Below are 58,675 nucleotides of genomic sequence, written 5' to 3' on the forward strand. Positions count from 1 at the left end.
TAATGGGTCTGGGGCCAGAGACCTTAATGGAAAATCCATTCCACATTTTCTTTTGCAACTGTTTTTGTGGTGTGATGTATTTCAATGGAGCCTTCAACTCAATTGGCAGTCCTGGCTCCCATTATCTTCAATAGGTTGTGCACTCTCTCCCTGCTGAAAGTTAAAAGAGAAAGTGCCAAAGCAGGACTACAGCTGAACATCAAGAAAACAAAAGTGACTACAGGAGAATTACACAACTTTAAGGTTGACAATGAGGAAGTTGAAATTGTTCAAGACTTTCTATTCCTTGGCTCCACCATCAACCAAAAGGGAAATTGCAGCCAAGAAATCAGGAGATTGAGACTGGGAAGGGCAGCCATGAAGGAGCTAGAAAAGATTCTGAAGTGTAAGGATGTGTCACTGGCCACCAAGACTAGATTAATTCATGCCATCGTATTTCCTATTTCTATGTATGGGTGTGAAAGCTGGATAGTGAAGAAAACTGATAGGAAGAAAATAGATTCCTTTCAAATGTGGTATTGGAGGAGAGTGTTACAGATACCATGGACAGCCAAAAACAAAAAAAACAAAAAAAAATCAGTGGGTTATAGATCAAATCAAGCCTGAACTGACCCTAGAAGCTAAAATGACTACTCTGAGGCTATCGTATTTTGGTCACATCATGAGACGACAAGAGTCACTGGAAAAGAGTCATGCTAGGAAAAGCGGAGGGCAGCAAGAAAAGAGGAAGACCCAACAAGAGATGGACGGACTCAATAAAGGAAGCCACGGCCCTCAATTTGCAAGATCTGAGCAAGGCTGTCAAAGATAGGACATTTTGGAGGACTTTCACTCATGGGGTCGCCATGAGTCGGAAGCGACTTGACGGCACTTAACACACACACACGCACACACAGCCTCTCCCATAGTTTCTACAGGGCAACCTTGTTATTCGTTTTAGTACATCCCCCAACGGGGAAACCAAAGCGGCCTAAATCTCTCCTCCTTCAGCACAGGCGATTAGGGCTTCTGCAGCGATCCCAGTTGCCAGGAGCAAAAACAGCCCCGGGACGCCGCCGCGCGCTTAACCCAGCCGGCTGAAGGGGAGACCGCGCCGCTCCCGCCTTGCAGCGCGTCCGCGCGGACTCGCTCTCTTCCCCCCTCCTTCCGAAGGGTGGCAGTCTCCCCGCGCATGCGCAGCAATTCCGCGGAAGTCGGAGCGCGGGCCGGCTTGTGTAGATGAGGGTCGGCGGGGGCTCGCACCGGTGAGTGAGTGAGACGCCAATGAGGCCGGGCGCCGCGAGGCGGCGCTGTTGCTATCACACGCCTCGCCCTCTCGCGCGCCTTTGGGGGGACGGGAGGGTTTTGCGGGCGCAAGGGCTGGGCCGACAGAGGCCCGCGCCCTCCTTGCAGGGCTGGCGCGAGGCATTGGGCCCCGCCTAGTCGCCTCCTCCCACGTGGTTCCGGCTGCCTCCAAGGATGTCTCCAGAGGCAGTCTTTCTGCCACCACCTGGTGGCAGCAGGACGGGAAGGCGCGCCTCCCCTGCACGCTTCCCCATTTGGGTGCAAGGCAGGTTCCAGAGGCCAAGCCTCTGCAGCCTTCCTTTGAGCCGAGCAGCTCAGGGCATGTGCCTTTTCTCATGCTGCCCTATTGCCCGCCTTTGGCCCGGGCAGCAGCAGCAGCAAGGGCATGGTGGTCGTGTGCCATTTCCCGTGCTGCTCTGGTGAGGTCCAAGATGAGCCCCGGAGGTGGTGCCTCTGCGGTTGACATTGGCAGCGGTTGAGAGGCAGGTGCCTCCTCCCGTGCTGCCCCAGCAGGGTCCGGGGTGGATTCTTGAGCTGCGGCGGCACAAGGGCAGGACATCATCTTCTCCCATGTGCCTTTGAGCCTAGGTTGGGGAGGTCATGACAACAGGAACAAACCACATCAGTCGTGTCCTCCCGTATTGCTGTCTTCCACCAATTTGGGACCGAAGAAACCACTTGGGTTGCACTGGCAGTGGGCTCACCCATGCTTTCCCTCCTCATCTCCCTGAGATGTTTGGAAGAGTGTTTGCCTTTTTCCCTGGGCTGGGAAACATCCTCCTTACCAGTGAAGCTTATCCTAATTTGTGTGTGTGTCCCCTTATGGTTAAAGCACAATACACAAAGCTGAATGCATCCTTGATCTTGTTTCATTGATATGTATATATCAGGGTGTCTCCATTTACATTAGAAACTTGGTGGGTAGTGGGGCATTTCACATGTTACACAAAGGCAACCCTAGGTTGGCTCCCCTGAGCTGCAGCAAATTTTATTGTAACCTGCCTGGAGAATTTGGCTGAGAGTACAGAGCGTGAAACATTTAATAGCAGGCATAAAAAATATAATGCACAAATAGATTTGGTGACAGCTGACTTTCTACTAGTTTGAGATTTCATTGTCGAGGACCCTGAGCCCACAAAACCGGGTGGTGATAAGAAAGAGAAAGTAAACATTTTACTTGGTGAGCCACCGTGTGTAAAATCTGATATTTTTTAATGCAATTATTAATAATGCATTGCTCCTATTTTTGGTGCTGTAGCTGTCTCTTAAGGGTTCACTTTTCAATATGTTCACAGAGACTGTAATCTAAACCCAAGTAAGAATCAGTGTGGTGGTCTTAAAGCAAAAGTAATGTCTGAACATGATTGTGATCACATGCTTTGATTCCACAAACCAGTCCCTACCAGTCATCAATGCAAAATCAAGATGCTATAATAGGCTATATGGTTAACCAGGGAGATCTTATGTCAGCTGTGATATTTGTACCGGGAATGCCACCTTTCACATTAAAGCCTAGACCTGGGAGTTTGGGATGGACTTGTAGGTATGTAGCAAGGCTCCCCTGTGGGTGCTAATAGGAAGACATTTTGGGTTTTCCAGATGTCATAAACATTTTCATTGAGGGCCAAGAGTAAAATGGCCTTTGCACCAGCCATGCAGCTCTGAGCTGCCTCTCCCCCTGTTGCTTTTTGAGGCTAAATTGCATGTCAGGGGACCCAATTGAGGATCTCCAATGTCACATTTAATTGGGCTCAAAGGCCAACATTATTAGGGTTGCAAGCCCCCAGTTGGCACCTGGAAATCTCCTGCTATTACAACTGATCTCCGAAAACCAAGATCAGTTCCCCTGGAGAAAATGGTTGCTTTGGAGGGTGGACTCAATAGTGTTATACCCTGCTGAGGTCCCTTCCCTCCCCAAACCCCTCCTCCCGAGGCTCCACCCCCAAAATCTCCAGGTATTTCGCAACTCAGAGCTGGCAACCCTACCACTTATGGTAGGAGAGGTAAGGGGCTGTGCCCAAGTGTTGATGGAAATGGATTGTGACCACACTATGCAAGAGAAGGAGCTTCAGCCTCCCCTAGTGTACCATTTTCCTGACCCAAAATGGCCCTGGGGAATTCTGTTTGCCCCACTGCAGAATTCATGTAGCCTATCAGTACACATGGAGCCCTCAATGGGGAAAACAGTGTCCCCTGTGCCATTCAGGTTGGGAAAATGGCTTGGGGAAAAGGTCCTTCTTGTATGCTGTGGTCTTGATCCAAATCATGCCCTGCGCACCTGGAAATGGAGTTCCCAGTGGGGAACTTGCAAGTGCACATGGTTCACATGCACCCAGGGAAAAACAAAATATGCAGTAAAGCCCCTACTCATCTAGAATCATAGTGTTGGAACAGGCCATAAAGGCCATCTAGTCCAACCCCCTGCTCAGTGCAGGATCAGCCGAGAGCATCCGTCACAAGTGTTTGTCCAGCCTCTGCTTAAAGATTGCAAGTGAGGGGGAGCTCTCCACCTCCCTAGGAAGCTGATTCCACTGTTGAACAACTCTTACTGTAAAATATTTTTTCCTAATATCCAGCCGGTACCTCTCTGTCGGTAATTTAAACCCATTATTGTGAGTCCTATCCTCTGCTGCCAACAGGAACAGCTCCCTACTCTCCTCTAAGTGACAGCCCTTCAAATGTTTAAAGAGTGCTATCATGTCCCCCCTCAGCCTGCTCTTCTCCAGACTAAACATTCCCAAGTCCCTCAGCCTTTCCTCATAGGGCTTGGTCTCCAGGCCCCTGATTATCCTCGTCACTCTCCTCTGGACCCGCTTGATTTTGTCCACATCCTTTTTGAAGCGAGGCCTCCAGAACTGCACACAATACTCCAGGTGTGGCCTGACCAATGCTGTATACAGCGGGACTATGACATCTTGTGATTTGGATGTTATGCCTCTGTTGATGCACCCAAGATGGCATTAGCTTTTTTTGTCGCTCCATCACACTGGCTGCTCATATTTAACTTACAGTCCACCTGTACTCCAAGATCTTGTTTACACACACTGTTACTCAGAAGTGTATCCCCCATCCAGTATGCATGTCCCTCATTTTTGTTACCCAGATGTAAACATATTATGTTCCATCAAACAACTCTACCCATTTGTCATTGCTGCCCTTTTTCCTGGAGCTATCTCCGAGAATACCTGCATGATGCCACTTCTCTCACTTGCTTCAAATCCCTCCTCAAAACTAAATATTTCCAGGCCTCACACCTCAGAACTGTGCTTCTGTTAGGGAACCTGCACGTGCATATCTGACTGATAGTCCTTGTGTTGGATATGGACACAATCTGAGAACTATGTTAGATCCTTATAAGGATGGTGAACACTTGAATGAATGTATGAAACTACCTTATGCTATTAGTCCATCAACCTTCCTCAATTGCTGTTTTTTGGAAAAGATCATGGAATTTTTTTAAATCCCAATATCTACAATATATTATATTATCCGGAGCAAAAAAAAACACACACACCCAATGCAACATCAGTTCATTTTCTGGGGTTTAATTTTTTTACAGTAAAAAAAAAACCCTTCAGGTGGATAATCATATTAGTCTGCAGTAGCTGAAAAAATTGTGGTTCATTATCACCTTACAGACTAGCAAAATTTCCCATGAATAAGCTTATGTGAGTCAAAGCTTACTTCGTCAGGTACAGATGGGAATAAAGACCCATCAACGCTTAACTTTAGGCCAGAATACCTTGATACACCACTCCCACCCTCTGGATAGAAGTGCTGATGGATATTCATTCTTTTTCGTATCTGACAAAGTGAGCTTTGGTTCATGAAAACGTATACCCTGGGGGGGATTGTTCTAGTAAAAACACTGTAAGCAGTAAGTGGGCTGTAACTTTGGAAACATTGTTTATTTCTTCTATCTATGCATTTTGCCTCAAAAAATAACAAAAGCGCTACTGGGAAAGAATTTCACTCCAGAAAGTTACAGCAAGGAGACTAATTGGCAGAAGTCTGTAGGCAGACAACATACAGCACAATCCAGTCCTGTTTGTTCACATTTGAACTCAGGGTGGCTTATACCCTAGTACCCATACATAGGACAATACTTTTCTGGTTCAACTAAGATGGCTGCATTACAGTGGAGTTACACTGGTGTAGCGAGTTGGTATTCCATCCCTTCGCCAACCCTGCCTCCCTTATTAAATTAGCACCCACACTATAAAAGCTAATATTTTCCTTGAATTTAATTGCTTTGAAACAACACAAGAGATCTGGAATCTACACAATCTCTTCCATTTCAGCTCTTCTGTGAGAAATGTAGATAGAGCTCAGTGAAAGAGTGTGGGTGCAAAAGAAGAAATGTAATTTGGCATATAGAGAGGTGCAAGATTATACAGGGGGTTTAAATGTGACTACCTGAATCTTTAACTGAACGCATCTACAGAATTTAGATAAGGGAAAGCTTTGGGAGGTGGAACGGAACACACTTGCCTGTGCTTCTGGTTTAGTGCTAGAGGGTGAAATTAAGGAAGTGCCTGTGCAGATTTGTCTTTAATAATTGTAAAGCCTGCAATCATTTAATGGAGACCAGGGTGAAATGGTGGGGGAGGATTGGAAGGAGCTGGCAGTTTTCCAGACTACTTGACTGAGATGGGCTGGTTCTGAAAATATTGTCCAAGTGTTCAGTATGGAGTTATGGGCATGAATGAACAGAGAATTTAGAGGTCACCCATGGTGTTGCATAATCATATTTTAATTACTGGTATGAATCCCGTAGTGGCAGCTCCTGTGATTTAACACTTTTTTCGCCCAGAGGTAAAGTTTGTTTCATGTATACTTGTTCTGCTGTCTACAGGATACCATAAATGTCTTATTTTATTGACATAGCCTGGAGACTTTCATAATACTGCTAAATGAATTCTAATTAAAGTTCTTGTTCTCTTTAGGTCTGCCTTTTTACTCTTCAGATGGGACAAGCTGTTTTTCAGATTATGGGACTAAGAATCCATTTTGTTGTTGACCCTCAGGGTTGGCTTTGTATGGGCCTGATTATCTTTGTCTGGCTTTTCAACACGTTCTTCATTCCAAAAATCATTCTCTTTCCACACTATGAAGAGGGACATTTATCAGCAGTGGCAATACTGTGTAAGTCATGCTTAACACAATTTCCTTTGTTCTGATTAGGGCTTGTACTGGAGAAGTCAACATAAAAGTATTTTAAATGGTTGCCTGGCTGGCTTTTAACAGAATAATGAACAAAGTCAAATATGCATATGCACTTGTGATGTCTATAATTTAATGAATGTGTTTTTTGAAGATTCTGAAGGAAAGGAAAGGGCCTCTGTTTAAACAACAGCTGCCAGTCATTCCTAGAAAGGAAATTCATAGCTAATGTTTTCATCAAAATTTTATAAACAAAACCGTAGTGATTATAGCTGTGTTCAGGTAGTCTAATTTGACACAGATTGAGATTTCCATAGCAACATGTTGGGTATCAACCTTTGGCCTAATTATATTCTCAACACAGGAGGCATCGGCAGCAGTGTAGCAGACAGTTCAGAGGCACAAATGAGAGAAGGATGGGGTGAGATCTGGCAGGAGATGGGAGGAGATGGAAGAGAAGACAAGAAGGAATGGGTGATCAGGGCCAAGAGATCTTGGAGTTTAAAAGTAAGGCCTTGAAGCTGACACAGAGTGTGAGGCCTTAAGAAACAGAAGTGATATGAATTTACATGCAAACTATTTCAGGATGAAACATGTTTTTGAAAGGGCAACAGACTTCATTCAAACCTTCTGCCTTTTCCTCTTTACTCATTTATGATGCCTGTTCATAACCATTGTTTCTGCATCCTGCTGCTACTTCTGCATCAGTTTTTCTGAAAATGTTTATCACAGCTTGATACCAATTAATCAAATTTGTCTAAGTGGTGATGCCAGTGAAGGTAGTAAATAAAGTCATGCTGCCTTCACTCTGAAGCCTTGGTTGTGCAAAATGTGCACTGGAATATGGTTTTGGATATGTGTCAGAATTGAAGTTCCAGGTCAGTCCTGGCAGTCTCCAGTTAGAGGATCTCAATTAGCAGGACTGGAAATTACCTCATCCAGTCAGAGTAGATAATACTGAATATTTGGAGCCATGGTCTGATTCAATATGAGACAGCCTTGGTGATCATACCAATAGGGTAGCCAAATAGATCACTGCCATGATTATCAAGGCAGCAGACACATTCTGTCTCCTGCCTCATGAACACTTTTTTGGGCCCTTTCTTGCATAGTCTACCACTGAAAATGTGGGGTGCAAAAATGTGCATTGTTTGCCTCTCTGACTCAGCTCAATACTTCTGATATTGCTGTTATTGCAACAGTATTAAATTAGGGATTGATACAGCGGAAAGAAAATAAGAAATAATAATCCTATATATGTCCAGGAATAATGATCTATATATATACAGACAAAAGATGACAAGCATGCAAATAAGGACTTTAAATATAGATATACATATTAAGAAACTTGTGTGGGGGAGTTAACTTTGGCATTCATCCTCCAAAGGCATTTTGAGAGGTGCAAGGAAGGATCTCACAAACAAGTTCAGGCTTGATGAGATAATTTTTAAATTACTTATCCTACCATGATGCTGTTTCATGATATTGACTTAATAGTCTGGGTAATTCCATACATTTCATTGGAATGCATTAGATGTCATTAGTGGGGGCCAGTCTTGGGCAATTATAACACATGCAAAATCCAAATACTGAGGTAGTGTCACTCAGTTATGGGGCTACAGCACACATGCAGCCCCTGAATATCTTGGTGTGGCTAAGTTTTTTTAGAGTCCACTGAGATGGCGGACCACAGGTGGATGCACTATTGAAGACTGGATTCTGTGCTCACCCCTACCACTTGTGACATCTGTGCTGTATTACATTATTCCACTCTGCATTGTTTGAAGGTTTTTATTTATTATTTATTTTAAAAATGTATGTTTCATACTCTTAAGCTAATGAAGGCTCTTGAATTGGCGTACAAGACACAGCATAATGGCTTCGATCTTAAGCCTTGCTTCTGTCCATTGTAGTGGCGGTCCTCTGCTACAGAGCATGTTTCTTTGGCACTAGGTACTGTTCAGCTCATTGAAAACACTGGTCTCCATTGAATGGAAGTTCTCATGCCAGAGGAATGCCCTTCATAGCGGAGCACCACTCTGGCAGTGGGAAAGACTGCAGTGTAAGTGGATGCAAGGTTTAGGATTTTAGTATTCTATGTAATTAAAACATCAATGTATATTATAGATCAAGCAACAACAGCAACAAAAAACAAATTATTATTATTTTGTAATAAAATATTTTTTTCCCCTCACCAACCACCCCTATCACTTCTGAGACTTATGACAGTTTCGTGCTGTTTGGCTTTCTGTCCCACTCATAAGGTGGTTGGGGAATCTGCCAAAGATACTTTTCCTTTATAAATGTCACTAATTATAAAGGTTGCTTTTAATTTTCATTTGTATATAAAAGTCAGAAATATTTGGTACGTAAGAGGCTGTTTTAAAAAAGTTTTAGTTGTCTCCACTTAGGGGATGGTATAGGTCAGGTTAACAAACTGTCATAAAATGAATTTGGCTTGTAAAAGGAAAATAAGGATCTTCTGATGGCTATATACAAGAGATATTTTGTAATTCAAGATGTTACTAAAGTGGTTCATATACAAGTATTGATATGTTTATTATGTACCAAGGTTGATTTCTCTTGGCATTCACTGCTTTGTGTCATACACATAAACTTCTTCAAACAGTAGTTCTTAATTAGGAGGAGTTAGGAACATATACACACCTTTACTTCTTTAAACTGGCCTGGGATTATTCATTAGAGAGCCAGGGTGGTGTAGTGGTTAAGAACAGTGGTTTGAAGCAGTGGACTCCAATCTGGAGAACTGGGTTTGATTCCCCACTCCTCTGCATGAGTGGCAGACACTAATCTGGTGAACTGGGTTGGTTTCCCCACTCCTATATATGAAGCCAGCTGGGTTACCTTGGGCCAGTCACAGCTGTCTTAGAGCTCTCTCAGCCCCACATACCTCACAGGGTGTCTGTTGTGGGGAGGGGAAGGGAAGGTGATTGTAAGCCAGTTTGATTCTTCCTTAAGTGGTAGAGAAAGTCGGCATATAAAAACCCACTCTTCTTCATTTTCTAAGAGCTATTTCTCATTAAACACTTCAAGATCACCCTATGTACAGCAGAGCCATTTCCCTTTAAAACTGGCTATGGATCCTGCTTGATCCTAAAACTAGTGTGTGTTCTTCTCACTCTCAAAGAGAATCCTCTACAAACAGTTTGCAGCTCAGCTGTCTCCATACTCTGTCTGTTCACTTGTGTCCTTCAACAGTCTGCCCCCAACTGTCAGTTTTCCAATAAATAAGTCTTCGTCTGGTACCAAAACCTTAACAAACTCAACATCAGGTGACTAGATTAGAAGAGAGCATTCCATAGTTGGGCTTCCGCAACTGAAAAATCCCTTTCTCTTAATAATATTAAAGTAGTGTTTTATAGTGACTCCAGTTCTCGCTAGTGCATAGGTCCCAGAAGGTGGTTCTGGCAGGCTACTGCTCCACCCCTTGTGCTGTGCCTCAGGGTTCATCTTGTCTCCTGTACGTTTCAACGTCTACATGAAAATGTTGAAAGGAGTTATTTGGAGTACAGTGTCAGTAGTATGCTGATGAGACACATAACTCTGACCCTTCTTTCCATCTAAATCCAGAGGGACAAGGTACCTCTAAATCAGTGTCTGCAAGCTGAGCAGGGCTGGGATGTGGGTGAACATATTGGAAGTTATTCCTGTCAACACAGAAATGCTGTTGGTTGGGGGTTAAAAAAACCCCAGGAGTTCTGGACAGAGTGGCACTCCCCTTGAAGAAACAGGTTAGCAATGTGGGGGTCCTTCTGGATCCTGCTCTGATACTTGCGAAACAGGTAGCCAGGAGTTCATTTTTCCAGCTTAGTTTGCCATCCACATACTTTAGTAATGTCCAGGTTAGACTAGTATAATGAACCTGCTTTTGTAAATGGTTCAGAGGCTTCAGCTAGTATAAAATCTGGAAGCCAGATTTATGTATTTATTTTATTTATTCTGTCATTCTTGTAGCCCTCCCTCCCCCAGAAAAACCCTTGTTATAGCAAAACCAAAAAACCCGGATTTTTAGGATCAGAGACGCAGAGACCAAGACCAATATTTTTGGTAAAATCAGTTTATTATTCAACAGCTGTTGGTTCCCAAACTTTTGCTCTCAGGAGCATTGGAAAATAAGTTTGAGACCCAGAACAGAAATGTGTTTGATCTTTTATAACCTTTGACAAGCTCATTATAATACTTTTACCTATGCATATTCCATAATAACTTTTTATTGGATATAGAGTCCTAGCTAATAGCTTACTGGTTGATTATAATATCCAGCCTATTTCTGATTGGTTCAATCATACAGGAAAATCATTGGTTTGCATAGATGCATAGAAGATTTCATTGGTCTACGTAGATATTGTTTGAAGTCTATTTACTGCACCTGGTATTGTATCTTGGCTACCATTAATCATATCCTCCTTTGAAATTCCGGGGCCTGTCTCACATTCTGATATTCTGGTCAGCCTTGAGCCAAACACTCCTTGTCTGGTTCCCCTATAATCTCTTTTTGGCTTCTTTTCTGTTTGTCTCTGAATTCTAAATATATCTTTCTGGGGCCTATTTGAAGTCCAGTGATTTTATTTTTCAGGCCTTCTGTCTCACCCTATTACTCCCGATTTTTGACAGTGGCTTCCAGTTTGTCTCCAGGCCCAATTCAGAGTGCTAATGTTCACCTTTAAAGCTTTACATGGCCTTGGAGCGGAGTAACTGAAGGATCTTTATAAGTATTTCTGTAGCTTAAGATCTTCTGGCACTGCTCTTCTGTGTGTGCCTGCCTTGAGTGAGCTGAGGTTAATGGGCATGGAAGGAATGAGCTTTTTAACCATGACTTCCAAGGTCTGGAATTCCATATCCCAGAAGTCCTGATCAGCCCTCTTCTTACTGGCCTTCTGAAGGTCGGTAAATATGTTCTTCTAAAAGGCCTTTGAAAGCACCCAGCATTTTTTTTGTTTTATTGGTATAGATTTACTTGTTTGGTGTGTCATGATTTTAAATCTTGTCTCTTATATGTTTGATTATACTGCTAATTTGTAGGTTGAGGATTCATTTTGAATGCCGTTGCTGTTAATAATATTGCTATGTATTATGCTTTAATTTTGTTTTAAATTCTGTCCTAAGCTACCTTGATTGCTCCAGTAGTAGAAGGATGAGTATAAATGTAGTACATAATAAATAAGGCTTTGAATTCTTGAATGTATGAATTCTTCCTCCAGTAATTCCAGCAAAGTCTATTATTGACAGATTTCTTAATGGAAATGTTATCTGTTTTACAGGTTACTACATACTTGCATTGTTCTGTGTTGTTTCATTACTGAGAGCCTCAGCGGCGGATCCAGGGAGATTACCTGAAAGCCCAAAGATACCAATTACAGGTACAGCATTAACTGACATTATTAGGCTTTTAAAAGAGTGTAGTTTCTGAAACTCTAGAGATATTTCTGTATTGCATATGACAGAGTGAAGCCACCTCGTTTGCCCTCAAACTAACCCCCCCAGCTTCAGTGCCTCAAACTAACCCCCCCCAGTTTGTAGCCAAGTTTAGAAAATAATCCCCAAGTAAAATAAAAATGATGATAGGATCTCAAACCCTTGGATGTCTTCTCTTCTCCTCAAGGCAGCAGACAGGAATTAATCCAATCAAAGCAGCAGGCTGTAATCTACCAGGTCAGCTCAGGATGAGGCAGCAGGAGCAAAAGCTAAGGTTTGCACCACCAAACTCTCTCTCAGTGAGGAATGGCCACTCTGGGAGAGACCAGGTCGTATATGTGCTCTTTGGCCAAGCAGAGAAAATTTTGAATGGCATTCCAGCTTCTGTGATTGGCCAAAGAACACTGTTCTCCCAGATTTGGCCACCTACTGGCCACTGGGAGTTGAAGCCCCTCCTCCTTCCCCCTTGTTAGGGTGTCCTAACATCAAGGTAGGCTTCCCCAGCAGAAGCAAGGAGAGCTCTCTCTTTGCAACACGGGAAATAGCCTAACCCAAATAAGCCTAATATATTTCCAGCTTATTTGAGAATTGCCCTTTTGGCTCGGCTATTTTCCCGCCTTTTTAAGTGCCGGTAAACCAGGAAGCCGAAATAAGCCAAAATGGCTATTTTCCGGCTTATTTTTGGCTTGGGTTTACTGATACGCACAGCCCTAGCCCTAGCTGATGATAAATGCTGGGAAATAAATAGGGAGAGTTTGATACTTCTGATTCTGCTGGATCTCAGCTGCTTGATCTATCATCGACTAGGACCCTGCCAAGGTCCCTAGACTGACAGATGGCTCACTCCCAGCTAAAGGTGCTTAGGGTATTTCCCAATAGAAGAGTCTGTTGTATGGAGAAAATAAAATGCAACAGAGGAGTCTTCTATTCCCTCCTCTAGACCATAGTCCCATTGGGCAATTGCTAAATTCTTTGAAGGGAATCTGGAAACTACAGCTGATACAGATGTAGCAGCACAAGTTTTGTCAGATGATAGCAACTGGAAGCTTGTGATTCCTGTCCTGTATGAGTTCTGGTTTCCATGCTAAGTTCAAGGTGCTACTTTAGACTTTTACAGCTGTATGTGGCCCAGGTCTAGGATGCCTTATGGTAGTGGTCATTAACATTATGTAAGGAGCAAAAGGAGAGCCACAGTTATGACCTTATTGGCATCAAGGACTGTGGGCAGCAGGAACAGAAAAAGCAAGCAAACATTAGGAAATGTTCTGTAGTGATGATTAAGCCAAGTTCAGAGCCATGTAAAAATGCTTGCCACTGCTGTATGACCTGTCCTCACCATTCTGCTGCTTACCATCATGTGTGCAAATATCAGCAGGTGATATTGTGCCCTTGTTCTCTACATGTGCATTAATATTTAGGCCCAAAGGCAAACTGAGAAAGGGGGAAAACTCTGTAGGGGTCTTGACAGCAGGCTCTGTGACCCTCATGAGGGTCCCAAGCCATTTACGGAGCACCTTCTTCCATACATACTCCCCTTCCATCAGTGTAGAGATGACTAGGGAATGTGTTCCTGTGGATACCACCAGCATCTAAAATTAAGTTATCTGCCCCCAGAAATAAGTCTTTCTTTCTTTTTTGTCAGAGAGGCTTGCACATGTATTCCCTTGAAATCCTTTGGCATCTAGTACAGATGAGATTTTTCTGTATGGCCTTCACAAAGGGTTTAAACTAGTGCTGATATTTTAAAGCAGTTGTTGTGGTCTGTTGGTTTTAGAATTAAATGTATTTTCTGGTGGAAAAGTAATTTGTAATAATATCAATAAAATAAAACAAAAACCTAGTTATAATCTGTTAATTCATTAAGTCATATTCATGCAGATATGCAGACTTTTAGTTACCTGGATGTTTACCAAGGACGTTGAAATATATATTGATTAATATGGTCTTAACTAGAGTGAAGGGAACCATGACTGCCATTTTCTGTATTTTTGGTCCTAATTTGAAGAAAATCTCCAAAATATAGTTGCCTTGTGTTTTTTGAACTACTTTGCCATTGTCTGTAGCTACATTTTTTAGAGGTTTAAATAAGCATTTGTTGTCTTTCATTACTTCCACTGAAAATTATTTTCAGAGACTTTGTGTTTTGTACTGGGACAGATTAAAATAATTCTAAATTAGTTTAAAAAACATACAATGTAAAAGATATTACTTCTAATTTCTGTGTCCATATATCTGGATTCATTTTGTTGAAATTAACAGCTTCAGGTAGTTATGTTCCATAAACTTCATAGCAGAATAAAGCTGAATATGTTTAATTGATAGATATTATTTTTGTTTTCTCATACTAATGTAGTTTGAATGTGATTGGAGATGGTTGCATCTGTTGGTAGTGCACACATTGGTATGGTCAGATGCATTTGCTGTCTATTTTAAATCACATTAGAAAACTAGCTTTAAGTGTTTCTGAGCCTTCTGTTAATGGTAACTCTCTTATTAAAGAGTAACACCTTTGTGACATTGGCTTTATGGGAACAGATTGAAAATCAGTTTCCATCTGGCATTATTACTAGTTTAATGATCTTGAATATTGGGTTTCCATACTGTCAGTGTGCAAATGATGCCATTTTTCAGCAAGATGTGAAACATGGCAGATCCCAGCAGGAGGTTTAAAATTAATTCTATATAGGCAAATTCAAAATGTATTGTAGGCTTAATAATTTATTTAACTGTTCTACAAAATAAATCTGTATGTGACTTGTTTATTCTGAGAAGCATTTTATCATGTTAAGGTCCATCTTTCCTGATTTCAAAGCCGATCAGCTTGTTCTTAACCATTAGTTTTGACAACCTCAAATAAGAAAATAGAATTATGTTATTTCTTCCCAGAGATCTTTATTTTTTTGTGAATTTGCATTTTCTGCATCTTCAAAAAAATAAAACTAACAATTCAGAGAGAGTTTGGTACACCTCACAAAACAATCAAGAGATTATTTGTATTGCAATAAACACATTAGTTGGATCAAGCCATGTGGCCCAGATTTTCAACATTCCTCTGAAGGGAGATCTTGATCACTGGTACAAAGTAGCCTGTAACAAGATAGGCTTGTTTAATACCAGTGCTTAATAGTCATCAAGAACATGTCTTAATAATCTACCTATAAACATACTGAAGGTCTAAATATAAAAAGTGGTGTAAGCTTTTCCCCAGAAGAAGCCTTTAAATTATAAACCTGGTCTGTGTGTATTCCCATGTGGGAACTGTACATGTTTAGGTGAGCTGAGGTTTCCATAGATGGTTAGAGTACAAGGCCCTCTGCCTCTCCTCAGTATAGTTTCCCATCTCTGGGTCTCTTGAGGAGGAAGAGCACACCTGTCTCCTACAGTCCTCTCTTTGCTCCTGCAATAGAAGAAACTTCAGAGTCTGTACCTTTGAAAGAGAAGAACATTCTTCCATCTCCTAAAAACACAGTCCACACACCTTGAAATCTGTTTATCTCTGTTCAGGTTATAAACAAATAAATAATCGAGAAGCAGCAATGCAGAATATGTTGTCCCTTTACATAGCATTCTGCAGCCTTTCTGTTTTGTATGACAAAGATTTCTATGAAACGAAAATGTTCTTAAACTAAGCTGGCCAAATGAAATATACAGTTTTATCTAGAATGTCTTCTGTCAACAAAGACTAACATCTACTAAATTGCAAGGTATGGTATTCATTATATTGTCGAAGGTTTTCATGGTCAGAGTTCATTGGTTCTTGTAGGTTATCCGGGCTGTGTAACCGTGATCTTGGTATTTTCTTTCCTGACGTTTCGCCAGCAGCTGTGGCAGGCATCTTCAGAGGAGTAACACTGAAGGACAGTGTTTCTCAGTGTCAAGTGTGTAGGAAGAGTAATATATAGTCAGAAAGGGGTTGGGTTTGAGCTGAATCATTGTCCTGCATTGTCCTGACTATATATTACTCTTCCTACACACTTGACACTGAGAAACACTGTCCTTCAGTGTTACTCCTCTGAAGATGCCTGCCACAGCTGCTGGCGAAACGTCAGGAAAGAAAATACCAAGACCACGGTTACACAGCCCGGATAACCTACAAGAACCTATGGTATTCATTGTTTTGACTGTTTGCTTGGGGGACATCTTGGTAGATTCTCTTTATTCCTGTAGGAAAGCAAACTTAATGGCAGTTCTGCAGATACATTATTAACCTCATTCGCATTTCCTCTTCTTAGAAAGAGAATTTTGGGAGTTATGTAATAAATGTAACATGATGAGACCAAAACGTTCCCATCACTGCAGCCGTTGTGGACACTGTGTTCGGAGAATGGATCATCATTGTCCGTGGTAAGATGAACCCAATGCATTTCCACACCATCTTCTCTTGGTACATGGCTTTCTAAATTAATAACTGTCTGACTCTTGATGTTTTCCTAGAATTTACATAGCAAAGTTATTGCTATAAGGTCAGGAACCAAATTGGTGACATTGGGTTTTCTGATTTTAAGTTTGGTTTTCAATATTGACCTGTATTCCTGAGTTTTCGGCAGCCGGGGACGGCATTGCCGAGGCACCACTGCGGCACCTCCAGAGCCATTTCCCTGCTGCCGAAAGGTCGAAATGCAGGCTTTTTGTTTTTTAAATGGGGCTTTTCGCCCCACTGAAAACAGCGCTGTTTGTCCTGGTGGCATACCCAACGCTGTTCGTCCTGGTGGCATACTCAGGGCGAAAGAGGACAGGAGGCTGCCTACAGGCAGCTCCGCCCCCAGGACGCTGGCACGCCTCCCAGAATGCCAGTGCAGGCCTTTACGCCAGTAGGACGCTGACAGAAGGCCCAGCCGGCGTTCCTGGGTGGTGCTGCCACAGCAGTGCCAGGAGACCGGCATCCGGGCCTCCCTGCCAGTGTTTATGCCATCTTGCACGGAGGCCGGGCCACTTACACCGTGCGCGGCCCCTTCCTGACCTCCTGAGGACTTTTGTCCTTGGAAGTCAGGAATGCACTGTTAGAGTCCAGTTTTTCAGAATTAGAGGTATGATTGTAAGTGCTGATATATTTGCTTTATTTTAGGAGGGCAACACTCCCATTTTGTATGTAGGATTTGATTACAAAAAAGAAACCAGATATAGTAGAGACTCCCCCTTTTGTAGCATGAAATCTTGTTAGATTTAAGAACTGTAGAGAGTGACGTAAGATTCAATATTTGCCATTATTTATATGTACTAGGGAAAGTATTGCTCCATGTACAAATGGGCAGGAGGTATTTGTGGTAACTATGCAGACTCCGGTCTTTACCAATGGAGGTAATAAAGGGGGGAGGAGTTCAAAGAGAACAGTGGTGAATGTTCTTCTCTTTGCCCTGTTCCCTTCACCTTTTATGTGATGTAATGGTTCATTGGTTTGGTTTGTAGCGCATGTTATAGTCTGGAAACCAGTGATGTTTTTGCATTTGTTTATACCATTTTCTGCAGGATTAATAACTGTGTTGGTGAAGACAACCATTGGCTGTTTTTGCAGTTATGCTTCTACACACAGCTCCTCAGTTCCTATACACTACTACTTAATTTCTGCCACTGTTACTACCTTGAACCACTAAAAAAAATGAATTGGGTAAGTTTTTTTTACTTCCAAAGAGAGGATAAATGCTGACAGTTTTCACTGTCTAATAATGTATTTTAACATTGATACTTGAAGCACATTTTTTATATTTTACCTGTCACTGAATCCTAGATTAGAGGTGTGATTTTTAGGCTTGCATTGATTTAGCAAAGGGAAAGCTGATTAATTAGTAAAGGTAAACACTTTGCTCCTAACATTAAAAAAAAATCTGTCACCAGAGTTGCTACAAAATCATATATATAAGAAAATGTCAAATTCAGCATTATGTCTGCCATTCAAACATGCATCTGTTAACATTTGCAATGAAGAAGACCCTTGTGTTTTAAACAACTTAAACATTATGCCATAAACATTACTGGTGGGGTACACTTTGCTCCCCACAACATACATGTGTGTGTTTACATTTGTGTTTAAATGCCTGTTTATACCTGTCAAGGAATCCCCATTGGGCCTGGGTTAAATAGGGTAGGGGTGGACCAGAGTGAGAACTCTGCACTTTAGGTTCACTTGGAGCTCCGCCCCTCCCCAGCCAGCCACAGCAATGCTGATTGGCTGGCCCCAGCTGCTGCAAGGCTCTCAGCCATTGAACCTCCCATTCTCGGCTTACAGTCGGCAAAAATGTCCTCCCATCTTGCCCCCCAGTCCTGTTGCCACAAACATGGCCCCAGGTAAGTCTGGGGCTGTCGCTTGTCTTTAAATACCTGTTTATACCTGTCAAGGAATCCCAGTTGGACCTGGGTTTCCAAATGGTTGTACACACCTGTCTAAAGACATGTACATAATGTATATGTTATCATCCTGTGCGGAATGTACACACAACATTCAGCTGTGCAAAACTGTAGATTATCTGTTTGCTGGGAAAGTTCCTGGAACAGAAGTATAAGCAAAATTGTTAGGTACAGTCTCCCTAAATCAGGACCTAGGAGGAGAAATATTATTGCTTCGTGGCATATTTCTTCTTCTTCATGTGAATAAAATGTATTGGGTAAAGAACAATCAACATGCATACATTTAAAAAAAACGTGAAGGTGGTTTAGAAAACAGAAGGATTTGATCATATGCAATCACACTACAGTAAAAGCTTTGTTAACTGGCACACTTCATTAGCTGGCATGCCTGGGACCTGCTGAATTCTCCTTCCAGCCCAGCAGCAGTGAGAGGGCAGCAGTGCCAAGTGGGTGGTAGCCATGCTGGGAACCTATCCGGGACACTCCACCCGCTCATCACTGATGCCTGCTCTCTTGTTTGCCAGCAGTACCAACACTGAACAAAAGATGGAGGAGTGGGCTGTGGTCATTCTTATTTAACACTTCCTCCCCTCCCCCTCATTCCTGACATTCAGAACAACAGATTTCAATTTTTCATTCTCAGTTTTGGGATTTCAGCAATATTCTGATTGTGTTGTCACATCCTGTAGTGGAGACATGCAGTTGTGTGATTGACATTTGAGCAATCTAAACTTAAGAGACTAACATGTTCATAGCAGGGATGGTCAACTATTAAACAAAAAAAAAGGCTTAATCAGAGTATTCAAAATTTTTGAAGCTTTGAATATGAATATATGAAACATTTTCTCCCACCTTAACACTGATAGGAAAGTGAATCATGACATGCTTTACACATACTGGAGAATGAGATAATAGAGTGTTCAGTCAATGGAATGACACCAGACTGTAGGTGGTGGATTCCAGTTTTGAATGATCCTTTGCATAAAACCTCTCTGCAAATAGAGAACTAGCATATCAGGGGAAATGATTCTGTTTCCTCTCTTTGCATGATTTAGTGATTTTCTGTTTGCAGGGATCTTTGCATATGGGGAGCAGTCTGAAATGTGAACCTCCACCTGCTGTCTGCTGTGTTGTCTCTTCTACACCTCTTGCATTTATTTATTTAAAACATTTATCTTTTGCTTTTCCACCCAACCTAGTTTCCACCCAACGCAGTGAACAATCCAAACAATGTTTACAATACAGGTCAAAATATATGAAATATTTAAAACAAGTAAAACATATAAACACCCAAAAAGGGAGAAAGATCCATGAAAGGTTATGTGGGAATGTCAAGCAAAACAAAAAAAGACTTCATCTACTATCAGAAGACAATGATGGAGAGAGACAGATGAATGTCCCTGGAGAGGGAGTTCTAGAACTTTGGCGCCATATCTGAGAAGGTCCTTACTTGGGTTGCCACCTGTCTAGCCTCAGGTGGTGGGGCCTTTAAAGCAGGGCCTTTAAGATAGGCAGAGTGGTCAGGTAGGTTCATATGGAGTTGGCAGTGTTATCAGGCTTGGTTAATTAGTTTTGTAGTATATTTATTTTTCTCCTTAATGAGACCCAAAGCAGCTTACAACAAATAAAAATACAATAAAATACAATTTAAATATATAGAAAAGACTACAGAGGAAACTGTATTTTGGGGCTGGGCCAGAAGCCAACCGACCAGTTGCCCTTTTGGCTCTTGTCATTTGGCTTACACCCCCTGGCCACACCCAAGGTACATACCTGAGGACAGGAGAAGCAAACAGAAGCATAGATAAAGTGTTGCAGCTGGCAATAGTTTTCTTCCCAAACTCTCTTCCTGCAAGATTGTTTCTTGGTTTATTGGAATTGAAGTTGTATTAAAATGTATTTTTCAAAGAGGTTAGATGTTTCTTCATAAAAGATTTTTGTGGGAACTTGATATACAAGAATAAGCAATTGTGTAATTGTTTTTATTTGAACATCTAAATAATTCATCCAGACACTGCATTTGGATGATTATTGAGAGATAGAAGCATGTGATGCTAGATTTTATTTGCTTATATGTTGATTAAAGGGCCCAGATGACAGATTTGGGTTGTTGTTGTTTTTTGTGTAAGGCACTTGCTTCAGAAAATCAGGGCTTTGGCAGTCTGTGCTGTTTACATTTTGCTGATAATTTGGTTCAGATGATTTGATACATTCTTTTTAAAAAATTTCATCTGCAGAATTGGTAGTGGACTGAGAAGATAAAATTAAATTTCATTTGCTTGGGAATTCAGCCAGATTTAAAGCTTCAGGGATGGCATTAGAGTACCATTTGGTTGATTTCTGAATGTCTTGCTAAGGATTTGATATCCCACAAGTATGTGCCACGCAATCAGTCATTATGCCCTTTGGCACTAAAGGATAGAAACAGAAAACAAAATCCATTTAAACTTCAGGCAGAAATTATGTGCTGCAGAAACTCCAGACTAAAACATTTCACAACTATGCTGACCTCTTCAGTAACTGAAACATTTCTTTTGCCATGTTTTGTTTTCTAATGCCTTCCTTGATCCTAAACATGTGCATTGGGGGGTCTCTTCTTGCAGTGCCAGACCAGCCTCCCTGCAGTACTAAAAACACCATCTTCTCATGCCACCATGGCTCCATGCATTTGTTCGCTGCCATTGTGCCTTCTGTTTCTCAGACTTTGAAACAAAAATGAAAAAACACCTACTTTACCTTGTTACATGCAAAGGTTTTGCATATCTGTTTTAGAATGTTTGTAGCAAATATAAACATGTGTTGTAGCTAGACTGGGATTGTTTCCACATAATATGGTCTTAATATATAAAGGTGTAATTTTTAAAAATCCAGTGTAAATTAAAAATGAATGTTAAAATTTGCCTCGGACTTTTTTTTTTAAAAAAAAACATGTCCTTTTATCTGTATTGGAATATATTGGTAACTAGTGTTCTATAAAGATTTTTGCTGTCTTTTAAAAAAAACTAAGAAATAAGATTCAGTTTACTGAAATGGGTAATTATTGCAAGACTCCCCAGGAATCACAGATGCCTTTTAAAAGCTAAATGTTAAAAAGCCATAATCTTGAGCTATGTAATTCCCTTGTATGTTTGGTTGTAGAAACTGTGTCTGTTTGTCCAGTAGGAGGAGCAGTATTACTGTGAGAGATCCCTAAAAACTGAGTAAGCCATTAAGATATTGTACATGTTATTTGCTGGCCACTGCCAGAAAGCATCACTTATTTTATATCCATCAGCTATTATTTTGCACAAGGAATGCTATATGTTCTGGCAAGTATGAAAACTCTGTGTGTATGACATGCTTGGCCAAAACACAGGAGAGGCTGAGCATGAAGTCTCTCTCCACCTATTTTTGTATCAGTTTAGCTGGTATATTGGTGAACATTTGAAGCTGCTTGTCCGACCATTTGTCCCTTGGTCCACTGCTGTCTATTCCAACTGGCAGTGGCATTCTAGATAGAGGTCTATCATTGCTTGGGTGGCACTACTTGAATTGTGTAAATGCAAACTGAGGTTTTGTCGGTACCGCAATGTTCTTGATCTAGATCCATCAGGTCAACTGTCACTAAATTGATTGATGTAAGCAATATAAGTACCTCAGCCTCACTTCAGTTAAAATGCCTGAAAAATATGTTGTATTGATTAGGGCAGTAAACTGCTAATCTTAAATTCAAAGTGATAAACAGTACGATAAACAATACAGTTTTTCTTTAAAGTGTTTAGGAGGCAGTGTAAGAGTTCCTTAATGCCTGTTTGATCATTTAAAAGTGCAATAGCGTACAATAATTCTTTAATTTAAATTCACTGGTAGGCTCAGGCTACAGCTCCATAGATTATTCAGAATCAGTCCCAGAAAACTGCATAGAATAAAAGATCTACCAGTGTTAAGACCATATGATAGGCATGTGATTGCCTATTTGCATAAGGATGTGCTGGTGCTTATTCTCTTGTGGGATTACATCTGGGAAGTAGGTTATACTGCTTTATGTTAAGAAATCATGGGGGCAGGTTTAATTAATTTCCATCCTTGTTTGAATGGGCTCTTGAATTGTTGACAAACATGAAGCACATTCCTCCTATTTTGGCAATGCGTGGAAACTAGGGCTGTCAAATCGGTTCGTCCCGAACCGAAAAACAGCCGAATTTTCCCCGATTCGGCCGCTTTCAGTTCGGATGGAACCGAATTCAAAAAAAGGCAGGAAAATGACGAACCGAATTTGGCGAGTTCGGGGCGATCGCCAAATAAATTTGGCAAATTCGGGGGCTCCGAATCAGCAGCATAACTGTCAGTTAGTAAGCAGCATTCTCCCGCGGCCAATCGGTGGCCAAGCTGGGTCTTCTTCTGGCCAATCAGTCACGGTTGAGTGCGTGAGCCCAGCTGCTGCGCGGCCCGGGGAGAGAAAGAGACTCTGTTTGTGTGTGAGAGAGATCCCTGTGGGGGGGTGCGTGTGCACATTCGCCGCTTTCCACAGCTCCGGGGGGGCATTTTTGAAGGTAGAGGTCCCAAAATTTCAGTGTAGCTTCAGGGGGCCCTTCTTGCAAGAACCCCCAAGTTTGGTGACGATTGGGGCAGGGGGTCCCGAGTTATGCAGTCCCCCCCATCCAACCATTGCAATCCTGTGCATCTAGAGAGCGGCAAATCCAAGGCAAAACCTCCCGTGCATAAATAGAATCGTATTGGATTACTCCTGAGAAGACATCCACAGTAAGACCCATTTTGGGGCTTTTCTCTATAATTTTTTTCCTGTGTGTTTGTGGGGGGGAAGCAGAGTGTGTGTGTGGGGGGGATCAGTTTCTGTGGGTGGGGGGGAAGCCAAAGGGGGCTTTTGCCCGTTCTGTTAAGGGGTGTGTGCCTAAAGATTTACTTCTCCGTGCTCCTGCTGGAAGACATCTACACAGTTTGATTTTGGGTTTTTTTCTCTATACCTTTTCTTGTGTGTGTGTGTGTGCGGGGGGAAGCAGAGTCTGTGTGTGGGGGCAGTTTCTGTGGGTGGGGGGGGGAAGCCAAATTGGCTTTCGCCCATTCTGCAGAGGGGTGTGTGCCCGCTCGCCTCTGCGGTAGTGTGTTCTGCTTTTAAAGTTTTAAAGTGTAAAGTTGAGTCTGTGCGGCTGCTAGCGAGTCTCTCTCCGCTCGGCACCTGGGCCGCACCTCCTCCTCCTTGGTTTTTTTCCCATTTGAGGCCGAGCCGTACTGGTTTGAGAGGGTTTTTTTTTGCCCGTTCTGCCTGGTGGGGGTGCCCGCTCGCGTCTCTCTCTCCCTGGTTTGAGGGAGGGGGGGCTTCAGTTGTGTGTCCTCAGGTTTTCCCTCATTCATAAGATCGGTTAGGTCTATTTTGATGCTCGCTCAAAACTGGTTTTCAAATTGTGACTTAAACAATGCATTCGCCCGGTCCTGAGACTCCCGACTCCCGAGGCCGATGCAAAAGGGGAAATTCCATCCCACCTGCTCCTTATGCATAGCTAGTGTGCCTCTGTCCCTTTCCATGGTTTGCAAACTTCCAAGGTCGCGTCACGTGTTGCTTTGCATGGTTTTGCAAACTCCGAGTCCAAACAGTCTATTTATTTCTAATCATTCCAATGGACTGATCATGGGGGACCCCTTCCGGGCCCCATAACTCCTGCCCCAATCATAACAAAACTTGGGGGTTCTTGCAAGAAGAGTCCCCTCAAGCGACACTGAAATTTTGGGACCTCTACCTCCAAAAATGCCCCCCGGAGCCGCGGAAAGGCGCAAATGTGTTTTTAATGGCTTTATTCAGCTGAATTTTCCCCGAACTCTGAACTTAGTGCCAAATTGCACGGATCCGAATCGGGGAAGTTCGGACTTCGGCATTTCCCAAATCAAAACGGGCTGAATTTTGCCGAATCCGAATTTTACCGAATTTTTTTTTCAACAGCCCTAGTGGAAACTAGGATATAGTTTTGGAGTTTAGGCTTGAGTGTATATGTCTCGTTGCCTGAAAGCTGGAACAAATAGTTGAGTAGGAATGAATGTTATCTACCTTGCTGTTGATTTATTAAGATCTGCAGCTCTTAGATAGCCTTAATTTGCCTTTGTTAAGTGGTATATGATCTCATGCAAGTTTATCAAGCCTTCTTTGCTTCTCAGTTTTATTTCAAAGTCTAGTTGTATGGAAGGTATAAAGTTTCACTAAGTCTAGGCAGATATCAGGATCTGGGCCATTCAGTGGTAGGGGACTTAAGGGAGAGACAGGAGTACTCAAGACATAACTACACATATTGCTCCTTGTCGTTAGTGTCTGATAAAATTTATTTTGGTATCAATACCCTTAGTGTTTCCTTACCCAAGCTCCACAGCATTGGCTGCTTCTGGCCAAGGGCAGAAAAATATTCAACATAATGATAACAGTGCACAAAGTAAGTCCCTTCCTCCCTTCCTGCTTTTTAGTTATTATTTATATGTTGCTTATTCTGAATCCCTTTCCCTTCCTTATTGAGACTGCCTGTTTTCCTTCCCCTTCCTTATTCCTTCTCTTCTGTTTAGTTACCCGCAATTCATAGAATCATAGAGTTGGAAGGGACCACCAGGGTCATCGAGTCCAACCCCCTGCACGATGCAGGAAATTCACAACCCCCCACACCCCTAGTGACCAGAAGATGGCCAAGATGCCCTCCCTCTCATCATCTGCCTAAGCTCACAGAATCAGCATTGCTGACAGATGGCCATCTAACCTCTTCTTAAAAACCTCCAGGGAAGGAGAGCTTACCACCTCCTGAGGAAGCCTGTTCCACTGAGGGACCGCTCTAACAGTTAGAAAATTATTCCTAATGTCTAGATGGAAACTCTTTTCATTTAATTTCAACCTGTTAGTTCTGGTCCGACCTCCTGGGGCAACAAAAAACAGCTCTATATGACACCGCTCAAGTACTTGAAGATGGTTATCATATCCCCCCTCAGTCTTCTCCTCTTCAGGCTAAACATACCCAGCTCCTTCAACCTTTCCTCAGAGGACTTGGTCTCCAGACCCCTCACCATCTTTGTTGCCCTCCTCTGGACACGTTTCAGCTTGTCTACATATTTCTTAAATTGTGGTGCCCAAAACTGAACATAGTACTCTAGGTGAGGTCTAACCAGAGCAAAGTGATACCATCACTTCGCGTGATCTGGACACTATACTTCTGTTGATTCAGCCCAAGATCGCATTTGCCTTTTTAGCTACTGCATCACACTGCTGACTCATGTTCAGTATTTGCTATACTAAGACCCCAAGATCCTTTTCCCACCCACTACTGCTCAGACAAGTCTCCCCCATCCTATAATTATGCATTTGATTTTTCCTACCTAAATGCAGAACTTTACATTTGTCTTTGTTGAAGTGCATTTTATTAGTTCTAGCCCAATTCTCCAGCCTGTCAAGATCATCCTGCATCTTGGCTCTGTCTTCCACTGTATTTGCTACCCCTCCCAATTTACTATCATCTGCAAATTTAATAAGCACCCCTCTATTCCTTCATCCAAATCATGTATAACGATGTTGAACAACACAGGGCCCAGCACAGATCCCTAAGGAACTCCATTAGTCACTTCTCTCCAAGTGGATGAGGAACCATTAACTAGCACTCTTTGTGTACGGTCTGTCAACCAGTTGCAGATCCTCCTAACAATAATAGGACCTAAACCACATTTTCCCAATTTGTCAACTCGAATGCTATGTGGGACCTTATCAAAAGCCTTACTGAAATCTAGATAAACTATGTCTACAGCATTCCCCTGATCCAGCAAGGTAGTAACTTTTTCAAAAAAGGAGATAAGATTAGTCGGACATGACTTGTTCTTGAGAAACCCGTACTGACTCTTAGTGATCAGATCCATCCTTTCTAAATGCTCAAGGACTGACTGTTTGATGATTTGTTCAAACACTTTTCCTGGTATAGAAGTCAAGCTGATGGGTCGGTAGTTCCCCGGATCCTCCTTTTTCCCCTTCTTGAAGATGGGGACAACATTTGCCCGCCTCCAGTCTTCTGGCACCTCACCTGTTTGCCAAGACTTTTCAAAAATAATGGACAGAGGTTCAGAAATTACATCTGCAACTTCTTTGAGTATCCTTGGATGCAATTCATCTGGCCCAGTGGATTTTGTTTCATTTAAATAAACCAGGTGTTTGTGTACTACTCCAATGCCAATTCTAGGCTGCAAATCCCTTCCCTCATCTGCTTCTGTTTATGCCATGTTGAGCACCATTTCCCTCAAGAGAAAAGACTGAGGAAAAGTAGGAATCAAGGAGTTCTGCCTTCTCTTCATTTCCTGTTACAATTTTACTTTCCGGTCCATGCAATGGACTTATCTTGTCCTTGTTCTTACTGTTACTCTGTACATAGGAAAAGAACCTTTTTTGTTGTGTTTAGCATCCCTCGCTAGCCTAAGCTCATACTGAGCTTTAGCTTTCCTAACACTCTCCCTTCAAAATTGTGATTGTTTTAAGGGCACCAATAGATACTGGAGAATTTTAATTATAACTTATATGTTTTAATTGTTGGAACATGTTTTAAGCTGCCCCGAGCCTGACCTGGTTGGGGAGGGGCAGGGTACAAATCAAATCAAATAAATAAAAGGAGAGGGATAGGGAAATAGTTAAGGTTGTTGAGGGGGTGTCAGTGTTTTTTTGTTGCTTTTGTTTGTTTTTGGTAATATCTTGGTCTCAGAACATATGATCCATCTTGATCCATAATAACTTTATCTGGGCTGTACAAGTTCAGACTACAGGTTGGTCTTCATGTGATGAAATGTTCCTCCATGCAAAAATTCTCTCTATATAGAAAAGTGAGGGAGAAAGAGTCTAGCATAGTACAGAAGACTTGTCCCCCGCCACGGGAAGCATTCTGCCATGGGAGCGCCACCTGCAGTCTGAAGTGTTACAAACCAGACTTGTCGGTGAAAACTAGGCTTACTTCAAAATCATCCTTCACAATCTAGAGACTAATTTTGAAGGGATAGTGATGAAGACTGCCGCCATAAAAATGAACAGGGGTCTTGGGACACTTTCAGCATAAACGTTCTTGAGTTAAACCTTGCTTCATCAAGTACATGTCTTGTATAAAGTTAAACATGTTCTGTTAAATAAAATAACTTGATTATTATACATATTTAGAAGGTGTTAACATAAAAATAAAAAGCATCTACCAATATCTCTCTCACACACTTTAATTATAGCTGCAATGGCTAAACAGTTTACTGTAATTGTTCTTGCCTGTTTGAGAGCCTTTCTGTATTTTTGTTTACAAAAAGAAAACTAAAGTTTTTCTATTTCCTTTTGTTTATAGGAACTCTTTATATTTAGACATGAACTTGCTCTAATAAGAATATCTACCTTCATGGGTTTAATAATGCTAGTTGGAATTACTGGACTCTTTTATACTCAGTTAATCGGTGTGTTCAATGTGAGTATTTTACTCTTTGCTTTGAAATAAGCTTTTCATGCATGATTATGTTGTCATTGTTAAAAAGTGCAAATACTGTGTAATAGGGAAAAAATAGACCATTTTAATCTGTGCTGGGCACAGATTAAAAGAAAAGCAAAAACTAAAAGTGGAAGGAGAGGGAAGGGGTAACCTGAGAAGTACATTCACTTTACATAATAACAGAACTAGTGTATCATTAGTATGGTAGAGCCAGTGTGGTGTAGTGGTTAAGAGCCATGGACTCTAATCTGGAGAACCAGGTTTGATTCCCCACCACTCCACATGAGCGGCGGACTCTAATCTGGTGAACCACATTGGTTTTCCCACTCCTACACATGAAGCCAGCTGTGTGACCTTGGCCTAGTCACATTTCTCTTCGAGCTCTCTCAGCCTCACCTCCTCACAAGGTGTCTGTTGTGGGAAGAGGAAGGGAAGGATATTGTAAGCTGGTTTGATTCTCCTTAAAAGGTAGAGAAAGTCAGAATATAAAAAACCAACGCTGCTTCTTCATCATCAGAAGTGCATGATTTGTATGTTATTTTCAGTTTATAGAAGAGAGAGAATGGGAGAAAACTATATATGGGGGAAGCATTAGAAGAAAGAAGCAGCACAATAAGTGGAGGGCTTTGGGTGGAGGAAAGAAATTAAGGTGCAAGATGGAGGAGGATGAAAATGATGAACTGAAAGGGTGAACAGCAATACAGATAAGATGCGACTGGAAACTTTTTAAATAAAATATACACAGTAAAGATCAGAAAATCTGGAACAAATGGAGAACCCTTATCATAATAAGTGGATTACATTAAGCAAGCAGTAGTATTTTGAACAAAACCAAAGGAGAAAGGTAAGAAAGGAAAACCAAGCATATTACAAATATCATATCAAAATGGCATAAAACGAAGCCCTGGAAGAGAGTGTCCTGGTGGGAAAACAGGGAAATGGAGGCTTGTTTTAGCTAGATTTAACTACAGTAGAACTATATTGAAAGAATTATTAAAAGGGGGGAAAGGTGGTGTTGAAACTCCAAAATTGATTGGAAGAATGAACAAGAACACAGAATATTTAAAGAGAACCAAAAAGGCAATCTTGTGAAAGTTTAAGATGCATTCATAGCAGAATTCACCATATCATGAAAAGATTTTGGAAACTGAGATGAAGCCGGATGCATGGATTGCAGGCTGGATCCAGAGCTCCTTGAATGAAAACTGGACTCTGAGGTATGCTTTGCTGTCCTGGGGGTGGGGATTTTGCACAATTTCCCACTTCTTCCTGAAGACCCTTGTGCCACTAGGCACTTTGTTAAGAAGGCTCCTTGAAGCAACATTTGTAGAAGTCTGAATCTAGCGTGTTTGTGCATTCATGACTGATTCAGCCTATCAAAGCTCACTGAAAAGCCACATGCCTTCATCGTTAAGTTTTGAGAATATTTTACGTATATCTTTTCCGCTCGTATTAAAAATTTTATATTACAGTGCCAAACAAGTGAATATAGTAAATTATATCAAAAAGATAAAACTATAATAAACACATTGGGCATGACATAGTATATCGTGGCCACAACAAAAGTGCACAGGGTATTTTCATAAATTCAATAAACTTTGTTTTCCCTCTCAGCCCACCTATGTGCACACATGACTAGCCTTTAGAAGAAACTTGTCGCCTTTGTGCACCTCTCATATCATCTTGGAAAAGAGCTCTGTGGTTAATCTTCTACATGTTCTATACCCCCAGTGAGCTAGATTATGCCCATTATATGTGGATGGGCTATGGCTCAGTGAAGACAGTAAACAAAATAAAGCCAGATAAATCATCATCATAAATTAATACTGAGTAAATCTGTTCAGTCAAAGAAAGAACCCTGCAACAGATACCGTATATACTCGGGTATAAGCCGACCCGAGTATAAGCTGAGGCACCGAATTGGACCACAGAAAAGGGATTTTTTTTATTGACCCGATTATAAGCCGAGGGTCAATAATGCTGCGCTCTAAAATGGCGGCTGCCATTTTAGAGCGGGAGGAGGATCTCGCCCCTGCCCAGGTTGCCCTCCCACCCACCCCTACCCCAGCGCCATCCTACGGGGGAGGGGGAAGAGCCCTTGAACCCCCTACTCACCGGGAGAGGCGGCGATGCAGCCAGCTAGGGGTGTGCGCCAGAGGCCCCCACAAGCACCAACAGGCCCGCTCATCAGCTGGCGAGCGGGAGGACTGGCCCGGGCGGGCCCCGCCCAGCCGACGAGGCGCCGATGACGTTCCCTGGCCCCTGGGCTGGCCAGCCAGACTGGGCCACGGGGAAAGATGGGGCAGCGCAGTGGGGGGGGGAAGAAACTGCCGCCACCCAGCATAAGGTACAGGGCAGGGGCTCCCCGGCGGCACGTCCAGTGCGCAGGCCGGGTGATCCATGGGGGGGAGGCAAGGGCAGGAAACCTCCGGCGGCGCGGCCAGCGCAGAGGCTGGGGGATCGGGGGGAGGGCAGGGCAGGGGCTCCCCGGCGGTGCGTCCAGCACGCAGGCCGGGTGATCCAAGGGGGGGAGAGTAGGGCAGGAAACCTCCGGCAGCGTGGCCAGCGCAGATGCTGGGGGATCGGGGGAGGGCAAAGCAGGGGTTCCCCGGCGGCGCGTCCAGCGCGCAGGCCGGGTGATCCATGGGGGGGAGAGCAGGGCAGGAAACCTCCGGCGGTGCGGCCAGTGCAGAGGCTGGGGGATCGTGGGGAGGGCAGGGCAGGGGCTCCCCGGCGGCGCATCCAGCGTACAGGCCGGGTGATCCATGGGGGGGAGGTCAGGGCAGGAAACCTCCAGCGGCACGGCCAGCGCAGAGGCTGGGGGATCGGGGGGAGGGCAGGGCAGGGGCTCCCCGGCGGGGCATCCAGTGCGCAGGCCGGGTGATCCGAGGGGGGAGGGCAGGGCAGGGCAGGAAACCTCCGGCGGCACAGCCAGCGCAGAGGCTGGGGGATCTGGGGGGGAGGGCAGGGCAGGAAACCTCCAGCGGCGCCGACGACGTTCCCTGGCCCCCGGGCTGGCCAGCCAGACGGGGCCGTGGGGAAAGGTGGGACAGAGCGGGGGGGGGGAAGAAACCGCTGCCCAGCAGAAGGCGCGATGGGGGTGGGGGGGAGGCGGGACAGCCCGCCCATCAGCTGGCCAGCGGAGGGGGGAGCGCGCTGGCGCGGCAGGAGACTCAGTTCGGCTCCATGCGTTGGGGGGGGTAAAGAAACCACGAAATACCATATTGACCCGCATATAAGCCGAGTTGGGATTTTTCAGCCCATCGGCTTATACGCGAGTATATACGGTAAGTGAAAGTTCCTCTTAAAACAGACCCCCATGGTCAGACCAAATATACTAACGTAGTATAGTACTCAGTTGCTGACAGATGAGTTTTTTACTTTGATTTGGCACCCACTTAGACAATTTATTTATTAAAATGGCAAAAGATTTTTGGTCTGAGAGAGGTCAAATATGTAAACCCCAAATCAACAACTTCTGAAGTCATATTTATTCTTATGGTTCAAGGAATCCAAATTTTTACTGTCATTAAATTCCTGTTACTTGTAAAACCTGTTACTTGTACAAAAGGATTTGTAAACTATTTTTATACTACTCTCTTCTGATCTGAAGTTGGTTCTGGCATCACTCCAATACCAATAGTTTCCTTTAATGGCATAAAAACTTAAATTAAACAATAAAAATATCTTACATGTAGATCAATTTATGTTACAATCATAAACAGTATTAATCCCTGAGTTTTGTTATGTAGTATGACACTATGAACGAATTGGGCTACTTTCTCAGTTATGATGGAAGAGCGATTATTCAAGAGAAAAGACACATTCACAGAATCAGATAATCCAGTCTTGTTTACCAAGATGGGTGTTAAAATTTTTGATTGAATTTCGTCATAGTAGGAGCAATAGAAGAGCATATGTGAAATCATTTCAATACAGCTCTTCCCACAAGAGCAATTCCTTGCTGAGTGGAGTAGATTTTGAAATCCACCATGCAAAATTGAAGATGGCAAGACATTAAACCTCGCAAGGGAGAAGGCTCTGCTTTGCTGTGGAACTTGCAGGAGGGAGAAATACGAAGATGGTTGGCCTCCTTCCAGGGAGATCCCCAAGTTAAGAGGAGAGCAGGTTTTATTTGCTGCACTATTGAGATTTTGGTGTTTAGTCTAAAAAAATCTGTGTTTCATTTAGAATGCCTCTGTGGCTGAGAGCATAAAGAACGAGTTGAGAGAGAAACCAGCTGATCTAATTTTCTCTTCAGTATAAACTAACCAATTAGAGGATTTGTAATCGTCAAACGTTTGGTAGGTAAGACTAGTAGAGTCGAAATTATAATGCAGCTTCAACCAGTATTTTATATTTGTAAGCCAAGCAATGGCTAAAAGTAACCTCTGGCCAGTTTCCAAACAGAGAGCTGCATAGTGTACACAACTAGGCATGCCCAAGATTTTACAAAGGAACTTGGATTGGATACGTTCTAAGGAAGAGTCGAATGCACCGATCCATATTGGTATTCCAAAAAGTAATTGTGAACTTACTTCGGCATTAAAAATCTTCAAAACAGCAGGTACATATTGGTTCCCTCTGTTGAAATAGAATCGGATGATAGCTGAAAGGTTGCCCTTAACTATATTCATTGCCGACTTGCGATGAAAAATCCAGGAACCATTATACTGAAAATGTACGCCAAAGTACTTGAAATATTTAACCTGTAAGAGTATATATTTATTGTTGTCTGGCTGGTGCCGTATCAATAAACATTTACAACCTGTTCTAACCTGTTAACATTAATTACCACCTATGAGGTTTCCAGGTTCTTGAAAATACAAATATTAATTACACAGAACTCAAAGCATCTATTCAATAAGCACTTTAGACCAATGCACTAGCAAGACAGTACAGCATCATCAGCATAAAGCCATATAGGAATGTTTTGGGCAAAGGCCATTGACTTCACTGAGAGTTGGAGCAAGGTCATTGAGAAAAATGTTAAATAGGAAAGGAGCTGAAGTACAGCCCTATTTAACCCCTTTGTTGGTGGAAATTTTAGGGGTTAATTTGCCTGCTGAAATACATTTAATTTGACAGTTTGTGGAATAATATAATTTCCTGATAAGGAACAGGGGCCTTTTGTGAAGGTTCATTTTAATCAATTTATTCCTGAGTAATTCTATGGGAATGGAATCAAAGGCTCCTTTGAGATCAAAGAAAGCAGAATGTAGTTTAAGATTAGTTTTCCTGGTGTATTTATTGACCAAATTAGATTAAATGATGCAGTGATCCAATATATTTTTCCCTTTAAAGAAGCCAACCTGCTCCAGACCCAATATTCCCAGTTGTGACAGGGGCTAAGTTTAGAAAGTAAATGCTTAGTGTATAACTTCCCAACTATGGATAAAAGACTTATTGGTCTAAAGTTGGAAGGTGTCGAAGGGTCTCCCTTTTTATAGATAGGTACAACTATTGCATTTGTTCATGCTGCTGGCATTTCACCCATCTTGTCAACCATTGTAAAGAGAGAAGCCAGTAAAGGAACCCACCAATCAGAGTTCAGTTTTAGAACTTCAGTAGATATCACATCTGGGCCAAGGACTTTCCCTTGTTTTAAATTGCCAGTCAGTGATTTTATTTCCTCTGGGTCCACAGGGGGCCAGTCAGGCATATCATTCAGAGCAAAGGTAGGTTGCTTCATTACAGGGGCCCCTACCTCATGAAATAAAGTTGTAATATGTGGTAGCCAGATATGGGGGGGGGAGTGGAAGACATAGAAGGGACTTTCGGACAAAGGGCACCTGAAATCAGGGTCCAAAAGGGTCTAGGTTTGTTTGAGGTCATGGCTTGGAACAACTGTTCCCATTGTTTATTTATAAAATCACCTTTCTTTATTTTTATGAGATGTTGGAGCTGGTTTTTAAGATTAAAGTAATCTAATAGTGAAGCTGAAATCTTAGAATTCTGATAATATCGGTAAGTGTCCTGTATCTTGAACTTCAGGTTTCTACATTCTTTATCAAACCATGCCCTTCTCTGACCCCTGCCTTAATTGTTCCATTCTACAGGGTCAAGTTTTAATAAATCAACCAAATATGTTATTAGCTTTTCATAAACCCGGATTACTTCTAGAGATTCGTCTGAGTTAGTTATAAAGGAGCTATACTCAAGAGCAAAACTCGTTCTTAACAATTGTTGCGTTTTCACAGCTTGACTTGTGGACCAAATGTGGACCTTGGCCTATGGCCTATGGCCAAGGTCAAGGGAGATGGACCTGAAGGAGGACTAAGTTTGACAGTCATGATTAGTGGCAAATGATCACTGACAGTGCAATCTCCTACAAAAATATCTGGAACCTGAAATATCTGGAACCTGGAACTTGGCATCACTCCATCTGGGCCAGTCATTGCCAGTGCCTCCCTCCCCCTTAAAAAAAAGGATCCTTTCACCAACATGAGCCAAACCTCATGCCAAGGGAACAGACCAGAACACCCTCCAACTGTCATCTCATAGCAGTGAGAAGTTTCCAGAAATTTCCAATTGCATTTTTTCTGATTTTAGATACTTACAATTAAAAATACTGTTACTGAAATGAAAATCTCCTAGCATGCTAACATCCATGATAGTTCTTATTCTGAACATGTCAATATATCTTTTTGACATCCATCTGTATTGAATTGAGAACCAGCATGGTGTAGTGGTTAGAATGTTTGACTCGCCAATCAGAGTTTGAATCCCCGCTCTGCCATAGATACTAACTGGGTGACTTTGAGTCAGTCATTTTCTTTCAGCCTAACCCACCTAGCAGGGTTGTTGTTGTGAGGATAAAGTGGGATGGGAGACAAAGTTGTTGGGTTCACATTGGGGAGAAAAGTGGGGTATAAATAAAATGTTTCATGTAAATATAAAGACAAATATTCCACATAATTTACATTACTGTTTTTTTATTTAGGATATTTCTATGCTGGCTCTTCAGGGTCCTTCTCAAGGTGAATTACAGTAAAAATCTCCACAATATTAAAAACAAGCCATTAAAAACAAATACACACCTAAGCAGTGTTACATGTTTCTAAGCCCATGGACTTCAGTGAACTTAGAATGGTGTAACTCTGCTTGAGATTGCACTGCGATTCACATTCCCTCATATACTCTTAACTACGGAAGTATGTAAGTGATACTTCTAATATAAGCAACAAACATTTATTTAAAATCCTAGGGATCTGCGCGGCTGGTTCTGTTAGATCTGATGGCAGCATTTGATGTGGTCAACCATGATCTATTGACCTACCGCCTTGCCGATGTGGGGATACATGGGACAGCCGTGAAGCGGCTGATCTCCTTTCTGTAAGATCGGGGACAGAGGGTGGCACTAAGGGAGCAGATGTCACCACAATGCCCATTGGCATGTGCAGTCCCCCAGGCTGTGGCTGGGCCAGGGAGATGGAGGGGTTGCCAGCTTCCAGCCCTTGACGGTGTGCAGTTAGCAGCAGCTGCATCTGTCAGGAGCCTGGGGGTGACTCTGGATACTGCCCTCACAATGGAGGCACAGGTCACCAACACAGCCAGGGCAGCATTTTATCAACTCCGCCAGATTAGGCTGCTGGTACCATACCTCTCACCCCAACCTAACCACAGTGATCCATACAACAGTCACCTCCAGGCTAGACTACTGTATCATACTCTTCTCGGCTTCCCTTAAGGCTGCTCCGGAAACTTCAACTGGTCCAGAATGCAGCACTGTGGGTCCTTATGGGGACCCCTTGGAAAGCACACATCTAACCAGTGCTCCACCAGCTGTATTGGTTCCGGTTTAAGGTTTTGGTATTCACCTTTAAAGTCCTAAAAATCTGGGACTGTCGTACCTGCGGGAACTCCCCTCCCATTACACCCCCAAAGAGCACTTTGCTCAGCTGGATAAAATCTGCTGGTGATCCCTGGCCCAAAAAGTATCTGGCTGTCCACGACCCGGGCCAGGGCCTTTTCAGCTCTGGCCTCGGCCTGGTGGAACGCTATGCCCGGTGAGATTCGGGCCCTGCTGGGCCTAAAGCAGTTCCGCAGGGCCTGTAAAACTGAGCTGTTCCACCAGGCATATGGTTGAGGACAGTGATGGTATCCCATCTAGCTGGCCACCCTTCTTTCTCTTCCTCTCATTTCCATTGCTTTCTTCTCCTGTCCTGCCTCTGCTACACCTCCTGCAAATTAAGTTTTATTGCTGCTGCTTTGAAGGTGCCTGGCATTTTATCGTTATCATATACTTTGTAAAATATGGATTGTTTTAAACTGTTTTAAAGGTTGTAAGCTGCTCTGAGCCAGGTCTTGGTCAGGAAAGGGCAGGCTATAAATCAAACAAACAAATAATACTAATAATAGGTTATATCATCACTCTGGTTTCCACAGTATATCTTAGTTCAAATTAATTTAATATACAGTGGTATGTCTTCCTTTTTGACTTGTCAATAGTTTTGGAGACTGCAGGTGTTCTGAGATATCATGTTTTTCTTACAAAACTCTGTATGTGTTGTTATTTGGATGGACACTTGTCTGGAGCACTTGAGCATTTCTTTCTCTCTACAAATGGAAAATCCAGCTTTCCAGTGGCTGCTGGAAGGTAACAGGATAATCACTTAAGCAATGATCCTCTGATGTCATTGTGGGAGGCTAGTAAAAGCGGATTATCTGTGACCCAGATAAAATAATTAGAAATTACTTGGACACTTACCAATAACTGATCTACTAATCTCATTTCCAAAGTTAAAAAAGGTCTGTCTCTCGACATAACACTACCAGATGTTTCAGCCGAACTGCATCTTTTGAAGAGACTAATCTGAAGCCTAATTTTAAGGATTACCTTTGGTTGTTTTTTATTTAAAATTCTAAACAGGATGCATTTTCATTTTTCCATATGGTCTTCCAAATGATTAACAGAGTTAAGGGATTTTTTAAAAAGAATTTTAGCTTGGTCACCAACATGTAACTGAATGAAAGACGAGATATTATATTAGTGACATATTTTCCTGTTTGTACTGTTTACAATGTAATTTGAGTTTCTCCATCTGCTGAAATATTTCTCAGTGCATTCTTATAGTGTTTTTAATGGGTACTTTCAACTATCCTTAACTAAGCCTGTAGTGACATTATTAATTTGAGTCATGTTACAAGGGTTTCTTGTTAATTACATTTCTAAAAATTATACAGTGTTGCGATGGTGTTATTAAACATCGATGACCAGTTGAGTAGGGTGATAGAGAATTTCTCTTGGTTTTCTCTAGTGTTTTGTGAAGGAAAATAACAATATAACTACTTGATATTGAAAGTCCTTATTCATATTGCACTACTCTTGTAAATTCTCACTTATTCTTAATACAGTGCAAGGTTTCAACCCCTTTTATGTTTTATTGTAGATTTACATTTCCCTTGTAAGAATAACTGTAGAAAATGAAAACAAAATCAGCTAATCATTTGAAATTCTTTATGATCTAAGCCTAAAAACAAAATATACATTACTTTAATTGGAAGCAAAGGTTCAGCGTTTGAGACACAGAGCCAAGATACTTTGCAAATTTTGTACTGAAGTAATAGGAGTTTTGCAATAGCAGCTTACATGAGTGTTGTAACATTTTGTTCTGTATACAGAGGTTCTCTCCATGTAATGGCTGCCATATCTATGTTAATGGAAGGACCAGTTTTGCACGCACAAGTTTGGTGCTTCCACTGTATTTAATGGGACAGCCTCCTCACAGAGGAGTTTCATGTGTACATGAGGTTGTTATAAAGGATAGATTGCAGTGTTTAGTTTTTGAGTAGTGGAAAATTATATCCAAGCTGCTAATGTAAGACACATTGTTATTCATATAGTAATACTGGGCTGGATCCAGGCTAAATTTTCCACTAATAGAAGTGGTGGGGTAATTTCTACCAGTTCTCTCTTACTGTTGTAGACCCCCAATTTGCCTCTCATGCTGTTCCTAAGGCTCTCCTGTCCCCAGGAGCAGCATTTTAGGGATTGGTAAGCTGCAGTGGGGGGGGGGCAGGAGGCGGGCAAGTTCTGTTCCTCTGACAAAAGTGTCTTGCATGAGCAGAAAACGTAGGCTGGATCCAACCCACTGGTTTCATCTGAAGATTTTAGAGTCTTCAAATAGCCCGATCTTGAAAAAGTTCTCTTGCTACAAATGTCATTTTCTTTAATCATACTTGTGCTTACTTAATATTTTGGGAACTAGGTTGTCATTTTCTTTATGAGTCATCTTGGCAGCATGGTATAATTATAAAATTAAATATATGTCACAAATAAGAATAATTTCATTTATTAAAAACATTATTATGCCATTTTTCCACCCGATTAGGAATCACAAGGTCAAACATAAATATATTAAAACAAAAATAATTAAAAAGTGATTGTATACTTTGTGACTCATATAATATTTATTTAAATAGAAATTATGAAGGATGCTGGTTTTGCATAAAACAAAGTGATTTTGGAGATATATAATAAAAAATCCAAATATATATACTACAGTACTATCTACTATGTAATACGCCTTGACGTGGATAGCCTAGGCTAGTCAGATAACATCAGATCTCAGCAACTAAGCAGGGTCAGCCATGGTTAGCATTTAGATGAGAGACCAACAAGGAAGTCCAGGGTCACGACGCAGAGGCAGACTAAGGCAAAACACCTCTGAATGTGTCTTGACATGAAAACCCCATGGGGTCACCATAAGTCAGCTACGACTTGATGGCAAAAACAAAACAAAAAACAAACAAAAATTTTCATATAGAAACATTGGCTCACAAATTGATGCTTTTGTAATGTAAAATGCTTTTCATCTCAACAGATAAGTATCTTATTCTCTTATTATAATTAAGTAAAATATTTTAATCATATTTTTAATCAGATAATCTAATAAATACTCTTTTGATTAGTTTAATAATGAGGGCTTTGTATTTTTTCTTTTAAACATGCCAGAAATGTAATCAAAGGCAATATTAATCCTTGTAATTAAGGTTTAGAAAAGCAGCAATCACAATCAGGTTGGTGTGCCAATGTTGTATATGAAAATACAAAATAATTGTGCCATGCATAGTGTTGTGTGGGAGTCTGATATCAGATTGGCCCTCTGTCATTATCTGACACAAAGTGATAAGGCCCATCTTGCCATGGATGGAGTTTTTCATGCTATTCTTCTCTATCCTTCTGAATAAAGGTATTCCCTGCATTTACACATTTGATTTATATCTCACTTCATCACAGAAGATTTGAATGATTTGACCACTTTTAAATGTCTCTGTGGAAGTAATGGGAAATGTGATTTTGAGGGCTGATTGTTTTACAAATTAAGCTGACAACCAAAATTGTATCCTAACCTTGAAATAGAGTTGATTTGGTCTCTTCCATGAGTAGAGAACTCTGGTAAAATCTGCTGGCTATGTATTTAAAATGTACCTAACATGCCCTTTGAGTAAAACAGCCCTCAATTTCAAATAGCCCCCATATGACATCACTCTCTGTGCGTAAAGTGCCATCACATTGCAGCTGACTTATGGTGATCCCTTATGGGGGTTTTCAAGGCAAGAGATTAACAGAGGTGGTTTGCCATTGCCTTCCTCTGCACAGCAACCCTAGTATTCCTTGGTGGTCGCCCATCCAAATACCAGGGCTGCTCCTGCTTAGTTTCTGAGATTTTATGAGTCCAGGCTAGCCTGGGCCATCCAGGTCAGGGCATGACATCACTACAGTTTAGAAAATATATTTGTTATTTCAATTTCAAACACAAGAAGAAGAAGAAGAAGAAGAAGAAGAAAAGAGTTGGTTTTTTATATGCCAACTTTCTCTTCCACTGAAGGAAGAATCAAACCGGCTTACAATCACCTTCCCTTCCTCTCCCCACAACAGACACCCGGTTAGGTAAGTGGGGCTGAGAGAGCTGTGACTTGCCCAAGGTCACCCAGCTGGCTTCATGTGTAGGAGTGGGGAAACAAATCCAGTTCACCAGATTAGCCTCCGCCACTCATGTGGAGGAGTGGGGAATCAAACTCGGTTCTCCAGATCAGAGTCCACCTCTCCAAACCACCGCTCTTAACCGCTACACCACGCTGGCTGACATTGTCAGGTGGGTAGCTGTGTTAGTCTGTAGTACAAGAGCGAGATTCGAGTCCAGTAGTACCTTAAAGATCAACAGGCTTTGCAGGGTATATGCTTTCGAGAGGCAGCGCTCCCTTCATCAGAGACATTGTCATCCCAATCGAGGATTGTGTTATGCATATTGGAGCTGCAGTGCTCGTGTGGAGCTCCTGCATGAGCAAAAGCTTCTGTGGCATTTAATATCTGAGGCAATGCTGTTTATGAGCGCTCCACAATGGCCACTGATGTGCAAGCTCGGACGTGCAAGGGAGCATGTCATGCAATTATCGGTCAATGCCAAACCATTATCAGAAGCCATACTGGGCATTAATAATTAAACTGCTCAATAAGTATTCCTTAACTGGTTGATGTGTAACTGGTTATTCCCCACCTTTCACTTTCATACTCATAGGTTGTTCTCTACATTAAACCTTTCCCACTCATACATGTTGAATTTTGCAGCGTTTACCTCTCCAGCATTCTTAATTTTAGTTCACGTACTGTATAGCCAGTTCTGAAGCATTTGTAGATTTCAGTTTACTGTTGATACATCTGTAAAATCACTGGAGATATTAAACTAGACCGAGAACTAACCCTTGCAGAAAGCTGCTCCTTCCAACTTTGGCAATTCATTTGATGTCAGCTGCAGAGTAAAGCTATCTGACCATGTATCCATTATCTTAGAAGGTTTTTCTAATTCACCTTTCTCAGACATGTTGATGAGTCCATGTAAAAAATGTGGTTACTTCTGCCAAGCATTCAATATAGATTTAATCAGAACACACTTGTTTAATTTGCTTGTTACCGTTCAAGTGATGTTTATTACTTATTGCAGATGTTTTTCAGCCATGCCATTTCAAGCTGTGATCTTCTCAGATGTACTGAGTTAAGCAGGGTCATTCTGGGTCAATATTTAGACACAAGGCTACTGGTGAAAGCTTATCTCCACAGGAAATACTATTGGTGATTTAGAAAGTGAAACATTTCTCTGTGAATCAATATTGTTGCAAGGGCTGCCCTATACTCTTGGCAGAGGTGTGAGATATATATGTGAAATGAGCCTTGCCCATATTTCTTGGGTGCCTACAAGAAAACAGAGATAAGCATCTACACAATGGACCCTTCTGCTCTCCTGAAAAATTATATGATTTCCCATCCTGTGCCTGTATTATTGGTTTCACATGGAGGAAACTGCACAGTTGGGTAAACTAATTTTGGGGGATGGCATTCAACACCCCTGTGTATAAGCAGAAGGCACTTTCATGTGCACTGGGGGGCTGGTCCTTTTCCTCTGTCACATCTTTCAGTGTAGGAGAAAATAGACACCACTGTACTAGTATCAAAGGATAAGAAATTCAGTACAGGAGCGAAGAATACTTATAAGTGCAAACAAATATTTATATGCTACCGTGTCTAATACAATACGCACTTCATAAATATACAAAAAGAACCATTCATACAGTTGTAACACACATACACAAAATCATCTCTAGGATGGTGGTGAATGGAAAAAGTTCAATAAAAGGTGCAGTTTCTCTCAAGATATGCTCAACAGTCTTCTGTATTCATTCCATGCAGGTAAGTAGAGGTAATAAATATTAATTCAGGAGGAATAACTTCATGGAGGATACAGCCGTTTCAAATTCTTGACAATTTGAATTCTTCATCAGTCCTTCAAGCATTTTCCTCTTATATTGCACATCTTGATAATAAATTACAAAATGCTGGATATAGTTCAATTTCCACGAAGGGTAACATTCACAAGTGTAGCCAGTTGAGCATATCTTGAGAGAAACTGCACCTTTTATTGAACTTTTTCCATTCATCACCATCCTAGAGATGATTTTGTGTATGTGTGTTACAACTGTATGAATGGTTCTTTTTGTATATTTATGAAGTGCGTATTGTATTAGACACGGTAGCATATAAATATTTGTTTGCACTTATAAGTATTCTTCGCTCCTGTACTGAGCATCTTTCAGTGTGGCATTGCAAGTCTGCTGTGGAAGGCTCCCCAATCCTTAGGAGCAGCTTTGGAAGGGGTGTGGATGTGAAGAGGAGGGGTTCCAGTAGGAATCAGCCTGGGGAAAGCCCCAGTGCATGTGCAGTGTTCCACATGTGGCCATTTGGATCCAAGCCTTGGATACTTTGATACATTTTTATAAACTTGTAATGAGGAAACGTTACCCACTGAATTCCTTAGATTCAATGTAAGTAACAAAGCAAAAAAATAGTTTTAAAGTATATACCTAAACAATTGTAATTGCCTGCTCCAATAGTGTTTATCACTGCTAGAAAATCTGAGAGACAGATTTCTGATTGACAGGAGTTGCAGAAAAAGTGAGCACGATAGAGAACATGCCTCTAAACTTCCCTTAGTACCTTTATATGAGGTGGTATAGAATGCATGGTGTTTGCTGCTTGCGTTGGATTTCATCAGACATTTACATCGAGTTATTTGTAGAAGATAACGGAACGCTGATAACAGAACATGAGTGGCAACATCTTGGCATTAGTAGGACACCATCTTTTGTCACTGCTATAAGGATTTCCACCCCCAAATGATCGTGCATTTTCTCCTTTTTGCAGCTGATAGTGCCAAAGGTTTGGGACCTATCAATAGATATAGGGGATTTTTGAGGGAGGTTGGCAGGTCATTGATGCTAATGGTAGTGGAAGATAAAATACAAATGGATGGGAGAGCTGGGTGGAACTGGTGTTTTAGAAGTGAGATCTGAATCCTTTCACATATTACTGTTTTGATTTTTAACTAGGGTCCCAGGAAACAAGCTGTAAGATCTATTCTGTTATCAGCAGCTGGCTTGCTAAGTTCCTTAGGTTGCTCTGATGCTCTTTTCACAGGATAAGTTCACTTCTACATGAAAGCAGATTCAGATTCCCACATCTGCTTGGCAGGCATAACTTGTGAGCAAGGCACATACTTGTTTTCATGGGGTTAGGTGCCAGAACTATTTAATCTTCAAAGAGTAATCACTGACTTCATTTCTCACTCTAGCCACAGTGTTCCACTGAAATAGCTATATTTTGAATATCAAGTACACTTTTGATGGTTAAATGGTTCAGGTTAAAAGAAAGAAAGGCATTGCTGCCATAATAATGGTGGGCTGAATGTTTTAATGCTTTACAAGCTTTCAGAGTACCAAGCTTGGGCAGCATATCAGTTCAAGTTATTAAAGCATGTGTATATTTTTCTGAATTTTGTTGTAATCTTTTCATTTTAGAAACAATCCTAAATCTTAAAAAACACTTTCGAATGCATATGGGGACTTTTTAAATATATAGCTTATACAGGAAGGTTTTTTTTTTTCATTTTCATCAGTGGAGGGAATATTGAATAGTTTTCCTTTTCTCCATAACAGGATACTACAAGTATAGAAAAACTGGCAAACTGTTGTGAAGAAATGTAAGTATCTCTGGTTGGGTATTACAAAAGACAGGCATGGTTGAATGCTATATATGTGAAGAAGCTAAGTTTTGCATGCCTTATTTTATAATGATTCATACAGCCCTTGCGTGCAAAATGGCTACAGATTATTCTGTCCTATCTAAAGCCATCAAAATTAGGCTTGCAAAGCACAGCCAGAAATAATTTTGTCCTGTTTTGTTGGCATTGTGTTGACCATGAGGATCATCTTAGGTTTAAGGCTGCCTTCCGTAGATACAGATGCATTCCATTCTTCTCATAGTCTCAGCTGCATGCCATTGTGAAAAGGAAACTGTGATTGTGGTGGCTGGGATGCAGTTCATCAGAGTCGAGTAATGAATCCCCAGCCAACCCTGTATTGTTCTAGTTGACTGAAGTGCACCATGGGAGTGCTGTCTTTCACTAATAATGCTGTCGTCTGTAGATCGAGACCACGAAAGCCATGGCAGCAGACCTTCTCAGAAGTTTTTGGCACTCGCTGGAAGATCCTGTGGTTTATTCCTTTCAGGCAAAGACGACCACTGCGAGTTCCCTACCACTTTGCCAATCACATCTAAACAGATGGATAGTGGGCACAGATGGGTCCTCCATGCTGGAAATGTGTTGCAGGTTTTGTGATAATAGAACTATGACAGTCCTCAAGTCAATTAAAATCTACCCACCAATCTTAGACATCACAATGTGCCCCAGGCTTTATTTTAATAATAATGATCTTGATTCCGTTGTGGGATTAAAGGACTTTTCACTGTTTAGTTTTAAAGTGTACTTACTTTCAAATAGCTTTTCAGAGAAATTATTTGAGGTTATTAACCAATACAATGATTGATGTGCAAATGTTATAAAATTTTTGTTTTGATACTGGTTAATAATAATGTTTTGGTAGAAACACTGGCATTTACACTGTCAAATAGGTTTGAAAAGTGTCTTCTCTGCCTTTAATTTTTTATTCTTTTTAAAAATCAATAATACTTTCTGGATTACTCTGCTAATCTGGTTTAAAATCTGCTATGCTTTCCTTTATTTATGATGCATTATATTAATTGAACAGTTCACCACTTGGAAAAGGTGACATTTTAATGGTATTTTTTAAATCAAGGGCAAGTTTTTGTCTTATGTACTCAGTTTTATAAAATTTTGTTTTTATTATTCTTGTGTCAAAATAGAAACAACAACAACAAAACCCACAGTTTGAGTGGATAGCCTAAAAAGGGGGGGGGATATTGCTATAGAAGTTCCTTTCCTTCTCTTTGTAAATGCAATAATTCAACTATAGCCTTATGTGGTATATGTCTCTTAGAAATGCATACATTAAAACAACAGGACATGATCCAGCCAAAGTTAAGCAGTTTGAATCCCAGTTATTTCAGTGTAAGAGTTTAAAACACGTATGGAAAGCTGCAATGTTTACTACCTGGCGAGCACTAAAATCCATTGAATGCAGCAGGACATTTCTGAATATAAAGAAATAGAACGGGGCTGCAAATTGTTTCCCCCAAAATCAGTTATACTTGAAATCTCTTAACTTTGGCTGGATCATGTCAAAGGTTTCACTAATCACTGTAATGTGTCTGGTATACAAAATAATGTGTTGTCTCTATAGTAATTCTTGTTTTGTATAGTCACTCCTAGAAATATTTAAAATTTAAATTCCAGGTGTTTATATAATGGGTAATATATGTGGGACACATTTTTAAAATAGTATTTATATACTGAATATGGTTGTTAATGATAAGCATTAGCTACCATGTATAAGACTGTTCTAACTAATACATTCAGGATGTTGAAAGTGAGAAGAAGCAGGCATGCCCACGTGATTTGATTAGAGCTTGTCAAATGGTAAACTGAATCGTAAATATGGGATGGTTTTGATTAATGATGTATATCAATTATTTATATAGAAGTATAAATCTAGGAAGAAACTCTCCATTCAAGGCATGCATGCTATTTAAAACAGTTACTTGAAGGCAAACCAAACAGCATCTGACCAATGACCCAGTTTTATGAGTCACTGTACAAGAACAGTAGCTGACAAAATCAGATGGTAATTGGTCAGTGCTGGTGCAAGGACAGTATGGTATGATTCCAGTTTTCCGGATAACACAGAAAGCAACTGTATCTATGGTATCTATGTTTGTTCTAGCTTGTGTTCCTTCCTTTGTGTTCTACAGCTGTTTCCCTCAAGTGTTGCCATACAGGAAGTGCACGGTTGCACTTCCTATAACTGGAGTGGTGTAATAGTTTGAGTGTCATACTAGGACCTGGAACACTTAGTTTTAAATCCTCATTCAGCCAAGAAACTCACTGAGCATTCTCTCTTTCTCAGTTTGACTCCTCTCACAAGATTGTTTTGAGGTTAAGTGGGGAGAGGAGCCATGTATACTGCCCAGAGCTTCTTGGAGGAATGATGGGATTAAAAACATGATAGATTTTGTGCCTACAAGAGCTGCATGTGCCAGCCATATGTAACAATGGGGCTGGTAGGTTTAAGGAGTGATTTGTGGGAGAGATTTGTCAAGCAGGGCAAAGCTGATTGATCTATCTGTTCATATGCTAGCTCTGCATTTAGGACTGAATGAAATGTGATGCTTCTCTGGACAAAGCACTTCCTGTGTAGCACTCCATCCTGCTGTTGCCACATATAAAAGGTGCTTATCAGAGCACTGGCCCATTTCAACATACCAGCAATCTGTGGCCCATGCTGTGCTGGTATGCAAATGCTACATGCATATAAAATGGCACATGAAATAAGTTGCCGAAACATCACTTTTAAACCATGCCTTAGTTACAGTGGTACATGTCATTCATATATGCTGTGCAATAAACCCAAATCTATAATCATCAGCTTGCCTAGTACCCATCTGATTATACAGAAATAGGGAATTTGGATAGTCGATGTATTCATTACAAGCTATCTTTCTCCTCACTAACCCAATTAAAATATAGTCAGTTGTTGCTAAAAGAGATCTGTCAGGTGTTTAATTTGTAGAGCCAGCATTGCCCTGGCCTTGTCACATTTCTCCCAGAACTCTCTCAGCCCCACCTGCCTCACAAGGTGTCTGTTGTGGGGAGGGGAAGGGAAGGGAAGGCTTTGAGACTCCTTAACGGTAGAGAAAAGCGGGGTATACAAACCAACTTTCTTCTTCATCTATAAAGCTATAAATTATGGTCATTAGTAAATAGTTTTCAAACAGGAAGAGCCTACATTTACAAGTGCTTATTGGGCAATGGTCCTTTTTTTGCTACCAACAAATGTTCTACCCTCTTCGCTAAAACACTGGAATTGGTATTTCTACATTCCACACCATGTTTTTTGCATAGTTAGGCATTAATGTCAATGAGCATCAGATTCACATCGTGTTCCTCCTCCCTACTCTTGTGCTTTCCAAATTCCCTCCTATGCTTTTTGGTCATTGGCAACCATTGTTTTCATTACCTGTGAACTGGGCAGAACACGGTATGTTGGTTTAAAAGTAATGGCAAATTACGATATGCTGAAAACCAGGAAATACAGGAAGGAGATGGAGTTCACATGGTGAAGGATAGAAAAGAAGGAAAAGGAAGGCATTCAGAAGCCAGAGCCTGCCTTGTAATGCTAAATGATGGTTTGGTTTTGCGTATGATCCAAGACTTTGTGACTCCGTAGTTTAGTCCATGTTTTGCAGTATTGTTCTCCTGGTATCAAGAGTTTCTGTACTTAGTGTAGCATGGATAAAATGGGACTTTTGGAAAAACCATTGATTTGCTTTATGCTATTTGATTAGGCAAAGTGATAAGGGTACAAGTCTTCTGAAGGTCATCGAAGTCGTTGGGGAGTTTTGGAACCAATGGTTTTCTTTCAAAGGTACATAGTTGTTTCTTTAGTATTTGGCTAGAATTTCTTGTGAACCTGATTTTATAATCTCATTTAACACATTGTTAAAAATGAATCAGAACAGCTTGTGTAAGGGTTAATGTTCATCACTAATATTTATTTTAAATACAAAATTCAAAACAGTGATAGCACTTGAAGTTCAGCTCTTATCACATGAACTGTTTACTGCTTTCTCGTTAATTGCCTGGTGCATCCTCTGCCATGCTGTAGGTGAGGTGAGTAAAATGTAGTCAAAACATGCCTTTTGCAAGTTAAATAATTCTCCTGAAAGTTGTGACATGCTGTAAGAGTTTGAGAGATCTCTCCTTCTGTTGTTCCCAAAGTGCCCTCTCTTGGTTAACTTATGTAATGACATTGACACCACACCTAAAGTAAAAGTGCTATTCTGATTCAGACAGGATTCACTGTTTCTTACTCCCTTTCCTATTGATAGCTAGTCCACTGGGGAGAGGAAGGGAAGGAGATTGTAAGCTGGTTTGATTCTCCTTTTAAAACGTAGAGAAAGTCGACATATAAAAACCAACTCTTCTTCTTCTTGTGAGGATAAAATGGAGGAAGGAAGAACCATATATGCTGCTCTAAGTTTCCTGAAGGAAGGCTGAATAAAACACTGTGGGAGCTAGGAGTCACTGCTAGACCTTTGGTACTGATCAGTGATTGAGGTCTTGTTTTGTTAGTGGTAGTCATGCCCTGACCTGGACGGCCCAGGTTAGTCCAATCTCATCAGATCTCTGAGTCTGAAGTTACGAAGGGTCTGCTCTGATTAGTACTTGGATGGGAGACCACCAAGGAAGTCCAGGGTCAAGCCACAGAGGCAGCCAATGGCAAACCACCTCTAAACATCTCTTGCCTTGAAAATCCCACCCTGAATCTGTGTTGGAATGTGGACCATCGCACATATACCACAGCCTAATAGGCAGGCTGCTGAATTGCAGAACTCTTTGTGCATTTGGGCAGCCTGTGTGCAAGGCAAGCACTATGTGTTTTTCATCCAGACAGTTAATTACAGCAGATACATGAAGCAGCCCCTATCTAAGTTTCAATGTAGTTGGTGCATATATATCCTCCCACACACACCCTCCAATGTACTTTGCACAGCCTAGTCCAATCTATTGTAATCCTTTGTTAACATTACCACATCAATGTGGCAAACAGCTGATTCCTTTCCATTTATTCAGCAGTCTTTAGTGGGACATGCATTAAAATGTACATTAAACCATAGTCCAATTTATAAATGCTAGCAAATTTAACAAGCAAGTTTGTTTATGATTGGAATTTGCTATGAACAGAGATGCAGAAATGGTTGTGCCCTTAACCATCGCCATGAGTAGTGAAAATAACTCATTCGCATTTCTAATGAATGACATGAGACATAGTTGGAACTAGAAACAGCATTTCAGTCTTTGAAAAGATTTGATGGTTCTGAACTTTGTGATGAGAGTGCTCATGAAGAGTTAATCTAAGGTATAGTCTATGGGTTGGATCCAGACTAAATTTTGCAATGGCAGAATGTAACTTTTCTCCCACTGCAGCCTACTGATCTCCATGAAATGCTGCTCCTAGGGGATAGAAGACCTCAAGGAATTAGATGGGAGGGCGGCTATAGTGGGAAAGAGGAATCAGTGGAAATTGTCAATTTAGTTTGGATTCAGCTGTATCTTTATGGCCACTTTTCCATACACATTCCTACTGTTTGAATGGCATTTTGGTAGCAAAGCTGAGAATTTCACCAAAGAAACTGGTTAGTTTTCTGTGAGTATTTTTTAATTTTGAACTTCTCTTGAATTAATTTAAGCATTGATGTGTAAACAGCTGTAGCACTTCGAGCTCCACTGCCACTAATTCATGATGTGAATTCATGAATTTTTCTCCCAGCTCCAAATATCTTCTCTTACCCTGTAGATGTAGTTGCTGTAGTTTTGTATATCCTCCATATAATAAAATTGGTTTTTGTTTTGGTGGTTTTTAATCTATGATAGAATTTTTCTGTATATATTTTTTATTGTTTTTATGGTGTTCTGGTTGATGTTAGCTGCCCTGAGCCCGGCTTCGGCCGGGATAGAGGGCAGGATACAAATCCATAAATAAATACAAGAATTGTTTTAACATTGCGTTTAGGATATTAATGTTGTCCTCTTGTATTAGCCCAAGGGCCCTCATGGTAGATCCTTTGCAGACCATAGGAGTAGACAACAAAATCTTAATCTTATTGGGAGCTATTTTGGAGCATTGGGTTTGGAAAGATAGGCTCTATTCAGACTTGAGCCATGGACATATTGCACATGCTGCCTGATTCTGTGTGTGGTTCTTCAGAAATAAGTCCTATTCAATTCTGTGCCATTTGCTTCCCATTAAAGCACTGTATCCTTAGATTCCTGTCTTTAATACAAGAATCATTGCTACCTACCTCACATGTCTGTAGTGAGACAGATAAGATTAGGATTACAAAGCCATTTACATAATAAAAGTGCTATGTAATTTATTAAAATCATCTTTAATTTGGTCAGCTCATGGGAATTCAATGGAAGCATGAAAATTGGCTGCAAAAATCTGGGGCACTGCAAATTTCTTTTGTCAGCATAATCAATAATGCTCCTTCCGTTTAGAAAAGCAAGCAAAACGGGTTAGTACAAACAAGGCATTTTTAAAAATTCTGTGGTATGCAGAAGAATTTTTAATATAGTAAATCAGATTAACGCTTCCTGCATTAGGAATATTTAATTCAATTGTGCAGAGATTATTAAACAGACAGTGCAGAGATTATTAAAGCAAACGGTGCTTAATGGCAATAAGATACTTGCAGGTAAAGGGTATCACTGCTGAAAATAATTGTGATATTAGGCTTTTCAATTAAATGTAACAGTTAGCATTGAAACTGATTTAAAAGTTTCACTTTTGTTTCCAAGATTTGGCTACTTATGAAATGGAGCAAATTGGAAATCAATATGTTGTTCATGTCGCAACCTTACACAGTTATAGCTACTCTACTGTCAATCTGGCAATAAGTATTTCAATAGCTATGTAAGCATTGCAGTTCAGGCTGAAAATAGAACAAAGTAATACAAAAAGAAAAGTACTAGTTAACAAAACTAAACATTTTGGGTATAGTCCAGTTTAATTAAAACTATTGGGAGTTTGGCAGTCGCCTTAAATGACATTTGAACTGTGTCTTTTGACTTTAAAAGGCAGGTTGCTTTGAACAGGCTATTTAAACGTGTAGTTAATCCCATTAGGATTGCTACCCTGTGCACAAGTTTGTGGAAGTGAGTCCCATTGGCTTCAGACGGAACAGCTTCCCATTAAACCTGGATAGGATGTGGCTGTAATTTGTACTTTAAGTAAGTGACCACATGCTTTCCATGCATCTTTTTGCCTGTTTCTGCAAACCTAGCAGTTGTCAAGCAGCATAACCTTTATATGGTCTTTGAAAACTTGAAGTCAATAAAACGGTAATTGTCTTGTATAGGAAAGACAAAAAACTTATCAACAGTGAATGATTTTACCTATAATTCCCCATGTAAATTTAGGAATTGGTGAATTTAGAGGAAAGGTTTGATTCCAGTAAGTTTTCTTTGAGCATACAAGAACTGTGATCTCTAGCATGACAAATCCAAAGTTTAAGAGCTATAGCTAGGTTCTTCTGACAAGCAGCTCTCTAAACAAAATATGTACATGTAGTGTTAGTAGTTGCTGAATTTAAGATGATCCAGCATTTGATTTTGAAGGCCAAGGGCTAGAATCTGGCTTTTGAAGGATGGTTACAGGTTTGGAAGTCTGGGAGTGAAAGTGTTTTGGGTCTATTGAAGTAGCCTGTACCTATTAATTTGAGAAATATGCTTGACCATTCTTCCCAACTTTATTTTCCCATAGCCCTCGCTTGGAAAAAGCTATGTGTAAGAATCCTTTATGGTTCATTCAGATGGCATGTCTCTGTGATTCCTGCAAGTCCATAGCCAACCAAAACCATGACTAGCCACTTCATTGTAGTCCCATAGTTATTCTGTTAGTCTTGACAACCTATTGCGGCATTATCTGGGGCAACTTTCAACAGAGAACTATTCCATGGAATAGTTCTCTGGCAATAATTGCTTTTGCCTGAAACCCAAACTTTATCATAGGACATAGTCAAAAATGCCCTGGGAAAAAATTACAGGTAGTACTGATAGGCCAATAGATGTAATCATGTCTCTGTTATGCCTACTGCAGCTCCACTGCCTTCCACATGGTCATTCATACATGTATAAATGCTATCAGGATGTAATGTAAAAATATTATTCTCAAAGTATTCAGAAGGTAGGTATTTGGGGGGGCACTGTACTTAACATACTTGAAGTGGGTTTTTTTCTGAATTTACTTGAATTGATATTTTTCCTGCTTTGCTATATTAAAGGACTCTCTCTTCAGAACAGTTTTAAACCCAAGTGCCATAATAAAGTTTATGCTGTAGTGGCACATACAGTTTTTTTGTAAAAAGGCATTCAAAATTTTACAGCGTACTTAAAATGAAGTGTCCTCTTCATTTTCCTCTTCCTTTGGTTGTACCTAGATTACTTCCACTAATACTGCAGAATTGTTTACACTTGGCCTTGTGAAGATGTCTAGTGCTTGTAGTTATCTAATAAAGGATAATCGGAGAATGATATGTGCTACAATTAAGATATGTGAATGTGTGGATAGTATCAAATTGGGGGACCCTTGCTGTGCTGTATTGTATGGTAAAATCCCAAATTAATATGTGTGTCTACCTTATAATCAATATTTTTGTATTAATGTTGGCTCTTTTGTTTATGTAATGGTGCTTATTCATATTTATTTTCCTTTATAAATTGTTTAATGAGTGATCTTTTTTTTACTTCCATTATGAGACAATGTTTACTGTATTTTTGGAAATATTATTTTCAAATGCATATGAACAATTGGATGTACATTTTCCCTTTCTTAAAAAAATTAGTATTCTGTGTGTCCATGGAAAAGCTGCAAATATCCCTTAGTTATCAAAAGGATTGCTAGGGAGAAGGAAATGAGGAAAATATCCACGATGGCCACTGCTAATGGATCGCTGGATGCAACCCAACATTTCTAGCTGTTTTATTAATCATATTTTTTTCTAATTGTGCTTTATTATGACACTTGAATTCACAAACCACAGTTTGTTGAGGATTGCTGCTGCTTGTAGCCACTTGCCCACAGATATGGCAATATATGGAAGATACCTTTTCTGCAGGCAAGTGAAAGAGAACAAAGAAGCAGATGAACCAGAGTTTACAGGAAACTTATCATTCTTATTTGTTGTATGATGGGCTTACCCGAGTTTGTTGTGCAAAACATGGTTTAAATAGTTCCTGATTTGTCAGGACAACTGAATGCAGCCTGATCCTAAAATGTCCTGAATACCTACATCCAGAAAGAACATACTCTTAATTTAAATGTACCAAATGTGTGGCTGTGGTAGCATTTACAAAATATTACCATGCTGAAATAAATATGATCACAAAATGGCACAGTATTTTGTCACCTTTTTTTCTTTGCCAGTACCAGTTTCACTCATTCTAAGAATTGCTTCATACAGAATGAATTTCATATAGAAATATAACATATTGCATGCTCAAGATCATGTAACTGACTACTGTAGAATACCAGATTTTACATCAGGTGGACGTTTGGTATGATCCAGTAAGTCAACTTGTAAATTCTTAGATTCTGTGTACTCTGTGAGTATATTCTTATGTGTGATGGGGCCTGAAACTTGCTGACGGAGATTCTCCTGGCAAAACGTACATCTGCACTCAAAATACATAACAATGTGTAATGGGGACAGAGAAGTTCTGACATAAAAGAGATGTCCAGTTAGGATTTTTGTTTCATGTGAAGCAGCTATACCTTTTCCAGTTTAAAATACTGTTGACCTTTATTGATGCTTTTGGTATTTTTTAAATGTGAAAAGCTTAGGTCACATTTTTGTCTGTTTAATATGTTCCCTGTTCCCATATATGTCTATAGCTTCTGCAGTGTTTCTTTATGAGCGTCTCCCTGTTTTCATGTATTCAACAATATTAGAGGTTGAAAATTCATTTTGAGAAGCTGCCAGGTAGTACAGATGAACAAATGCATGCTAACACTGCTGTAGGCTGACCAATTACCCATATGAGCAGCAATTATATTAGCGTGCAAAGGCAATTGGAGGGAAAATTGGGCCCTCTGGACATCCAGCTGAGTAAACAAGCTTAAGGAAGGATGTGTTAGTTTGAATAAAACACGGATAAGTTAATTTCTTTTTAAAAAACAGACCTGAACTTATAAGACAGCACATTCTTTGTGTGCTCATTTCAAAACATTTTTCTGATTAGCTTTCCTTTTCCAAAACTTCCCCTTTGTTAAAGTATTGATTTGTGATTAGACATGATCCCATGTATTCATGCATTTGGAGATATTGATAATCTTAGTGGTTAATATGTACTACCTGGAACCTGGTAACAGCTCCCAGTGCTAGCCTTCTGTCCAGTGCGGGTAATATTCTTCCCCATTTTCTTGGGCTTAGTAGGTTTGACCAAGATGTATGAGAAATCTGTAATGTAAATGGGCAGGTGCTGCAGAGAAATTGTCCCTCTCACACAACTTTTACGTAGAGGATAAATCAGCATTTCATGTGGCATAATTTTGATACCAAGAGAAGTGTTCCAGGGTGAATGAAATGTCACCCTCATTGAATACTATTAACTTTGTAGTTAATTGGGATTAGAAAGATCTAATATTGCCTATCATCAAGATACTATTTCTTGATCTGTCCCACAGAATGTAACACATGGAATAAATAAAATGCTGCCTTTCACTTGTGCATCTATTTTTAAAAAATATTCTTTTTATTCAGTTTTCAAAGAAACACACACATTAAGGAACATACATTGAATAATGACACACACAAAACAAAAGGTTCCAACCCATCAATCAAATAATCTTGATATTTTTAACAGTACCCATTCAAAAACATACTACCTCAACTAATAATTCAATTCGGCCCTTAATATTATACCCATTTAAATATATATTTAACTTGTCTTTCTTGTTAGCTTCGTTCTCTAGCTTAAACCTTAGGTAATTTGTCCTATTTCTGTGTATCTTTGTGCTTTTCTATTTCAAATTTTGCCTTGGTTTATGTTTTTTGTAGCTTCTGTAGCCTTACATATTGACAGTCATTCATTTATGTTATATAGATTGTTAACCAATAGTAGACTCTTTTTAATCCTTTATCTTAGAGAGATCTTGCCAGAAATTGATAAAAAGACTTCCATTTTTCTTGGTGATATTCTCGTGTCTTATCCGCCAGGTAGTCTGTCAGTTTTGCCATTGTTATGTAGTCCAAGGATTTTTCCAATCATGTTTGCATATCTGGTATAGTCTCTGTCTTCCAGGTAGATGCTATTGTTGTCCTTGCTGCTGTTACTAAATATTTAATCAAATCATGGTGCTCATTTTTTATATCGTCGGGCACTTTATTCAAAAGAAATCGTTTCGGGTCAAAGTCTATATGTCTTCCCAAGATTTTTTCGATATTTTTATGAATTTCTTTCCAAAAGTTTTGAATTCCATCGCATGTCCACCATCTGTGATAAAAAGTGCCTCTAGATTTGTGGCACTTCCAACATAATCCAGAGGCTGTTTTATTCATATTCTGGATGTCACTTGGGGTACCACCTATGAAACATTTTAAGCCAATTTTCTTGTATATTTTGTATACTTTGACAGATGGTAAATTTTAGACCTTTTTGGCAGAGATACTCCCAGTCTTTTAGTGGTATATTTTCATTGAAGTTCTCCATCCATTTGACTTGGCATATTTTTATCTGCTCCATCTCAGTGTCGTATGTCTGTTTTACCTAACAGGTGGTCCTTCGATTTCTTTATTAATTTTTCAAAATCTGTTTCTTCCTTTAATTTTCCTCTTATTGTACAGTCTTTTTTTAACCTTGATATTAACTGATGATATGTAAACTAGTTTAGGTTAGGAAAATCTTCTTGCATTTCTTGTAGTGTCTTAATTTTACCTTGGACATTTATTAGATCTAGATATTTGATGTTACCAAATTTTAGTCTTTCAGTATTACTTCCATAAGCATTAAATGGAGCCATCAGTAATGCGGGGGAGGGGCTTATTCTTGGTTTATATTTTTGCCAAATCTTGATCAGACTTTCACCAATTGGATGTATATGGACTTGATTTAAATCTTTTGCTACGTTTTTGCCCCAGAGTAGATGATGAAGTCCACACTGCAGTTCGGCATGTTCCACTTTTATCAGTCTGTCACTTGGATGTAGTATCCAATCTGATATCCAGACTAGACCTGCTGCATGGTAATAAAGTTTTAGATTTGGCATTGCCAAACCCCCTCTTTTTTTTTCATCTTCCATGATTTTAAATTTAATACAAGGCTTCTTCCCTCCCCACACAAATTTGTTTATTTTACGTTGCCAGCTATTTATGACCTTATCATTTATTCTTTTGGGAATTGTTTGAAATAGAAAGGTCAATCAGGGAAGGACATTCATCTTTGTAACTGCAATTCTTCCCAACCAAGAGATTTTTAATTTAGGCCATCTTAACAGATCCTTTTCTATTTTGTCAGATACTGCTTCATAATTAAGTTTGAATATATCAGTACTTTTTTGGGGGATATGTATCCCCAAATATTTTATTGGTTCATTGGTTATCTTACAACCCGTCTTTTCAGCAATTTTCGACTCTTCTTCCATGGACATATGTTCTAAGAAGATTTTTGTTTTGGTTCTGTTAAGTTTATAACCTGACAGCAATCCATAATACTGTATGTCTTCTATCAGCATGTCAATTCCTTTTTGTGGTTCAGCAATAGTTAGGACATTGTCGGCGTAGCCTCTAAATGTGTTGTCTCTATAGTAAAGTATGCATTTCTAAATGTCCTTCTAACTATTACTTGTGCATCTATTGGTGTTCAAAATCTCCAAGCTTTTAAACTCCAGAGTTCTTCAGGTATGAGTGTTCCAAACAAAAGCAAAATGTAACATATATTTCAGCTTTGGCAAGGCTGTTTTGAAAAGAATTGGCTTTCCAAGAAGAATAGACACAGAATAAAGGCAGTCAATGGCAAAACATTTCTGAACAACTCTTGCCTTGAAAACCCTATGAGGGATTTCCATAAGTTGATTGTGACTTGATGGGAAAATAAAATGATAGTTTGTTTATCAGGAAAGCACTTCCATCAAAGTTTCAAACTGGGTTGCTTCTGAGAATTGCTAATTTCTTGTCAGGTGCATTGAGCACAAAATAGCTCTAGTCTTCCACTCCAGGCTGGCTGTTTAGATATGTTGAAGGAAGCTCAAGTTTTGGATGTGCTTGTAGAACCACCATTAATGCTGGATTCACAAGAAGCAGCTGTGGTCAGGGGTGCTTTTACTAATGTTGGTGCACCACAGCTGCATCCATTCTTGGAGAAAGCTAATCTGACTACTTTCATACATGTCTTGGTTATATCCAGATTAGATTACTGTAATGTTGTCTACATGGGTCTTTAGAAAGTGTTCAATAGGGTTGTGCATATCGATAAACCCAAACCAAAAATAAACCTGAAATTAGCTGTTTCAGCAATATTCAGGTTTCAGTTTTACTGAATACCAAAACCTGGGAATAAAGCCAAAGCCAATAGGCATTCAGCTTTTTTCGGCTTCGGCTTTCCCCAGGCTTTTTCCTATGGGAATTTTTTTAATGAGCTCTGGGGAGGCATTTTTGGATGTACAGTTCCCAAATTTTCAGGGTAGCTTCGAACCCTGAAGTTTAGTGAAGATTGCATCAGGGGATCCGATTTAATGGGGTCCTGAAGGGGTTGCCCCCCCTTCTCCATACATTGTAAACTTTACCAAATCTTTGCACAATCCTAGTGTTTGGGAACTTCAGTTGGTCCAAAATGTGTCCGGAGAGTACAGTATCCTTTGAGATCCCACATTTGAATTTTCACATGAGGTCTGATCTCTGCTTTTGCCCATCTGAAGTATTATTGGTGGGTATATCAGACAGAAACTTTAAAGTGGTGATGTCCCAGACTTTGGAGCCCTAGCCCACTCTTGGGGAGTTCATTGTGCCCCCCCCAAATTCATTTGCAGGCAACAGCTGAATACATATAACTGAAAGATTTGTTTGGATGCTTGTCCATATGTTAGAAAAATACCACTACCTGAACACAGAAAGCGTGTTAGGAAGTAAAGTGAGCTAGAAGCTACCCTGGCATGCTAGTTTTCAATGTGCAGTTATTTTTGTATGAGAGATGAGTTAAAATAAGCATTTCCCCTCAACTGCAGTCTGATGAGATATATAGAATAGAAAGAAGTAGCTATATAATCCACCATGGCCGATTATGCACGTTTAAGGTTGAAACGGGGCTGAGCCGAAAAGGAATGAGGTAACGTGCATTTTCAAAAACTTGATCCTGGCTGAAAGAGGGAATAAAGGAGGCTATACCGACCATACATAACTGTCTTATATGAAGTATCATGTGATTATGTAGCTTGACTCTAAGATGATCTACTTTTACTGCTGCATGAACTATGGAATATATCCAACAACCCCTGTCAAACATCATGCCCACTAGTCAGTAGTTTAGCTTTCAAGGCAACCCAGCACTTTGGTCACTTTGATGCTACAGCTGCTGTGCTTTTTATTTCCTGGACCTATACACTATCTGACCTGGGTTTACTGTAATATCACTACTGATGCATATTCCACACCTGCATTTGCTGTCTTGGCTCCTGATCATTCTTGATAGGGGCTGTTTGTCACCGCTTGTCATTAGGCAACCCTCAAAACCCAGATATATAAGATCTCTAAATTATGAAGTTTAATTATTTCTTTTGCTGTTGTCTTACAAAACATCTGCACTGACTCCTGTGGCTCCCTTCCACTAAATTGCATCCGGTGACTCCATTCTACAATCTTCTTCCAACACAGACTTGATTCAACAAATAAAGACTTTTATCCATCATAGAAAGCTTTTCTCTATCCCAAATAGAGAGAGAGAAAGAGAGAAGTCGTCATTCTCCATTGGAGGAAGTCTTTTTCCCTTGAAGGAAAACTTAGCAGAAGAGAGTCATGGGATCCAGCTTAAGTGGAAAGGAGACAGAGAATACAAGCCTCTATTTCTGCTTTCAAAATGTATTTGTACTAGACATCCTTCTTTAGAGATTTCACTACCCACAGAATGCTTGCATTCTTATATTCATAAAATCCAGTCCTCACACCACAGCGTAATCAATGATGGTAATATTTCCTCTGTTTGCCTTTCCTGTTATTCCTTTCTAATATACTGAAGTCTTCAAAATTTTATGTTGCTTTGTAAAACATTTTTTCTAGCACTTTCAAAATATTGCCCATTAAGTTTTAAAGCAACATCCTAAAAAGGTATGTTATGCTTTTTAAAGAATTATATCATGCTTCAGTAATCCCTGTCACTAGTGGTTTATCAGAATCACCTAAGTAAACAAATGCTTGTAGGTTATGCATAGTAAGTTCTGATTGATGGCTATATTGCTTGCAAAGGAAA

At 40.6% G+C, this 58,675-nt stretch overlaps 1 protein-coding gene across 1 annotated transcript; it reads left to right on the top strand.

Annotated features, from left to right (window-relative positions):
* The first annotated feature begins 1,197 nt into the window (after window positions 1-1,197).
* LOC130492900 (palmitoyltransferase ZDHHC21-like) lies at window positions 1,198-44,015 on the top strand. Its single transcript, XM_056866667.1, has 8 exons — window positions 1,198-1,244; window positions 6,252-6,429; window positions 11,730-11,828; window positions 16,116-16,227; window positions 17,350-17,488; window positions 27,546-27,662; window positions 43,176-43,219; window positions 43,665-44,015. The coding sequence occupies exons 2-8, from the start codon at window positions 6,252-6,254 to the stop codon at window positions 43,795-43,797; spliced, it is 822 nt and encodes a 273-aa protein (XP_056722645.1). The 5' UTR covers window positions 1,198-1,244; the 3' UTR covers window positions 43,798-44,015.
* The last annotated feature ends 14,660 nt before the right edge of the window (window positions 44,016-58,675 follow it).

The sequence above is a fragment of the Euleptes europaea genome, unplaced genomic scaffold, assembly GCF_029931775.1.
Source record: "Euleptes europaea isolate rEulEur1 unplaced genomic scaffold, rEulEur1.hap1 H_1, whole genome shotgun sequence".
NCBI classification, from domain to species: Eukaryota; Metazoa; Chordata; class Lepidosauria; order Squamata; family Sphaerodactylidae; genus Euleptes; species Euleptes europaea.

What these genes read in the sequence shown, in the direction of transcription:
- LOC130492900 (XM_056866667.1), top strand. Translation starts at nt 6,252, where the DNA reads ATGGGACAAGCTGTTTTTCAGATTATGGGACTAAGAATCCATTTTGTT. An exon ending in ATGGATCATCATTGTCCGTG is followed by an intron (nt 16,228 to 17,349) that starts GTAAGATGAACC and finishes CATTTTCTGCAG; the next exon opens with GATTAATAACTGTGTTGGTG. An exon ending in AGTTAATCGGTGTGTTCAAT is followed by an intron (nt 27,663 to 43,175) that starts GTGAGTATTTTA and finishes TCTCCATAACAG; the next exon opens with GATACTACAAGTATAGAAAA.